The sequence below is a fragment of the Dendrobates tinctorius genome, unplaced genomic scaffold (genome assembly GCF_039654945.1).
Source record: "Dendrobates tinctorius isolate UK_male_01 unplaced genomic scaffold, ASM3965494v1 ptg000231l, whole genome shotgun sequence".
Lineage (NCBI taxonomy): Eukaryota > Metazoa > Chordata > Amphibia > Anura > Dendrobatidae > Dendrobates > Dendrobates tinctorius.
The window spans coordinates 7,052,048-7,124,136 of record NW_027361898.1 but is presented as its reverse complement, the minus strand read 5'-3'; the positions used below and the strand labels follow the sequence as shown (position 1 = coordinate 7,124,136).

Below are 72,089 nucleotides of genomic sequence, written 5' to 3'. Positions count from 1 at the left end.
CAGAGCTCCCCCTGCTCGCTGACTCTCCTCTCTCCGCTCTGCCATCTCCATCTTGGCTAGCTCTATCCTGGTCCACTCGGCCATCTTTTCCTTCAGATCAGTACGCACATCAGCCATCACCTCTCGTATGATCTCTTCTGCAGGGTTTAGGCCATAGAACGCCAGTCTGTTCTTTACCTCCCTCTGGAATTCGGTCTCCTCCACATTCACATTGGGGGGCGCTGCACTGTCGTGTTCCATGATGGCTGCTATCAAATCCGATTTTGTTTTGTTGCTGGCGATCAACCCTCGGGCTTCCACCAGATCTTTTAATGTAGTCCTCTTTAACTTCTAGTAATTATTTTCCATTCATTACTTTCCTCCTGTAGAAGGGGTATCAAATCCCACCGCTGCCACCAGTGTAACGGGGTCTACCCAAGCAGGGGTACCTCTTTCAGTACCACCCCGTGTTTTCGGAGGTCCGCTCTGCATTGGCTGGAGTCTGAATGAATGACGCTGGCTGGAATTCCTTGGTTACATGGGCGCATATAAAAGATCACTGCTTCTCCACGTATATCCAGTCTGACAACACTTTACTCACAGGACACAGAATATATCACACAGATACAGAGGGCAGGCCAATCGAAAAGCGGCAGGCCAGATATGCACTACAAAAGCCGCAGGTGGCCGGAGCCTGCCGATGTTTACAGTGGGAAATACAAAGGTGGGGGGAGGGCGGACAAAAGGAGAATATCGTGTCCCCTCTGCCCAGGGGCGCAGTCTGTGGGCTGATGCATTAGGAACATGCATCTCACATAGAACCTATTATACATACATATAACTGCACAACATATTCTGGGTGCTGAGTGGTTCTGTAACACGTATCAACTCTTAACTCTGGAGAATAAATCAGACATCAGAGGTAACAGGCACTGATATTTAACCGTCATCTTGTTAAGGGAACGATAATCAATACACGGTCTTAATGAACCATCTTTCTTGGCCACAAAAAAAATCCCAGCACCTAAAGGTGACGAGGATGGTCTAATATAACCCTTCTCCAATGACTCCTTAATATAGGATTGCATAGCATCATGTTCGGGTAGTGATAAGTTGAAAAGCCTACCCTTGGGAAATTTACACCCAGGCATCAACTCAATTGCACAGTCATAACTCCTATGAGGAGGCAATGATGTAGACTTACTCTCACTAAATACATCAGAAAAATCGGCCAGATAATCAGGAATATCATGAGACTGAGAAGAGGTGGAGAAAACAGGAGCGTCCCTAAGAACACACTGACAACCCCAACTCACCACATACCCAGATTTCCAATCCAAAACTGGATTATGAGTTTGCAACCAGGGAAAACCCAGAACAATAGTATCATGCAAATTATGCAGCACCAAAAATTTACAATTTTCCTGGTGGTCTGGGGCAACTCGCATTGTCACCTGGGTCCAAAACTGGGGTTTATTCTCCGCCAAAGGAGTAGCATCAATACCCCTCAAATGAATAGGCGTCCGCAGAGGCGTCATGGAAAAACCATAACGTCTAGCAAAGTCCAAATCCATCAGATTCAACGCTGCTCCTGAATCCACAAAAGCCTTCGTGGAAAATGTGGATAAGGAGCAGATCAGAGTAATTGCCAAGATAAACTTAGGTTGTACACTGCCCACAGCAAATGTGTGTGCAAAACGTTTCTCTCGTTTAGGGCAGACAGAAATAGTATGAGAGACGTCTCCACAGAAAAAACACAGCTTATTACGCCTTCTAAACTCCTGATGTTGCGCCCTAGACAAAACCCCATCACATTGCATAGGTTCAGACGTTTGTTCAAATGGTGGCAACACCTCTCGTGTAGTTTTACGTTCACGTAAACGCCGATCAACTTGAATGGCTATTGACATAGAATCATTCAGACCAGAGGGAACAGGAAATCCCACCATAACATCTTTTACGGTCTCTGATAAACCCTTCCGAAAGAGAGCTGCCAATGCACTATCATTCCATGTAGTAAGGACCGCCCACTTTTGGAATTTTTGACAGTATAACTCCTGACCCTGGTTTAATGCCAACAGGGTTCTCTCAGCTTGATCAACAGCATTAGGTTCATCATACAACAAACCCAAGGCTTGAAAAAATGCATCCACATTAGTCAGAATAGGTTTTTCAGGTGTCAGAGAAAAAGCCCAATCCTGGGGATCGCCGCGCAGCAAGAAGATGACAACTTTAACCTGCTGCGCAGAGCTCCCCGATGAGTTAGGCTTCAAGGCAAAAAATAATTTAGAATTATTCTTAAAATTCAAAAATTTAGACCGATCCCCAGAAAACACATCAGGAGTAGGGATTTTTGGTTCAACAGCATGTGATTGAGCGAGATAGGCGGAAATTCCCCGCACTTCAGCAGTGAGCTGCTCCACACGATCAGACAATTGCTTAATCTCCATTAAGGAAAAAATCCTCCTACGGCCCCAGAGAAAAAGAGGAAAAAATACATCTAAAAAAAAAAAAATTCTGACATTTTTTTTTTTACAATTTTCTTTTCCTGCTTTTGAGTACCCTAGAATCTGCAGTATGGCTGGTGATTCTGTTATAAATGGGTCACCAAGGAGGAAAAAACCTAAACATGCTAAGTCCAGAAAAAACAGAGAGGTTGGTAACTATGCAGCTTGCAGATCCCTGATCCTACCACACAACTAGCATCAGCCGTGGAGCGTGCCTACGATGAACCTAGACGCCTCGTCACGGCCGGACGACTAAATAAGTCTAAAACAAGAAAAGGGAAAACTAACTGCCCCGGAGCAGACCACAAAGGAATAGACAGCCCCCACACATGTATTGACGGTGAAACAAGATGAAAACACAAACACAGGTAGGAAAATAGACTGAGCAAACAATGGGGCCCAAACTAACTAGAGAGGAAAGGAAAGAAAAGACACTGTCTGCAATTTGCCCAAAACCCTACAAAATAATGTCCAACACTTCTGATAACAAAAATTAACCCTGAAGTCACTAGACTTCTCCCACTATATCAGCACTTTGAAATATTCTGAGATAGAGCAAAAAGAGGCCAATCTAATAAGGGACAAAAAGCGAATTGGCAAATATAGATAAATAAGAGTGGAAATTCAGCACAGCCCAAGCCGGGGCTGGCTGGCCACACAAAAAACTGAATAGAACAAACAACATTAGCAGAGAAACTTAGCTTTAGATGACTGGAACAGAGCTGAGAACCAAGACCTGACAAGCAGAAGGAATCACCAGCACCAGTGTAGGGCGTCGGCTTTCTTAAGTCCAATCTGAAATTCCTGAGGTCCAATCGTCATCCTCATTCTCAGGTGGCAGATCTCCACTGACCAAACCAGCCTCACTACCTCCTGTTACCACCAGAGGGAGCCTGGAAGGAGAACTCACAACTGGACCAAGAAATGAACTCACAACACCCTGCTTCCTTGTACCGTTCGATGCCCCACATCGACAGGCCCAATATGTTCGAACTAGTGGATCCAGATGCCGACAAAGAGCTCCGTCCTCTATTGTCTGCTCTGCATACAGGGATTTCAAGCCATCATCTGGAATCTTATCGGTTAAGCAGCTTCTTAACCTGGAAGTCACTTGTTTGAGTCATAGCTTGTCTACTTCATGTGGCCCAGTCCTACAAGTCAGCATCATCTGCAAGCCAGGGATCTTGTAAAGGATGGCATCACTGCAAGCATGCGTTTACCGCCCTCAACCTGAAGAGAGCCAAGGTTACAATACTTTGTGTTGTACAAAAGGAAACCTACCCCAGAGAAATAGACAGCTTCAACAAAGGACAACCTATTCTTGGAGACAGTGTGCTAAAGAAGCTTGATCCAATTGTTGACCAAGAAGGGCTGCTGAGAGTAGGTGGCCGTCTTCAAGAAGCCGAGCTAGAAGTTTCAGAGAAACACTCGGTAATAATCCCTGGACGTCATCACATCACAACCCTGCTCATTCAGCATTATCATGACTTAGTGAGACACCAAGGCCATTTGTTTACAGAAGGGAATCTGCGGGCGGCTGGACTATGGATAGTTGGCACAAAGAGAAGCGTGAGCAAACTCATCTTCAACTGTGTTACGTGCCGCAAACTCCGTAGCACATTCCAAAATCCGAAGATGGCCAATCTTCCATCCGACAGACTAAGTACCCAAACCCCCATCATCAACGTTGGACTAGATGTATTCGGTCGTTGGTCCGTGGCTACTCGATGCACTACAAAAGCCAATACTGAAGCAAAGTGTTGAGCAGTTCTATTCATTTGTCTGTCCATCAGAGCTGTTCATATCGAAGTAATCAAGTCTATGGACACTTCTAGTTTCATAAATTCGTTTTGACGCTTCACTGCAATCAGATGCCCCGTGAAGCATATTCGCTGCGACAGAGGTATGAATTTCATTGGTGCGGCAAGAGAACTCCAAATCCCTTCCAAATTGGACATCGCTAATGTTGAAAGGTACCTTGGCAGGCAAGGATGCACCTGGACTTTCAATCCTCCACACTCTTTGCACATGGGAGGTGCCTGGGAGAGAATGATAGGCATAGCACGCAAGATACTAGAATCTATCTTCCTCCAAACGAACACCAGACTCACACTTGAGAGTTTAACAAAGTTCTTGGCCGCGGTATTGGCTATCATGAACGCCAGGCCACTGTCAGCACTCTCCAGCGATTCCGGAGACCCGACTGTCCTTACTCTGGTAATGCTACTCACCCAGAAAACCTGTGCCCCGAGAGCTCCACTCGGAGAATTCAACGATAAGGGCCTCTTCAGATGCCAATGGAGGCAAGTACAAACTGTGTCCAATATCTTCTGGGACAGATGGAAGAAGCAATTTATCTCCACTCTACAAACCAGGACAAAGTGGCAAAAGGACCACCCAAACATTCAACCAGGTGATGTGCTACTTGTCAAAGACACTCAGTCACATCGTAATGAGTGGCCTCTCGGCCTAGTCACCAAGCCTCTTCCCAGCAAGGATGGGAAAGTGCACAAGGTAGAGGTCGAAGTGAGCAAACTTGGGGAGAACAAACTGTTCCTCAGACCAGTTACTGAACTTGTACTGTTATTATCCCCATAAGAGCCAAATAGTGGCATCTGTTGATGCCAAGCGGGGAGTGTTCTGCCTATTCTGTACAGCAAGATATTTTTAAGTGCTGTTTCAGCTATGGCCATTAGGTGTCATAGTTGCCAATGCCCATTCTCTTTCTTATTCATATGTTTGGAATCTTGTTTTCCTAAATGGTTAACTGTTCAGAACCGCCCTTCTTCCTTCCCTGGTCAACAACATGTAACCATTTTCAGCCGGTCTTCTGAGCAGCTCACATGTGCTCAGCTCAGCTCTCTGCAAAATCACTGCTTATAACAGGCAGATTCTGGTAAAGTTAATGCAATTATGTGCTATACATCTGTGTTAGCAGCCATAATGCAGCCCCCCATGATTTTTGCAATGTAGTTATTAGTTATATGCATCCTCCTGTCAGTGAGTGCAAAGCTGGCAGCCATTAGTTGTTTTAGATATCTTTTTCTTTTACTGCTGTGTATGTTATATTGATCAGCTTCTATATAATGCATGCTACTGATGTAACAGCATCCTGTATCATTGCTACTGTTGTGATAGTACCCTGTATTGCTGTGATATTGTCTACCAGTACTGACATGCTACATTATCTGTTTCTTATAGGTTTTACCTGAATCTTCCATAACTGTGTACAACAACCCCTGATCTCATCTACTACTGTGTGCTATTATACCATCTGTTATCATCTCCCATTGTTGTCCATATCATCCCATAAATAATAGACTTAAGCACCCATACAGTCTTGTTACTGGGAGTGGATGAAAGGTTTAGCCGTATGCTGGAATCCACACAGCGTCATACATGGAAGAAGGCAGAAGAATAACTTTATTAGAAAAATTGGACAAACAGGTGGGGAAACGGTGGACAATAAAGTGCAACCATTAGCACAACCGCACGGCTGTGAGAGGGCGCACAGAAACAGAGAAGCGAAAAATTCCCTCAATATAAGTATCATACATCACAGCAAAATCATAAAATGAAATAGTATCAGGAGAATCTACCATATGTCAATGTATATAATTGTTATACTTAATGCATGTTTTCAGCACAATCAGCAATAGTTGGCATAAATGTTAACAAAATCAATATATTTGACAGCATAAATATACGTTGAACAAACCACAGATAGTAACAATGTCAATAGATGGCAATGCATGTAAAGCACCTGAATAAAAACTGCATGACAAGATACAAAGTACTGGATGAATATCCACAGGAAGGTGCCAAGTGTGTATAAAGTTACCTCCAGTGAGTGGCAGAGTAAGGCTTCCTAGGATCCGTGCATCTACCCCATTGCACGTTTCGGATGCTAGTTCTTCATCAGTCCCATCTGTGCATGCTTCACCCTCCCAGAGTCCACCGCATAGTAAGCCATGTGTTAAACGTCGGGTTACTGTCGCTGCACAGCAGGAATCCTGAGCCTTGCCTTTGACGGTCTCCCATTCCTCTCTGGCCACAGAGGAAGCTGCTCAGCAGACTTGTCAATCCCGGTGCTCTGCTCAGACTAGCACTGTGGGTTTGGTTGCTGCTGCCACTTCTGGTCCAGCTATAGCAATGCTTGCTGGTCAGCAGCGATCTACTCCAGGGACTAAGTCCTCCTTTCGGTCCACTGAGCATGCCCGTGGGACGATCTCTCATTGGAGATCGGAGGTCACATGCTCAGGTCCTTCTCCAGCTTGGATTGGACCATCAGGAAGGTCCCGGAAGGATGCTGCTATAAAAGGTTTGCATGGCCATGCGCTAGTATAGACTCTAATGGTTAGTTGTGTGTGTGATAATGGATGCTTGAGACTGGTGACTGACTCATTAAGAAACCCCTACCCTTGGTTGTGTTTGTGTTCAGGGCCTTTTTCACATTTCCGTTGTCGGCAGTCAGCTGAAATCCGCCAAAAGGAAAAAAAACGGATCCACCTCGGTTTTGTGACACACGCATGTCAGCGGACCGCTTTTTAGGACGGATCCGCTGAAGATGCAAAGTGCCGGAAATTTAAAGCGACCGCGGCCTGGAAAAGGAGAGAGAGAGAAAGAGAATTTTGCCACTTCCAGGACGGTATTTCAGGGTTAAAATGTGTCCCGGAACAAAGCATCCGGGCATGCGCTCTTAAAAATAGCGGACCATCAATCCAAAAAAATGTTTCAGGGTCCGTCTGGTCTGCCCAGGAACCGCTAAAATTTTGACGTCAAAAAATGGAAATGTGAAACAGGCCTTAGTGTTTAGAGTCAGTGCCGAGTTGTGGCACTGCCTAGCGCCGCAGTGTCCCAGGCTCCTCTCACAAAGTAATGCCAGAGTGTGCCATCCAGCACAAGGCACATTGTACCGCATACTGCAGCATCCGTCAGTGCGGCACCGTGCGCTGATAGAGCGCTTTCCAGTTAAGCATAAGCTGGTTAGTGGTGTCCGCCAGTGCAGCGCTGCATGTACCAGTAGCGGTGCTACCTTTCGTTATTCAGTCCTGGCATCGCAGTCGCGGTGTCGAATGCTAGTTGGACTAGAGGGACTCCAACCCTGTGTCCTTGAGGCAGAATCCTGTGTCCCTTTACTAGCGCTCACCCTGTCGAGCTCTGTGAAGTTAACAGGCTCCGGCATTGGCTTCTGCGGCTCTGTGCAGTAACAGAGTTTGCTCCTGTGCACACCGGGTCAGCAGTTATCCCGCCGGTGCTCAGTTAATGTCCGCCATTACTAAGCAGCAGTTTACTACCTCTGCACGATGGACCCCGGGCTGCGAACGCACCTTACTATTATTTTATTATTTGGTGCGTTCCGCCTGCCCTAACACCATGAAAGAGTGGGGACTGCAGGGTTTGACAAAATGTCGGCGGAGCCCCCGCACCACAGAACAATCTTTTCTCCCAGTCTTGGGTCCGCAGCATCACCCCACTCCTGACTCCTCCAGCAGTGACCCCCTTTACTGCAGCCACCACTCCCGGTAAGCAATAAGACGTATGGATTATAAGAAGCACCACCATTTTATTAAAAAAAAGTTTTCCGATTTTTCTCCTCAAAATTTAGGATGCGTCTTATAATCCGCTGCGTCTTATAAACAGCAAAATATGGTAAAAAAAGGCAGGTCCTTTGATCAGGATCTTTATCACTAGACCATAGAGAAGAGAAGTTCCTAGGAAAGTCTCTCTCTTTGAAGGTCCTATCCTGCATGACACGGACAACACATTGATTTGAAAGGGCATCATGTAATGCATTGTTTCTCCTGTGGTGGTTCTGCATGGAGATTGAATACTTGCTGCCATGTTTCCTTACAAGTTGCAGCTGATCACTGAGGAAACTTTATGACTTGCTCATTGTCAAAGGACTCTTCCAGCAAATAAAGATTGTTGTCCAACGTAAAAAAAACCCTTTAATTACATGTAAATTAAGAAAACAAAACAGCCTTTGAAGTAAATGAAAAACATTATAAATATGGAAAAAAAATACATAACATATTTCTTACCACATTTTATGGATTAATAGTTGCCCTTGACTTAAAGAATAATAACCTTGATGCTTTTTTGATCTCCTGGTTCCTCATGCTGTAAAGCACAGGGTTAATTAAAGGTGTAAATGCCGTATATAGGAGGGATTTCAGTTTGTTTTCATATGGCGTATTTCCCCCAACCGGAAACATGTATATTGCTATTAATGGTCCATAATACGTACACACAGCAGCAAGATGAGAACTGCATGTAGAAAATGTTTTCCTCCGCCCATCATTGGATGTTATTTTGATGATGGTAACAAATATGCAGATATAGGATATTATAACAAGGATAAAGGGTGAGAAGGCCAGGAGAATGGAGAGGAAGAAGTCTTCAAAAACCACTTTAGATGTATCAGAGGAGGCCATTTCTAAAATGGGAGCAAAATCGCAGAAAAAATGGTCAATTTCATCGGTGTTGCAAAATTCAAGTTGTCCTATAAATACCATCTCACTCGGAATCAGGAAGATCCCAATAGCCCATGGCCAGAAAGAGAGATGAAAGCAAAGTTTTTGGTTCATAAGGGCAGTATACCGGAGGGGGTGACATATTGCTAAATATCGGTCAAAGGCCATGGCTGTCAGTATCAGTGACTGTGTGTAGGTGGCAATACAGTGGAAGTAGTACTGGATGAAGCAACTGGTCTTTGATATGGTTGTCCCCTCGAGCCACGTTACCTGTAACAGTTTTGGTGTGATATTTGAGGTGAGGAGAAGGTCGGCCAGAGCCAAGTTTCGGAGAAAGATGTACATGGGGACATGTAGGTGGTGGCAGGTTGACACTAATGTGATGATGAAGCAATTTTCCGCCACTATTAGGACATAGACCACAAAGAAAAGGCAGAACAGTAAGACTTTGATGTGGTGGAAATTGTGGAATCCCAGCAGGATGAACTCATGAAAGGCGGTCTGATTGGCTCCACACATCATTAAGGAGTATTTGTCTAAAAAAAATTCAATAGAAGTAAGTTATTTTTCATTTTTATGTTTTAAATAAATGAAATCTAGTGAAGGGTGTATCCATGGGAAGATCTGTTTTTTCTTTCAAGGCAAAATATTCTAATCCTAAAAAAAACTAAAGACCTGTTTAAAACTATCTCAGCTAAGCATGCGGATGCTCCAGAGTCCAGCTCCTCTAAGTTCTCACTACCAGTCCTATAAGAAGATTGTGAATGTCCATGAGCTAGGACATTCACCGATCACTGGAGCAAATGGTCCTTAAACTCTAAAGTCTAGGAACTTCTAAACTAGTGGTCTACAGGGTTAGTCATAAATATCTTATCTCCTGGGGCTCCACCCCTGAGGTGCACCATGATCCCTGAGATCCTTTTCCAGAGAATTATAAATAGAGCGGTGGTCACACTTGAGCCGTGCTGTTTCTTACACTGCCCAAGGGACATATCTATATTATCAATGTATCTCATATACATGGGAACAAAAAATCACCTCCCTTGTTCTTCCAGTGAAAAATAAAACCTCAGCTGATGTGAAATATCTTGACTTTGCAAAAGCATTTGATACTGTAGCAAACAAAAGACTTGTACAGAAGCTTCAGAAGTGGGAACTAGGAGAGACTATATGCACATGAGTAAAAACTGGTTAAGGGACTGCAAACAAAGAGTCATAAATGGTAGATTCTCTAAATGAGCTGACGTAAATTCTTTTTATTGTATTTATCAATGACCTTGTGGATGGGAATGAGCATAAAATATTAGTCTTTGCTGATGACACAAAACTTTGTAAGTTAAAAGCTGAACTTCACTCTATAATACTTCAGAATGTGTGGATAAGATGTCTGCATAGGCAAAAATGTGCCAAGTGAAGATGAATGTAGGTAAATGTAGAGTAATGCACTAGAGCCGCAGTCATATGGAATTACACTAAGGACTGCAGAACAGGAGATGGACTGGACTATTATGGTCACAATTAAGCTAAGTAGCAGTACTCAATGTCAAGCAGCAGCTCCAAAAGCAAACAAGATTTAGAGTGTATAAATAGAGAAAATCTTATGATCCAAATATATTATCAGTCACCCCACAAAAAAATCTATAATTACCCCTCTATAAATCTCTTGTAAAGCTATATCTAGAATATGGGATGCAGTTTTGGGCACCACATTTTTGAAATTATATTGGGAAATTAGTCGGTTCAAAATCAGGCAGCCAGCTTCATATATTTCTATGCAGCTATCATGCTCGGGGATGGAAGACGCCCGGCTGGTCGGTGCATTGCAAGCCTGAGATCAGACTGATGATCATGAATATCTGAAAGAGCCCTTATATGTATATATACAGCTCTGGCAAAAATTAAGAGACCACCATGTCAAAACTCTGTCATGGGCAGCCTATTCTCCAGACCTGAACCCCATTGAAAACCTCTGGAATGTAATCAAGATGCTGATGGATGGTCACAAGCCATCATACAAAGAAGAACTGCTTAAATTTTTACGTCAGAAGCAGTGTGAAAGACTGGTGGCAAGCATGCCAAGACGCATAAAAGCTGTTTATAAAAATCATGGTTACTCCACAAAAGAACTCTTCCTGAGTTAAAACATTAGTATTATTGTTTCTAAATGATTATGATCTTATTTTTTAGCATTATTTGAGGTCTGAAAGCACTGTTTTGTTTTTTAAAAAATTTGACCATTTCTCCTTTTCAGAAAAAAAACATTTATTGCTTGGAAATTCGGAGACATGTTGTCAGAAGTTTGTAGACTAAAAGAACAATTTACATTTTACTCAAAAATATACCTATCAAGAGAAAAATCAGACAAACTGAACATTTGGAAGTGGTCACTTAATTTTTGCCAGAGCTGTACATGTATGGTCAATACAAAGCACGGGCACATGACTTATTCATTCCAAGGATCTTTCAAAGGACCAGGGGACATTAATTACATGTGGAGAAAAGGTGATTCCAACAATTAGACAGGACAGCGTTCTTTACGGTTAGAGCAGTCAGATCAGGGAATGCCTGACCACAAGAGTTAGTAATAGCAAATTTTATAATAACATTTATAGACGGGCAGGATGCTTTTCTCACCACAATTAGCATTGTGGGTTATAAATAATATAGTGATAGAGAATGTAGAACTAGTGGATAAAGGGTGAACTTGATGGACTGAAGTCTTTTGAACCCATGTAACTATATCTAATTCACCAATAGGATGCAACATTTCAGCTTTCTTAGAAAAAGTCTCTATTGCTGAGCTGAAACCTATGCAGAATTTTTGCCAATTTGGAATATAAAACCCTGGTATGGATCTTTAGAGCTTTCACCTAGGCACTATGTTTTTGTTACTTGTTTATATTGAATGTTTGTCTTAGGCTTAATTTAGATGTCTTTTTTTCTGTAAGTACCATTTTTCATCAGTCTGTTGAATCCAATTTTCAACAGCGTATTTCGTGTGCAAAAAAAATAAAAATAAAATACATTTTTCACTTTTCTACCCAATAGATGGTAAAAACTGAACAACATTTGCATGAGACTTGGCTGGCATTTTTTTTACCCATTTACTTCAATGGATGCAATTGATCTGCAAATTGGATCACATACAGACATGTCTCTTTATTTTTTTTTTATTTTATTCTATGCCAGACATTTGGTTCACATTATGTCAGGAGTATGTCATGTCCTCCTGGTAGATCTGTGGGTCGAGACGGTCAAGGGACCCCACAGAAGCCGTGAATACGTACAGTAAAGATGTGGTGCAAACGCAGAAGGCAGAACAGAAGGGCAGTACTCTCTTTCAGTGGCTTTATACTTTGGAGATTAATGATCTAGAGTCACCAACTCATATACATTCAAGCAAAGAAGGAAGCACACTGTAGCGCCAAACCATGCAAACATGAAAAATGAATAATGAATTGCATTACTGCATTAGAAGTATGAGAAATTGAGAAAGTTTAGTGCATAAAATGGCCAAGTTATGTGTACCTGGAAGCCACGTTAAGGCATTTCTCGTTTTGCAGGTCCCTAATCTATGCCAATCCTCACTAAGACTGTAGTCTCCATCTGAATGGGAACCTATGAAAAATCCTCTGTTAGGACTGAAGTCTATATCTCTGTGGAGGGGAAATGGCCCTGGTTTGATTAAAAAACGCCTGCAGCTAACAGGTGGAGTGCTCAGTCAGAAGGTAAATGAATACAGATTTCAAAAACTGACCAGTAATGCAATTCATTATTTATTTTTCATGTTTGCATGGTTTGGCGCTAGATTGTGCTTCCTTTTTTGCTTGAATGTATATGAGTTGGTGACTCTAGGTTAAGCACCTTTTCACACTATGCTTATGCTTGCATGTGACGGTCAGTTTTTGAAATTAGTGCCCGTGATATAGGCTCACGCAGTCTGCCATACAGGTTTGCAATCGTCACGCAGGAGAGGGCCGCAACTTAGCTACAAGCAAGGACCAAAAAGAGAGCGCAGAAGGAAGGTCCCCAATCACACCTTGCTGGGTGGATTCCCTGATGCCTCCAGGCGAGCCGGACTCAATCCATCATCTATGTGGTTCCCCAGATTGCATTTACATTCAAGTAAAAGGTAAAGAAAACTACACCTCTCTGTGTCCTTCACTTTTCCTCTCCACCCCAATGTTCACCACCATCTGAACAATCAAATATATTTGGCCTGGGACCCTGCTCTACCCGTGGGGAGCTGAACCATCTTTGCTGCGTCACCATCAGCCCCAGTGGACCAAAGCCGCAGCATCGGCCGCCGATTGCCGAACCCCACATGTGGCGTCATGACCAAACACCACATAATTATCCTCTAATTTTTACTGGACGCCCAGGCCCATGGACCGGGTCACTGCCACCGTGACATCTCCTTTAAAGAACCTGACCGGTCCAGTACCGAGTAACCTAAGGCCCTGCGGGGCACTCCAGATGCCCTTAAATAAGTGGTCTCTGGAGCAAAGTCTTTGATGTTCACAAACACATTACAGGGGAATCATCTAGAAGTCCCCAGATCGGACTTCTTTCTATGATACCAGGGTCTTTTAAATCTATCAAAAGAGGATTGCTGAAACTCTGTTTATCCGCCACTAAAACAGTCATTTCCAGAGACAAGCATTCCAGAACCACTCCATCTATCCAAGAATGGTCTCTTGAAATGGATTTTTTGTGTAGAATGGAAAGGCTCTCTGCTCATAATAAAATTAGCTCAGACAACTTTTTCCGTACTTGGCAAGGATGGATTTTATTCAGAGATTCCTCGGAGTACTCCTCAATCCTTCAGTGTGATGAAGACAACATATACTGTACTTGTACATAACTGAATCTGGGTGGATTCCAAAACCTTGCTCATCTCTTCCTCTCCCCTTAAGATCTCTTCTTGAGTTTTCTATTTTGTTATAATTTTTTACTAAAAGTTCTTTTCTTTCCTTTGTCAGGCTTGACAAAGTCCAACTTTATTGCAAGAAGTTAATTTGTTAATATGTCAAACTTTTCTTTAAAAAACGTTTATTCTGATATGTGATTAGACGTTAACATATTATCTTGATATTTTTTAAACCTTTTGACAGTATCATTATGGTCTGTACCACTATAATGAAAACTACCTATCTGGTTGTATTTACAAATGTTGTAACTATATGCTGTTCTCAATTAATAAATAAACTAGTTTATGAAAAAATAATTATAATGTGCCAGTGGTGAGTAACACTAATTTTCCATCTATACTCTTAACAATTTTACATTAGGCAATAAATCTAATACAATTAAAATGAGACAAAAAAAATCTTACTTTAGTTTGGATCCAGACCTTTTTCAAAAAGAGCATGTATTGGTTCTTTGTTGAGTCATTTTATATATACATGTCACAAGATAAAAACAAATACATAGTGATTAGCTGTCATCATGTTCCTTCACGATCCCTTGAGCCTTAATTATGTTAACTAATGTAAAAAAAACCATCAAAAATAACAAAACATTTCATTAAATTAGTTTGAAAAACAAGTCATTTCATCTATACACCAGGGTCACAGATGTACCCTACCCTGCAGTTTTGCATCATGTAATATGCATTGGTAAACCTTTTGCTCATTATGGAGATTTATATAGTTATATGGTCCTATCCCTTATTTAAGTAATAATTATATATATAGTTGTGCTCAAAAGTTAACATAACACAGCAGAATTTTTGCTTTATTGGCAATTTTTCAGAGAATATGAATGATAACACCAGAACGTTTTCTCCACTCATGGTTAGTGGTTGGGTGAAGCCATTTATTGTCAAACTACTGTGTTTTGTCTTTTTATATCATTATGACAGCCCAAAACATTCAAATGACCCTGATCAAAAGTTTACATACCCTGGTGATTTTGGCCTGATAACATACACAGAAGTTGACACAAAAACATCCTCACCTTTGACCTGTTTGCTTTTAATCAGTTTGTGTGCATAAAAGCTGAGTGAATTTCTGGGATCCAGACTGACTCTTGCATCTTTCATCCTGCCACTGACATTTCTGGATTGTGAGTCATGGGAAAAGCAAAAGAATTGTCACCGGATCTACGGGAAAAGATAGTTGAACTGTATAAAACAGAAAAGTGATACAAAAAGATATCCAAGGAATTGATTATGCCAGTCAGCAGCATTCACACTGTGATTAACAAATGGAAAATCAGGGGATCTGTAAAATCAAAACCACAGTCAGGTAGACCAACAAAAATTTCGTGCACAACTGCCAGGAAAATTGTTCGGAATGCAAAGAAAAACCCACAAATAACATCAGCTGAAATACTGGACTATCTGAAAACTAGCGGTGTGGCTGTTTCAAGATGCACAATAAGGAGGCACTTGAAGAAAAATGGGCTGCATGGTCGAGTCGCCAGAAGAAAGCCATTACTGTGCAAATGCCACAAAGTATCTTGCCTACAATACGCAAAACATCACAGATACAAGCCTAAGAACTTCTGGAACAAGGTAATTTGGAGTGATGAGACCAAAATTGAACTTTGTGCTGTTCCGTGTAAGTTATGCTCTTCAGTTTTCTATGTATTGTATTTTTCATGTTATGCATAGTACCCTTCCTACATGTCACTCTGCTGCCATCTAATGGCCTTTTTCTGTATAGCAGCCTGTAATTAATTAATTCTTATGGGTGTGCCTTCCACTTCCGGTTCAAGATCACGTTTTCCTCCTAGCAGCCATGTCATTTTAGTTTCACTTTCAGTGGGAGAAACACTCTTGAACTGAGCTGAGAAAGGCATCAGTTTTCGACCATTCACTTTGCTGTACCACTTTGCTCACACCAGCATTCCTGGAGAAGTTCTGCATTACCAATCATATGTTGTATCTCCAGATTTACAAATAAACAAGTCTGGATTGCACAATCCCTGGTATGCATCATCTCTCCAGACGCTGAACAGCATAGGTCCTGTCTGCACTGCATTGAGGAAAAGAAGGTAGGATCTCTCCCAGCACCTATTAATCAACCACACCTTCATTCACCTCGCAGAACAATTTTTTTGGCCACAACATAAACATTACATTTGGAGAGAGGTTTACAAGGCCTATAATGAAAGGAACACCATTCCTACTGTAAAGCACGGAGGTGGATCGCTGATGTTTTGGGGATGTGTGAGCTGCAAAGGCACAGGACACTTGGTCAAAGTTGAAGGAAAGATGAATGCAGCACATTATCAGCAAATACTGGAGTCAAATTTGCAATCATCAGCCCAGAAGCTGTGCATGGGACTTACTTGGACATTCCAACATGACAATGATTCAAAATACAAGGCCAAGTCGACCTGTCATTGTTCTGCTGTAGCCAAAGTTAAGGTTCTGGAGTGGCCATCTCAGTCTCCTGATCTCAATATCATTGAGCCACTCTGGGTGAGATCTTAAGCGCGCAGTTCATGCTAGACAGCCCAGGAATTTACAGGAACTAGAGGCTTTTTGCTAAGTAGAGTGGGCAGCTTTACCATCTGAGAAAATAAAGAACCTCATCCACAACTACCACAAAAGACTTCAATCTGTCATTGATGTTAGAGGGGGCAATACATGGTACTAAGAAATGGGGCACTTTTGATCAGGGTCATTTGGATGTTTTAGGTTGTCATTATGATTGAAAAAAAAAAAAACACAATACTTTGATAATAAATAGCTTCACCCAACCACCACTAACAATGAGTGGAGAAAAAGTTTTGACAAGAAAGCAGAAATTCTGCTGGGGTATGTAAACTTTTGAGCACAACAGTATGTATACATATATATATATATATATATATATATATATATTAGGGTGCCAAGGGAATGCATGGCAAAAATTAAGTAGCAAGTTTTTGAAGGTCTCACCTCCTAATTTTGTTCCTTTTTGTTCATAGATATTTTACAATTTTCTTTTTTAAGATTAGTTATCATTTACTGGTTGCTCATTGGCACATCATATTGCAATTTTAAACGTTTGTTTAGTATTTATCGTCATGCATATCTCCCATTATGTATGGTATGTTACGCCGTTTACCGATCAGATTAATTGATTTTATATTTTGATAGATCGGGTGTTTCTGAACGAGGCGATACCAAATGTGTGTATATACACAGTATATATATATATATATATAGTTCCACGGAGAAGCAGAAAGACCACACTCAACAGACTGATGAAGAAAATCACCGGTTTATTGGCACATGTAATTCATGTCGGCCGGGGGAGTGACACCAGGAGTGGAAATTGAGCTGACAACGGCCGTTTCGTGCTGTCACAAATTGTAGATTCTCTCTGAAGGCACCAAAACTATGAATTAACACATGTGGAATTATATAATTAACAAAAAAGTGTGAAACAACTGAAAATACTGTATGTCTTCTATTCTAGGTTCTTCAAAGTAGCCACTAAAGATGAGCGACTTTTCCTTTTATCGGGTCAAGTTGGGTTTCATGAAACCCGTCTTTCGCAAAAGTCGGGTCGAACGAAATCGGCCGACTATAGGGAAAAGTCAGAGGCCGACTGAAACACGAAACCCACTGCAAGTCAATGGGGAAGCAAAGTCGGCAGGGAGTGGAAGACAGTAAACACACCTATAGTGCCCATTTCAATGCCAAAAACATCAATTCTTATAACTGAAGCTTGTCAACCTTAATTTACTTCCTAATAATAGTTACGCATTGAAAACTGGGGGTTATTTGGCTAAAGTTGTGGGGGGGATGGGCTGGCTCCAGGTTTTCATGTGCCCTGGGCCAAAGAGTGTCAGTGCGCCCCTTTAACACATACCACAACTCATGATGCTCCGATACGCCACAGAAATATACGTATAATACAATGACACATACTTCACTGCTTACATGACATGACTGATCTATTTTAAATTGTACAATAGCTCAAAAACAGGACAGTATATTACTTCATACAGTGTTATGGCCACCACATTGTGCGCCATACAGAATTATGAGCCCCATATATTTCTCCATACCAAATAATTAGTCACATATAATGTTCCATACAGTATATGATGAGCTCCACATAATGCTCCATATATAATGGGCCCCATTTGTAATGCTCCAGTGTATAATGTGCCCCTTAGATACTGCTCCAGTGTCTGATCTGCCCCATTTACATTACTCCAGTAGATGATGGGCCTCATGGATGATGCTCCAGTATATGATGGGCTCCAATAATGCTCCATATATAATGGGCCACATTTGAAATGCTCCAGTGTATAATGTGCCCCTTAGATGCTGCTCCAGTGTCTGATCTGCCCCATTTACAGTGCTCCAGTACATGATGGGCCTCATGGATGATGCTCCAGTGTATCATGAGCCCTAATAATGCTCCATATATAATGGGCCCCATTTGTAATGCTCCAGTGTATAATGTGCCCCTTAGATACTGCTCCAGTGTCTGATCTGCCCCATTTACATTACTCCAGTAGATGATGGGCCTCATGGATGATGCTCCAGTATATGATGGGCTCCAATAATGCTCCATATATAATGGGCCACATTTGAAATGCTCCAGTGTATAATGTGCCCCTTAGATGCTGCTCCAGTGTCTGATCTGCCCCATTTACAGTGCTCCAGTACATGATGGGCCTCATGGATGATGCTCCAGTGTATCATGGGCCCTAATAATGCTCCATATATAATGGGCCCCATTTGTAATGCTCCAGTGTATAATGGGCTCCTTAGATGCTGCTCCAGTGTCTGATCTGCCCCATTTACATTGCTCCAGTACATGATGGACCCTATTTTTAATTAACCCAGGCATAGTATGTGAAAAGAGCTCCATGGAGTAATATGAGGTGTGTGCTTCCACATCCTTCACTTTTGGTGTGGGTGAAGGACACAAGAAAAGGGGTTGCTCCTGACCAGAAGCCTGCAGTTATGACTCAGTGCTTGCATTTTTTACAACTTCAGAAGAGGAGGCGATAGAGCTGGAGACTGTTTCAGCAATGTAAGCCACAAACAGTTCCTGATACTCTGGCTTTTAAAGCAGTCTACCTACTCCCAGAAAAGGGAGCCTTACAGGCCTTCCAGAGCTACACCATGATGCTGGCTCAACACCTCCTGCCTTAGCTGCTATTGTGCTTTTGGCACTACCAGCAGATACACCACCACCACCATCAGTACCAGTGGCCCTCCACGCCCACATCCGCATCCTCTTCCACCATACTTCCTCATGGTTTGGAAAATGGACCCAAAATACCAGCAGATATATGGTACTGTATTGAGCTGGCGGGTGGTAAGGCCAACATAGATGAGGGGGCAGGGGCATGTAGCATAATAAATGACAGCAGTCGATGAGCAGGTTATGGACTTCCTAATATTAAAAGTGTGAACATTGTCAGAGCTATTGAATGTACTAGCCCTGACAATATTAGGGCAAGCTATACACTGCCCACATGGTTTGCAGCCCATAGTTTGTTTAACCTGTCCAAAAAATTTTTTTTGGACAGGTTAAACAAACTATGGGCTGCAAACCCTATGTTGGCCTTACCACCCGCCAGCTCAAGGTGAGGGTGCGGGAGCATGTCTTAGGCATAAGGGCAGCTGTCGACGTTGAAGATATTTCCTCACTCAAAACCCTTCCTAGACACTTCAAAATGCACCATGATTGTGATTCCTCATTACTGAAAGTAATTGGCATTGACATGGTGTGTTTGGGTGATAGAGGGGGTAATGTCAGTAAATTGCTTGCGCAACTTGAGACACAATGGATATGGACACTAGGTACTGTGTCTCCACTTGGTCTCAATGAGAGTCTTTCGTTTATTCCATTTTTATAATTTTTGTGCATTTTAACTTTTTTATATTTTATTTTCAGTTATCATGGATGTGACTTTATGAGGATCATTTCATCTATCTTATCTTTGGACAGAGGAAATAATGAAGAATTGTCATATTATTTTATTTTTATTTTTATTTTTTTGGATGGTTGTTTTTATCACTGCATTATTATCATTGTGCTTGTATATTCACATTATTTTTTCATGCACTATTGTAATTTTCATGTTTTATCATGAAATTACCATTATATGTTTATACATATTCTTCTATTTATCACGTCATATTTTTTACACACTATTATTTTTCTCATTATTATTATTATTCCTCCCCTTCCATTTATTTGAGGCAGTCATTTGCATTGAACTGTGCGCGTGCGTGGTCCTGGCACCGGTGATTTGCACGGTGGCGGCGTTTTGTCGCCTGCCACCATTCGGTTTCTGTGTTGCTGCGTCTGCGCATGCGCCGCCATGTTCTCTGCCTGTGTTCTCCCTCATTATATTATTATACCACCCGCGGATGCTATTAAATAAGCCGTTGTTTAGCCATATGTGTGCTACTATTGCTATTTTTTAACGAGCATTGAGCTACATGTATCTGTCATTGATGACGCTGTTGATTTACATGGCAACGGCGTCTGACTATACCCGGAAGTACTCGATCACATGACTTGGATTAGTCCTTGACTTCCGGGTTTTAGTAGCGGCGCATGCGCTGGTGTGGTATTTTGGGTTTAATTGATTCCCCTATAAATAATCGTCCGTCCACACTATGATGTATCTATCCCCCTGACGAAGGAGATTTTATTTCCGAAACGCGCGTCGGGGCGCGTTACTATATTATCCACATTGCGGTTATTGGCTTACAGGTATTTTTTTGGTTTAATAGCACACGCCTTAGGGCGTTTTTTACTTATTTGCACAGCTGCACTTTTGGCACATTTATTAATGTATATTTGTTTTTTGTGTCACTATAATTATGCACTTCTCTACCTGTATTATTAATTCAGCCTCTTTTGTTATGGAACGGGTTTTCCAATATACATAAGTATACCGCATATGTGGTTTTATATTTTATTATTATTATTTTTTCTTTTTTATGATTATATATACTGTATATATAATTTTAATGCACTTAATTGTTGTGCCAATATATTTTAATAAAGGCATTTTTTCCACAAAAAATTTTGCCATTTGTTATTATCATCTTTATTATTTTATCATTGTATCATCATTGTATCATCATTCATGCTGCACATTCTGCTCTGATCTTGTGGTACTTTTTTATTTACACAGCGGTGGAGCAGGGAGAGGTAAGTATTGCAACTTGCAAGTGCTGTGGCCATGACCAAGCGGGGGGGGCACAATCGTGGTCGACGGTACTGGCACAGGGCCCCTCATAGTACGCTGGTGTGTCTGACCGCGAGTGGGCCCTCCCACCGTCTGAGACATTGTATTGTACTATGAGGGGCCATGTGCCATTGCCGTCGGCCATCAGTGGGCCCATCCACCTGTTCAGAGCAACGGCGCTTACCCGGGTGCGCCAGGTCTTGACCCCAGCCGTTGGGGGAGGGGTGGGCAGCCCAGTTAGGGAGGTTTAAAAATTGGCATATGTTGATGTGTTGGCCGGACATTCAGCTGCTGCAAAGGGCGTAATTGGGCAAGTCCGAGGAAGAGGAGGAAAAAACCGAGGCACTTTTCTGGTAACCTATGTGTCATCAGGGGAAGATGGGACAAAATCCTTTGAAACCCATGCATGGTTCATTTTAAAGAAGGTTAGATTATCAACATTTTGGGTCGACAGACGGGTCCTTTTTTCTGTCAGGATTGATCCAGCAGCACTGAAGACTCTTTCAGACAACACACTAGCAGCAGGGCAAGCGAGCTCCTGTAAGGCATATTGTGCCAATTCAGGCCAGGCGTCCAGTTTAGAGGCCCAATAGTCAAAGGGGAATGACCTGTGAGGGAGAACATCGATATAGGAGGAAAAGTAGTTTGTAACTATAGTTGACAACTGCTGCCTCCTGTCACTTTTAATCGATGCAGTATTAGCAGTCGTGTGAGTGGTACTTGAGAAATCATTCCACAACATGTCATTAAACCCCTGTCTCCAACGCCACTTCTGCTGTGTGCACCACGAGCACATCTTCCATTGTGCCCACTACGGCTCATGGGAGAACCAGCACCGCTGCTGTGTGCTGGGAAAGCCTCAAGCAAATGCTTTACCAGAGTTACTTATTTGTTTGCCAATATTATCTCTAGGTTCTTCTGTGGCATGATGTTGTGTAATTTGCCTTTGTAGTGTGGATCGAGGATGCTGGCCAGCCAGTAGTCATCATCCCTCATCATTTTGGCAATGCGGGGGTCGCTTTTTAGGATCCGCAAGGCATAATTGCACATGTGGGCCAATGTTACTGGTGTCAATGATGCACTGCCCGTGGTGGGTGGAGGAGCTGTTTCTGGCAAATCCACATCCCTACAGTCACGCAGAAAACACTGTACCTGACCTTGGAATGCCAACATTTTCTCTTGCCCCCTGAGAAACATCCTCCTGCCCAAAATAATCATCCTCCTCATCCTCCTCCTCTTCCTCTTCTTCCTCCACCTCGTCCAGGACAGTTCCCTGACCAGACAATGACTGACCGTCATCAAGGCTTCCCTCCTCCTCCGCTGCAGACGCCTGATCCTTAATTTGCGTCAAACTTTGCATGAGCAGACGCATAAGTGGGATGCTCATGCTTATGATGGCGTCGTCTGCACTTACCAGCCATGTGCATTCCTCAAAACACTGAAGGACTTTACAGAGGTCTTTCAGCTTTGACCACTGCACACCCGACAATTCCATGTCTTCCCTCAAACTGCCTGCCCATGTATTCTCCCACAAATGCATTACAGCCTGCCTCTGTTCGCACAGCCTCTCAACCATGTGTAGGGTGGAGTTCCACCTTGTTGCAACGTCTATGATTAGGCGGTGCATAGGGAGGTGGAGCAATCGCTGCAGCTTCTGCAGACGACTGAAGTGTACGGCCGAGCGACGGATGTGCAAGCACAGTATTCGCACCTTATGGAGCAGGGATGTTAACTACGGATAATTATTAAGGAAGCACTGCATCACCAGGTTCAAAGTGTGAGCCAGGCAATGTATGTGTGTGAGTTTTGCACGGGCTATGGCTGCCACAAAATTACGGCCGTTATCACTGACTACCTTGCCTGCCTCAAGATGTAGACTAACCAGCCATGACTCTGTTTGTCGCTGCAAGTAGTCGGCCAGTACCTTCGCGGTGTGTCTGTTGTCGCCCAAAGACATCATCTTTAACACAGCCTGCTGACGCTTACCACTAGCTGTTCGATAGTGGGACACCTCGTGTGCAACACTGCCAGCTGCGGATGTAGTGCTCGTGCGACTGCGCTCTGTGGACGAGCTTTCGCTGATAGACGAAGAGGAGGAGGAGCGAAAGCCTACAGCAAACTGTTTCCTATACCATGGGCTAGGCAGCACTGTTCCACTGCCACTGTGCCCAGTGGAGCCTGCATCCACCACATTAACCCAGTGCGCAGTGATGGACACGTAACGGCCCTGGCCATGCCTACTGGTCCATGCATCTGTTGTGAGGTGCACCTTTCTACTCACTGACTGTTTTAGTGCATGGACAATGCGGTCTTTCACATGCAGGTGGAGGGCAGGGATGGCTTTTCGAGAAAAGAAGTGCCGACTGGGTAGGTCATAGTGTGGGACAGCGTAGGTCATGAGGTCACGGAAAGCTTCGCTTTCAACCAAACGGTAGGGCATCATCTCTAATGAGATTAGTTTGGCAATGTAGGCGTTCAAATACAGTGTACACGGATGAGAGGATGAGTACTTTCTTGTCCTATTCAGAGTGTCTGGTAGGGTGAGCTGGACTGGAGAGCTGCATATGGGGGTAGTAGCGGTGGACCGGATGGAGTGAGAGGGGGTTGGTGATGGTATTGGTGGTGATGGCCTAGATTCAGTGTTGTGTTGCAAAACCATTGTGATTCCCTGAGTGCTTTGGCCTTGCGACGACACCTCCACATTTAGTGCTGGTGGTGTGCTTAATGGTGGCGGTGGTCTTACAGTGGGGTTAGCGATGGCGCGTTGTTGGCTACCTTCAGTCGGAGCAGGTGCACATGTGTTACCTGAGGCTTTGTAGTCCGTCTATGCTTGCAAGTGCATGTTGATTAAATGTCTAAGCATGCAACTGGTATTCAAATTTCTGAGTTGTTTACCTCGGCTAAAGGTCCTTCCGCACTTCTTACAGGTAACCTTTGCCTCATCAGTAGGATTTTGGACAAAGAAGTGCCACACTGCACTCTTCCTACTATGGTAAACATTTTCTGGCCTTGCACGCTGTGCTAAGTTGACCGTCTGGCCAAACTGTCCTGCAACTGTCTTAGTTTTTGTTCCACGTTTTAGGACAGCTACGGGTCTGCTAGATAACCGCTGCTGTGATGTCAATGCTTGCTGCGGATCCTTCTCCTTATCTGAACTATTGCCAGCACCACCCTCCTCCCCCAATGGATGCCAATCCGGGTCTAGAACTGGGTCATCCATCACCTCCTCTTCAAAGTCATCTGCACCTTCCTCTTTATCTTCCTCTGTGTCACCGTGTAAGGTGGTATAGTATGCGGGAAGGGGCACCTGGGTTTCATCAGGGTCAGATTCTGGCTCAATAGACTGCAAGGGCAATGTAGTGCTGTGGGTCAATGTATCAGCAGAATCATCTAGCAGTGGCTGTGCATCAGTGCACTCCATGTAAGATTCATCTTGGACTGGGGAATTCAGGATTTGACTGGATAACCCAGGCATGGTATGTGAAAAGAGCTCCATAGAGTAATCTGAAGTGTGAGCTGCCACATCCTTAACTTTTGGTGGGGGTGAAGGACACAAGGACAGGGGTTTTTTATGACCAGAACCCTACACTGATGACTCCGTGCTTGCAGGTTTCGACCGTTCAGAAGAGGAGGCAATAGAGCTGGTGGCTGTTTTGGCAATGTACGCCAAAACCTGTTCCTGATGCTCCGGCTTTAAAAGCGGTTTTCCTACTCCAAGATAAGGCAACCTCACAGGCCTTCTTGGGCCAGAGATTGACGCAGGCTCAACACCTCCTGCCTTAGCTGTTATTGTGCTTTTGCCAGAATCAGCCGATGCACCACCACCATCAGTACCAGCTGCGCCCCCCTACCCAAGTCCGCGGCCTCTTCCACCATACTTCCTCATGTTTGGGAAAATGTACCAAAAATACCAGCAGAGAGATGGTACTGTATGAGGAGTATCCAGCTGTGTAAGGTGTATTAAACAATTTAAATCAACGTATATATTATGTTAGTCACAGACGCTCTCACAGTATGTATTGGACCGTAATCCAACAAGCAGATATACGGAACTGTATCAGAAGTGTACAGCTGTATATGATTTTTGTGCAACTAACAATCTCCATATATGTATTTACGGAGTGTCACACACAAGCTGACTAGGTATAAAAGTGACTGTAATGCGAACGGCAGATATGCAATACTGCTGGAGAATCGGACAGCTCTATACAATGTGTGTATGTAAAATTGTCAAGCTCCATGTATTTGTATACGGACTGACACACGCTGTCTCTGTCTAGTTTTGACCGTGATCAAACAGCAGATATACGAAACTGTATGAAAAACGGACAGGACTCTAAGGTGTAGGTCTGGAAAAACGGAAAAACTCCTCGGCTTTTTTTTCCAGAGTCACACACAGGTAGCTTCTATTTGTCCGTGCTAGAAGGCGGTACACGGTAGTGTGTGAGGAGCGTACACCGCTGTACAGTGTGTGTATGGAAAATTGTCAAGCTCCGTGTATTTGTATACAGACTGACACACGCTGTCTCTGTCTTGTTTTGACTGTGATCAAACAGCAGATATACGAAACCGTTTGAAAAACGGACAGGACTCTAAGGTGTAGGTCTGGAAAAGCGGAAAAACTCCTCGGCTTTTTTTTCCAGAGTCACACACAGGTAGCTTCTATTTGTCCGTGCTAGAAGGCGGTAAACGGTAGTGTGTGAGGAGCGTACATTGCTGTACGGTGTGTGTATGGAAAATTGTCAAGCTTCGTGTATTTGTATACGGACTGACACACGCTGTCTCTGTCTAGTTTTGACCGTGATCAAGCAGCAGATATACGAAACTGTTTGAAAAACGGACAGGACTCTAAGGTGTAGGTCTGGAAAAGCGGAAAAACTCCTCGGCTTTTTTTTCCAGAGTCACACACAGGTAGCTTCTATTTGTCCGTGCTAGAAGGCGGTACACAGTAGTGTGTGAGGAGCGTACACCGCTGTACGGTGTGTGTATGGAAAATTGTCAAGCTCCGTGTATTTGTATACGGACTGACACACGCTGTTTCTGTCTAGTTTTGACCGTGATCAAACAGTAGATATATGAAACTGTTTGAAAAACGGACAGGACTCTAAGGTGTAGGTCTGGAAAAATGGAAAAACTCCTCGGCTTTTTTTTCCAGAGTCACACACAGGTAGCTTCTATTTGTCTGTGCTAGAAGGCGGTACACAGTAGTGTGTGAGGAGCGTACACCGCTGTACGGTGTGTGTATGGAAAATTGTCAAGCTCCGTGTATTTGTATACGGACTGACACGCTGTCTCTGTCTAGTTTTGACGGTGATCAAACAGCAGATATGCGAAACAGTTTGAAAAACGGACACGACTCTAAGGTGTAGGTCTGGAAAAATGAACAAACTCCTCGGCTTTTTCTTCCAGAGTCACACCCAGATAGCTTCTATTTGTCCGTGATACCAGCCGGTACACGGTAGTGTGTGAGGAGCGTACACCGCTAGACTGTGTGTGAAAAAATGAACGCTCAGTTACCAGGACAAAATAATAAAATTTGGAGTGCTTTGAAAAAAGCAGTTTGAACAGCAGTGTGCACACAGTAATGCAGCTAGCAGGTAGCCTTAAAAGGCAGCCTAATCACCACCAGCACTGCTGCACACAACAAAAATCCTCCCCTTTCACTGCACACTAACTGTACAGTGAAAAGCGCTATCAGCAGAAGCAGTTTTTTTTTCTTCTTCCCTGCCTAACGCTCTCCCTACAGAATCATCAGCAGCACCTCTCCCTATTGTAAGATCGGCAGAAGTAAGATGGCGGTCTGCGTTTACAGCCTTTTATACCCACTGTGACGCCACACAAAGCCAGTCAATCACTTCAATGCCCTTCTCTAAGATGGTGCTGGCCGCTGCGCATGTCATCGCGTTGCCCACAACGTGCGTCCTCCATCATTGGGTGAGAAAAGGCGCTGAAAGCATCATTTGAAACGCGACTTTGGCTCGCTGATAGGCGACCTCATGGCCGACCTCACTCTAGGGTTGGGTTTCGATCGATGAAACCCAACTTTGGCGAAAGTTGGCGATTATTGAATCTGACCGACCTGTTTCGCTCAACTCTAGTAGCCACCTTTTGATTTGATTACTGCTTTGCACACTCTTGGCATTCTCTTGATGAGCTTCAAGAGGCAGTCACCGGAAATGGTTTTCACTTCACAGGTGTGCCCTGTCAGGTTTAATAAGTGGAATTTCTTGCCTTATAAATGGGGTTGGGACCATCAGTTGTGTTGTGCAGAAGTCTGGTGGATACACAGCTGATAGTCCTACAGAATAGACTGTTACAATTTGTAGTATGGCAAGAAAAAATCAGCTAAGTAAAGAAAAACGAGTGGCCATCATTACTTTAAGAAATGAACTTCAGTCAGTCTGAAAAAAATGTAAAATATGTTGACATTAAATATAGATTTACAACTTGCTCAAGTATATATTATACTAGCTGAAGAGCCCAGCGCTGCCCGCGCATAGTAACTAACTGTGGTTAGTTATAGCAAATTGCAATTATCCTCCATCCCATAGTCCCGTGCCCATATATCCATCACACATCCTCCATCCCATAGGCCTGTGCCCATATACCCATCATACATATCCTCCATCCCATAGTCGAGTGCCCATATACCCATCACACATCCTCCATCCCATAGTCCCATGCCCATATACCCATCATACATATTTGCCATCCCATAGTCGAGTGCCCATATACCCATCATACATATCCGCCATCCCATAGTCCCGTACCCATATACCCGTCATACATATCCTCCATCCCATAGTCCAGTGCCCATATACCCATCACACATCCTCCATCCCATAGTCCTGTGCCCATATACCCGTCATACATATCGTCCATCCCATAGTCCCGTGCCCATATACCCGTCATACATATCCTCCATCCCATAGTCCAGTGCCCATATACCCATCACACATCCTCCATCCCATAGTCCCGTGCCCATATACCCATCATACATATCCACCATCCCATAGTCCCGTGCCCATATACCCGTCATACATATCATCCATCCCATAGTCCAGTGCCCATATACTGCTTTTTTTCTACTAAATTAAACAACTGAATGAACATCCTCCAAGGCCGGTGATTACATAATTTTTGCCAGGGGTTGTATATATATATATATATATATATATATAATAAGGCAGTGCTTACTGCATGTGTTGGGGGATACTCACTTGGCAACGGGATGAAGGCAGACAGGCACGTTTTTCTCACAAAACAGTCCATGCCATTTATTATGCACCCATAAACCATTTGAGGCCATGTTATATATCACAGGCTTAACACATAGTCCACAGCAATTCATTGTTTACAGCTATAACTTGCAGTCACTAAACATGCTATACTTCTCTTTGTCCAGTTACCGTGGGCAACCGCACATTGTACCAATATCTCTCACAACTTTACTCCATGCCACATGACATTCAATTGCAGTCTCTCAACACGCTGGAGCTCACTTTGTCCAGTTACCATGGGTGACTGCCCAGTTCATTAACATCCATGGAACACAACAAGCACCAACAGTCTGTTCCAATGGCAGATACATGTCTGCCCTTACTATAACCCCCTTGTCTGGAGTTACCATACAGGAGCTTCTACTCCACACGCCGACTCCTCGTCAGTCCTAGCTTCTGGGGAAGCTGCCTTTCTGGGATCACCGTCCTTGCGACCAGTTCCAGACCCTCAGAAGGTCCGCAGCTTCCCCAATGCAGTGCTGTCACAGATCCTCCACACACATGGCCTCACTCTGTGCTCTTCAGGAATCCAGTCCCCTCGTGGGACCTTCCATCCAGGTCCATGGTCTCTCCATGTGCTATTCAGGAAGTCCATCCACTCATAGGAGCTTCCAACACACAGGCCTTCCAGGTACATGGCCTCTCCATGTGCTATTCAGGAAGTCCGTCCACTCATAGGACCTTCTAACACACAGGCCTTCAGGTCCATAGCCTTACCATGTGCTCTTCAGGAATCCAGGTTCACTCATAGGACCTTCCAACATACAAGTCGTCCAGGAATTTACACACCGAACATGTGACCCAAAACATTCACGAGTTTCTTTTAGATTGCTCTTATATTTAGGGAAATCCTGTGTCTTTAATGCTGTTTCTGCTCTGGATGCATTACTGCTGCTTGCATGTTGCGTTTTTCTCTTGAATTCATCCACAAGTTTGCCTTTAACATACTCTAGAGTCAGCTCATCATCTGGCCGTGCATCTAGTGCAGTCAGTCATGAGTGTGTCATAACACTCTGGAAGACTACTTAATAGAAGTGCAGCAACATAAAAATCTTTAATTTCTTCTCCAATACCCCTGAGACGCTCCACAATCTCTAGGGTGTTTCTTATACAGTTGTGGCCAAAAGTATTGACACCCCTGCAATTCTGTCAGATAATACTCAGTTTCTTCCTCAAAATGATTGCAAACATAAATTCTTTGGTATTATTATCTTCATTTAATTTGTCTTAAATGAAAAAACACAAGAAGAATTGTCCTAAAGCCAAATTGGATATAATTCCACACCAAACATAAAAAAGAGGGTGGACAAAAGTATTGGCACTGTTCGAAAAATCATGTGATGCTTCTCTAATTTGTGTAATTAACAGCACCTGTAACTCACCTGTGGCACCTAACAGGTGTTGGCAATAACTAAATCAAACTTGCAGCCAGTTAACATGGATTAAAGTTGACTCAACCTCTGTCCTGTGTCCTTCTGTGTACCACATTGAGCATGGAGAAAAGAAAGAAGACCAAAGAACTGTCTGAGGACTTGAGAAACTAAATTGTGAGGAAGCATGCGCAATCTCAAGGCTACAAGTCCATCTCCATAGACCTGAATGTTCCTGTGTCTACCGTGCGCAGTGTCATCAAGAAGTTTAAAGCCCATGGCACTGTGGCTAACCTCCCTAGATGTGGACGGAAAAGAAAAATTGACAAGAGATTTCAACACAAGATTGTGTGGATGTTGGATAAAGAACCTCGACTAACATCCAAACAAGTTCAAGCTGCCCTGCAGTCCGAGGGTACAACACTGTCAACCCGTACTATCCGTCGGCGTCTGAATGAAAAGGGACTTTATGGTAGGAGACCCAGGAAGACCCCACTTCTTACCCCGAGACATAAAAAAGCCAGGCTGGAGTTTGCCAAAACTTACCTGAAAAAGCCTAAAACGTTTTGGAAGAATGTTCTCTGGTCAGATGAGACAAAAGTAGAGCTTTTTGGGCAAAGGCATCAGCATAGAGTTTACAGGAGAAAAAAAGAGGCATTCAAAGAAAAGAACACGGTCCCTACAGTCAAACATGGCGGAGGTTCCCTGATGTTTTGCTGCCTCTGGCACTGGACTGCTTGACCGTGTGCATGGCAATATGAAGATTACCATGTTGGTAGAAAGCCGCTGACAAATTCTGTGCCTAGCAGAATGGCCGAGTGGTGCCAAGATGGTAGAAAGCAATGCCAAAATTATAAATGCACTTTTGATGTGTTGCTTCAGGCCAGTATGGCAAATGCGGCCCCTGGACCGGTGGTCTAAGCTGGGCCATATATACACATATTGTATATCAAGCATGATGGTCTCAAAAATCTAGTGGAGGATATAAAAACCATTGAGTACAATCCTGTTCATAGACCCTCATCCCCCAATAGCCAGATCAATCTTGATCTTTATAGGGAAAGTGTGTGATCGCCTGGAGATATTATCCAATCATCTAGATAGCTTGATTTGGAGAAGAGGAGGGATCTTGAAAGCACTCCTTTAAACCTACAGACCTATGCTACAATATATGGCAGAAATGTCTGGTCTTATTGACCTTATTGCAACAAGGTTTATGGGGAGAAAGCAGCAAAATCTTCAGATATCTTATACAATGTGTCAAAGTATTTGCTCTGTCCACCCAAAAAGAAAACAAAGGTAATTTTTAGGTTACAGATGGTGGCATCGCTCTATCAAACAAGCCCATGAGTATAATTTACTAGTAAATCTTCGTACAAAATAGCCCCTCCCTCCAAATCTACTGTCTATAAAATTTAATGATACCAAAGTGAGGATGGCGAGTGACCAGCCAGACCAGAAAAGGGAACGCAAGTGGGAAGTTGGCATGGACGACTTCCTGTCATTTATACGATCATTTCCAGTGGCGGGCATATTCAATGACTTGTTTGGCTAATTCAGTGGAAGGAATTGTGGCCTCCTCTGGATTCTGCTGCTGGCTGCTGAAACTGTAGTAGCTATTTGGGCCCAACACCCAACCGCGCTTCTTTGCATAGTCTGTCATCTTCTTTGGGGTGCTGAAGAACAATATCCTGGTGGCTTCATTAAATAGAATTTTCTCATAGGCCTTCTCAATGCACCCGGCAATCTCATCCCTTATTGTGTCTAGCAGGATGTCAATGAAGAAGGTGTAACTCTCTGCAGGAATGTTCCCTTTGGCCAGAAATACCTTGTTATAGCTGCCCTCCATCAAGTACTGCTCTAGAGACACCGGGTGCTTTATGAAGACGTTCACCTGGATATCTTTGGCTGGTAATAGAGTTGAGCGATACCAGCCGATACTTGAAAATATCGGATCGGAATGGATAGGCCGATCTTAAAAAAAAGTATCGGTATCGCCGATTCCGATACTGGGAACCAATGCAAGTCAATGGGGCCAAAATATCGGAATTAAAAAAAACCCTTTCTTTCCTTGTAGGTTAATTCTACATGAAGAAAAACAACTAAGAATAATGTAGAATGTATTGTGGGAGGTGGAGGAGACATTAAAGCCATAGAGGTTTAGCCCAATCAAATGGAATAGCAGGAATTAAACTTTTTTTTTAAAGACGTTAGGAGTTACAAAGATATTGACTATGTTAGCCTCATTTATATTTTGCCAGACATGTATGTCTTCTTCTTTCTTCTTTCTTCTTCTTTCTTATTCTTCTTCATTTTTTTACCTTCTTCTTCTTCTTCCTTTTTTTACATTCTTCTTCTTCTTCTTCCTTTTTTTACATTCTTCTACTTCCTTTTTTTACATTCTTCTTCTTATTCCTTTTTTTACATTCTTCTTCTTCTTCCTTTTTTTAAATTCTTCTACTTCCTTTTTTTACATTCTTCTTCTTCCTTTTCTTACATTCTTCATATTCTTCTTATTCAACAATTATTATTCTACATATTCAACTTCTTCATCTTCTTCCTATTCTTCTTCATCATATTCTTGTTTGTGTCAGGCATTCCTGTAGTTGTTATCTAGAAAAGTTAGAAGTTTACACCTTCCGTTCTGCCTGTCACAAAAGAGATTTACAACAGGATTTGTACGCGTTCAGTTTGGCCTGCAGCAGCAGGCCTTTTCCAGGGGCACCACGAGGAGGAACGGACTCACCCCCATACACTGCTTAGTCTTCTTCTGCTTATAAATAAGATAATATCATTTGCTCAGAGTATTAGTCTTATGCTTAATGTTCTTCTGCTTTGTTTTTTTATGCTTCTTTGTCTTCTCTCTCTTGTTGTTCTGCATCTTGGTGGCTGTCTTCCTGTTCTTTGTCCTCTTGAACCAGCTGACGGTACTGGCACCCGTAGGGGCAGCAGAAGGAACAAGAGCCAATGGCACTACCGAGGACCAGCTGACGGTGCTGGAACCCGGTTACTAAGCAGGAGGTACCTGTGCTACAAAGCACTACCAAGGACCAGCAGACGTTGCCGGAACTCTGATACCGAGATGGAGGCACCTAGGCCAAAGGCTCTGACGAGAACCAGCTGACGGTGCTGGAACCCGGAGGGGTAGCATAAGCTGCAAGAGCAAATGGAAATAGCGAGGACCAGCTGACAGTGCTGGCACCCGGAGGGGCAGCAGAAGGAATAAGAGCCAATGGCACAACCGAGGACCAGCTGATGGTGCTGGAACCCGGTTACTAAGCAGGAGGTACCTGTGCTACAAAGCACTACCAAGGACCAGCAGACGTTGCCGGAACTCGGATACCGAGATGGAGGCACCTAGGCCAAAGGCTCTGACGAGAACCAGCTGACGGTGCTGGAACCCGGAAGGGTAGCATAAGCTGCAAGAGCAAATGGAAATAGCGAGGACCAGCTGACAGTGCTGGCACCCGGAGGGGCAGCAGAAGGAATAAGAGCCAATGGCACAACCGAGGACCAGCTGATGGTGCTGGAACCCGGTTACTAAGCAGGAGGTACCTGTGCTACAAAGCACTACCAAGGACCAGCAGACGTTGCCGGAACTCGGATACCGAGATGGAGGCACCTAGGCCAAAGGCTCTGACGAGAACCAGCTGACGGTGCTGGAACCCGGAGGGGTAGCATAAGCTGCAAGAGCAAATGGAAATAGCGAGGACCAGCTGACAGTGCTGGCACCCGGAGGGGCAGCAGAAGGAATAAGAGCCAATGGCACAACCGAGGACCAGCTGATGGTGCTGGAACCCGGTTACTAAGCAGGAGGTACCTGTGCTACAAAGCACTACCAAGGACCAGCAGACGTTGCCGGAACTCGGATACCGAGATGGAGGCACCTAGGCCAAAGGCTCTGACGAGAACCAGCTGACGGTGCTGGAACCCGGAGGGGCAGCTGAAGTTACCCCTGAAAAGCAAAGTTGGCATGCCGCAAGCTGGCCGCAGTTACCGAATCACACAGTCCTACAGGGGGTGCTTGTCCTACTGGCACTACGGAACAAGCCTTTCTTACCAGAACCCGCAGTCCACATAGGAAGCACCTAAACTGCTGGCACCCTAGCCTCGGCTAACCCAACCGCAACACGACATGGCAACTTGGGGTGGCAAACTGACATTGACACTTCCCGGAAACAGCAGGCAGGGCTGGAACCAAGCTGGGCAGGAGGGAGTACCCGTGCCAAAGTCAGTTATGAGCAGCAACTGGCGATGTTGGAGCCCAGGGACAAGCACTTAGCAGGCTGAGACCTGATGTGCTGTCAATTGGGAGGCAGCAGGACAGATTGCCATCAAAACAGCAGGGGAACAGCTGACGTTACTGAACCCCACAAACACAGGAGCTAGTGTTTTACTCTGTGAAGACGGCACTTCCGAGCAACAACTGGCTGTGTTGAAGCCCAGGGACAAGCACGGAGCAGGCTGAGGCTGCATAGAAGAAATTTTAAGATCAGTTGTAGACTTCTACTAATTTTAACCAAGCTCCACTTAGGCCTGTGGCTTCACTGATTTTCGTATTTCCCCTGTCCTCCAACCCCGCCAGTTACAGCTCCGAAGTGGCGTCTGCACAATCCACACTTGTTCCTGTGTTACAGGTGTTCAGTCCGGTCAGTTAATCCCCTGATGTGTCCACAGAGCAGGCGACATTGCCGGACACACATCAGGGGATTACCTGACCGGACTGAACACCTGTAACACAGGAACAAGTGTGGATTGTGCAGACGCCACTTCGGAGCTGTAACTGGCAGGGTTGGAGGACAGGGGAAATACGAGAGACAGTGGAGCCACAGGCCTAATTGGAGCACGGTTAAAAATCAGTAGTAGTACGACTGTGTAGGCAGCAGGAGACTTTGCCATCCACACAGCAGGGGATCAGCTGACGTTACTGAACCCCACTGAGACACGGGAGCAAGTGTCTCTTTCCGTGTGGACGGCACTTCCGAGCTACAACTGGCTGTGTTGAAGCCCAGGAAATAGGAGGGTGTAGGCAGAGGCCTACTGTATTTGGAATGTGGTGACAGCAGGAGAGACTGCCATCCACACAGCAGGGGATCAGCTGACGTTACTGAACCCCACTGAGACACGGGAGCAAGTGTCTCTTTCCGTGTGGACGGCACTTCCGAGCTACAACTGGCTGTGTTGAAGCCCAGGAAATAGGAGGGTGTAGGCAGAGGCCTACTGTATTTGGAATGTGGTGACAGCAGGAGAGACTGCCATCCACACAGCAGGGGATCAGGTGACGTTACTGAACCCCACTGAGACACGGGAGCAAGTGTCTCTTTCCGTGTGGACGGCACTTCCGAGCTACAACTGGCTGTGTTGAAGCCCAGGAAATAGGAGGGTGTAGGCAGAGGCCTACTGTATTTGGAATGTGGTGACAGCAGGAGAGACTGCCATCCACACAGCAGGGGATCAGCTGACGTTACTGAACCCCACTGAGACACGGGAGTAAGTGTCTCTTTCCGTGTGGACGGCACTTCCGAGCTACAACTGGCTGTGTTGAAGCCCAGGAAATAGGAGGGTGTAGGCAGAGGCCTACTGTATTTGGAATGTGGTGACAGCAGGAGAGACTGCCATCCACACAGCAGGGGATCAGCTGACGTTACTGAACCCCACTGAGACACGGGAGCAAGTGTCTCTTTCCGTGTGGACGGCACTTCCGAGCTACAACTGGCTGTGTTGAAGCCCAGGAAATAGGAGGGTGTAGGCAGAGGCCTACTGTATTTGGAATGTGGTGACAGCAGGAGAGACTGCCATCCACACAGCAGGGGATCAGCTGACGTTACTGAACCCCACTGAGACACGGGAGCAAGTGTCTCTTTCCGTGTGGACGGCACTTCCGAGCTACAACTGGCTGTGTTGAAGCCCAGGAAATAGGAGGGTGTAGGCAGAGGCCTACTGTATTTGGTATGTGGTGACAGCAGGAGAGACTGCCATCCACACAGCAGGGGATCAGCTGACGTTACTGAACCCCACTGAGACACGGGAGCAAGTGTCTCTTTCCGTGTGGACGGCACTTCCGAGCTACAACTGGCTGTGTTGAAGCCCAGGAAATAGGAGGGTGTAGGCAGAGGCCTACTGTATTTGGAATGTGGTGACAGCAGGAGAGACTGCCATCCACACAGCAGGGGATCAGCTGACGTTACTGAACCCCACTGAGACACGGGAGCAAGTGTCTCTTTCCGTGTGGACGGCACTTCCGAGCTACAACTGGCTGTGTTGAAGCCCAGGAAATAGGAGGGTGTAGGCAGAGGCCTACTGTATTTGGAATGTGGTGACAGCAGGAGAGACTGCCATCCACACAGCAGGGGATCAGCTGACGTTAGTGAACCCCACTGAGACACGGGAGCAAGTGTCTCTTTCCGTGTGGACGGCACTTCCGAGCTACAACTGGCTGTGTTGAAGCCCAGGAAATAGGAGGGTGTAGGCAGAGGCCTACTGTATTTGGAATGTGGTGACAGCAGGAGAGACTGCCATCCACACAGCAGGGGATCAGCTGACGTTACTGAACCCCACTGAGACACGGGAGCAAGTGTCTCTTTCCGTGTGGACGGCACTTCCGAGCTACAACTGGCTGTGTTGAAGCCCAGGAAATAGGAGGGTGTAGGCAGAGGCCTACTGTATTTGGAATGTGGTGACAGCAGGAGAGACTGCCATCCACACAGCAGGGGATCAGCTGACGTTACTGAACCCCACTGAGACACGGGAGCAAGTGTCTCTTTCCGTGTGGACGGCACTTCCAAGCTACAACTGTCTGTGTTGAAGCCCAGGAAATAGGAGGGTGTAGGCAGAGGCCTACTGTATTTGGAATGTGGTGACAGCAGGAGAGACTGCCATCCACACAGCAGGGGATCAGCTGACGTTACTGAACCCCACTGAGACACGGGAGCAAGTGTCTCTTTCCGTGTGGACGGCACTTCCGAGCTACAACTGACTGTGTTGAAGCCCAGGAAATAGGAGGGTGTAGGCAGAGGCCTACTGTATTTGGAATGTGGTGACAGCAGGAGAGACTGCCATCCACACAGCAGGGGATCAGCTGACGTTACTGAACCCCACTGAGACACGGGAGCAAGTGTCTCTTTCCGTGTGGACGGAACTTCCGAGCTACAACTGGCTGTGTTGAAGCCCAGGAAATAGGAGGGTGTAGGCAGAGGCCTACTGTATTTGGAATGTGGTGACAGCAGGAGAGACTGCCATCCACACAGCAGGGGATCAGCTGACGTTACTGAACCCCACTGAGACACGGGAGCAAGTGTCTCTTTCCGTGTGGACGACACTTCCGAGCTACAACTGGCTGTGTTGAAGCCCAGGAAATAGGAAGGTGTAGGCAGAGGCCTACTGTATTTGGAATGTGGTGACAGCAGGAGAGACTGCCATCCACACAGCAGGGGATCAGCTGACGTTACTGAACCCCACTGAGACACGGGAGCATGTGTCTCTTTCCGTGTGGACGGCACTTCCGAGCTACAACTGGCTGTGTTGAAGCCCAGGAAATAGGAGGGTGTAGGCAGAGGCCTACTGTATTTGGAATGTGGTGACAGCAGGAGAGACTGCCATCCACACAGCAGGGGATCAGCTGACGTTACTGAACCCCACTGAGACACGGGAGCAAGTGTCTCTTTCCGTGTGGACGGCACTTCCGAGCTACAACTGGCTGTGTTGAAGCCCAGGAAATAGGAGGGTGTAGGCAGAGGCCTACTGTATTTGGAATGTGGTGACAGCAGGAGAGACTGCCATCCACACAGCAGGGGATCAGCTGACGTTACTGAACCCCACTGAGACACGGGAGCAAGTGTCTCTTTCCGTGTGGACGGCACTTCCGAGCTACAACTGGCTGTGTTGATGCCCAGGAAATAGGAGGGTGTAGGCAGAGGCCTACTGTATTTGGAATGTGGTGACAGCAGGAGAGACTGCCATCCACACAGCAGGGGATCAGCTGACGCTACTGAACCCCACTGAGACACGGGAGCAAGTGTCTCTTTCCGTGTGGACGGCACTTCCGAGCTACAACTGGCTGTGTTGAAGCCCAGGAAATAGGAGGGTGTAGGCAGAGGCCTACTGTATTTGGAATGTGGAGACAGCAGGAGAGACTGCCATCCACACAGCAGGGGATCAGCTGACGTTACTGAACCCCACTGAGACACGGGAGCAAGTGTCTCTTTCCGTGTGGACGGCACTTCCAAGCTACAACTGGCTGTGTTGAAGCCCAGGAAATAGGAGGGTGTAGGCAGAGGCCTACTGTCTTTGGAATGCGGAGACAGCAGGAGAGACTGCCATCTCCACAGCAGGGGAACAGCTGTCAGTGCTGAACCCCACTAACACTTGAACGAATGTGTTTGGCTCTGTGGAGATGACACTTCTGAACACCAACTGACGCTGTTGGAGCCCAGGATTAGGCGAGGAGCAGGCTGGGGCCTGTTGCTTTTGGCAGGTGAAGGCAGCAGGAGACTTGCCATCTCCACAGCAGGGGAACAGCTGGCAGTGCTGAACCCCACTAACACTTGAACGAATGTGTTTGGCTCTGTGGAGACGACACTTCCGAACACCAACTGACGCTGTTGGAGCCCAGGATTAGGCGAGGAGCAGGCTGGGGCCTACTGGATTTTGGCAGGTGAAGGCAGCAGGAGATTTGCCATCTCCACTGCAGGGGAACAGCTGGCAGTGCTGAACCCCACTAACACTTGAACGAATGTGTTTGGCTCTGTGGAGACGACACTTCTGAACACCAACTGACGCTGTTGGAGCCCAGGATTAGGCAAGGAGCAGGCTGGGGCCTGTTGCTTTTGGCAGGTGAAGGCAGCAGGAGACTTGCCATCTCCACAGCAGGGGAACAGCTGGCAGTGCTGAACCCCACTAACACTTGAACGAATGTGTTTGGCTCTGTGGAGATGACACTTCTGAACACCAACTGACGCTGTTGGAGCCCAGGATTAGGCGAGGAGCAGGCTGGGGCCTGTTGCTTTTGGCAGGTGAAGGCAGCAGGAGACTTGCCATCTCCACAGCAGGGGAACAGCTGGCAGTGCTGAACTCCACTAACACTTGAACGAATGTGTTTGGCTCTGTGGAGATGACACTTCTGAACACCAACTGACGCTGTTGGAGCCCAGGATTAGGCGAGGAGCAGGCTGGGGCCTACTGGATTTTGGCAGGTGAAGGCAGCAGGAGACTAGGAGACTTGCCATCTCCACAGCAGGGGTACAGCTGGCAGTGCTGAACCCCACTAACACTTGAACGAATGTGTTTGGCTCTGTGGAGATGACACTTCTGAACACCAACTGACGCTGTTGGAGCCCAGGATTAGGCGAGGAGCAGGCTGGGGCCTACTGGATTTTGGCAGGTGAAGGCAGCAGGAGACTTGCCATCTCCACAGCAGGGGAACAGCTGGTAGTGCTGAACCCCACTAACACTTGAACGAATGTGTTTGGCTCTATGGAGATGACACTTCTGAACACCAACTGACGCTGTTGGAGCCCAGGATTAGGCGAGGAGCAGGCTGGGGCCTACTGGATTTTGGCAGGTGAAGGCAGCAGGAGACTTGCCATCTCCACAGCAGGGGAACAGCTGGCAGTGCTGAACCCCACTAACACTTGAACGAATGTGTTTGGCTCTGTGGAGATGACACTTCTGAACACCAACTGACGCTGTTGGAGCCCAGGATTAGGCGAGGAGCAGGCTGGGGCCTACTGGATTTTGGCAGGTGAAGGCAGCAGGAGACTTGCAATCTCCACAGCAGGGGAACAGCTGGCAGTGCTGAACCCCACTAACACTTGAACGAATGTGTTTGGCTCTGTGGAGACGACACTTCTGAACACCAACTGACGCTGTTGGAGCCCAGGATTAGGCGAGGAGCAGGCTGGGGCCTACTGGATTTTGGCAGGTGAAGGCAGCAGGAGACTTGCCATCTCCACAGCAGGGGAACAGCTGGCAGTGCTGAACCCCACTAACACTTGAACGAATGTGTTTGGCTCTGTGGAGATGACACTTCTGAACACCAACTGACGCTGTTGGAGCCCAGGATTAGGCGAGGAGCAGGCTGGGGCCTACTGGATTTTGGCAGGTGAAGGCAGCAGGAGACTTGCCATCTCCACAGCAGGGGAACAGCTGGCAGTGCTGAACCCCACTAACACTTGAACGAATGTGTTTGGCTCTGTGGAGATGACACTTCTGAACACCAACTGACGCTGTTGGAGCCCAGGATTAGGCGAGGAGCAGGCTGGGGCCTACTGGATTTTGGCAGGTGAAGGCAGCAGGAGACTTGCCATCTCCACAGCAGGGGAACAGCTGGCAGTGCTGAACCCCACTAACACTTGAACGAATGTGTTTGGCTCTGTGGAGATGATACTTCTGAACACCAACTGACGCTGTTGGAGCCCAGGATTAGGCGAGGAGCAGGCTGGAGCCTACTGGATTTTGGCAGGTGAAGGCAGCAGGAGACTTGCCATCTCCACAGCAGGGGAACACCTGGCAGTGCTGAACCCCACTAACACTTGAACGAATGTGTTTGGCTCTGTGGAGATGACACTTCTGAACACCAACTGACGCTGTTGGAGCCCAGGATTAGGCGAGGAGCAGGCTGGGGCCTGTTGCTTTTGGCAGGTGAAGGCAGCAGGAGACTTGCCATCTCCACAGCAGGGGAACAGCTGGCAGTGCTGAACCCCACTAACACTTGAACGAATGTGTTTGGCTCTGTGGAGACGACACTTCCGAACACCAACTGACGCTGTTGGAGCCCAGGATTAGGCGAGGAGCAGGCTGGGGCCTACTGGATTTTGGCAGGTGAAGGCAGCAGGAGACTTGCCATCTCCACAGCAGGGGAACAGCTGACAGTGCTGAACCCCACTAACACTTGAACGAATGTGTTTGGCTCTGTGGAGACGACACTTCTGAACACCAACTGACACTGTTGGAGCCCAGGATTACGCATGCCGCATGCAGAGGCCAATGGGCAGCGGTTTTTATGGAGGTTGTTGACTACTACTGATTCTAACCATGCTCCACTTAGGCCTCTGGCTCCACTGTCTCTACTATTTACCCTGGCCTCCAACCCCGCCATCTACATCTCTGAAGTGGCGTCAGCACAATCTACACTTGTTCCTGTGTTACTGGTGCTCAGTCCCGTCAGTTGATCCCCTGATGTTTGTCCGGCAAGTTCGCCAGCTCTGTCCTCATTCCCACTACTGGTTATGGGAATGTGGACAGAGCAGGAGACCTTGCCGGACACACATCAGGGGATAAACTGATGGGACTGAGCCACAGGAACACAGGAACAAGTGTAGATTGTGCTGACGCCACTTCAGAGATGTAGATGGCGGGGTTGGAGGCCAGGGGAAATAGTAGAGACAGTGGAGCCAGAGACCTAAGTTGGGCACGGTTAAAAATCAGTAGTGGTTTGAATGTTGATGGAGCTGGTGACTTTGCCGTCCACACAGCAGGGGATCAGCTGGCGTTACTGAACCCCACTAACACAGGAGCTAGTGTGTTTCTCTGTGCAGACGACACATCTGAGCGACAACTGGCTGTGTTGAAGCACAGGGATTATAGTTCAGGTGGTAGAAAAATGAACACACCAGCAGACCTGGATACAGTTGCCAACCACTAATTTAGTCTGTAAGAGGAATGGCAAAGTCTTTGGAGATCCAGGCCTTGTTCATTTTCAGAAAAGTCAGCCGGTCAACATTATCGGAAGATAGTCGCGTGCGACGGTCTGTTAGTACACCACCTGCGGCACTAAAGACACGTTCCGATAATACACTGGCAGCAGGGCAAGCCAGCACCTCCAATGCATACTGGCTAAGCTCTGGCCATGAATCCAGCTTAGAGACCCAAAACTTGAAGGGGGAAGAGCCATCTGGGAGTACAGTGACAGGGCAAGACATGTAGTCTGACACCATCTGACGGAAGCGTTGCCTCCTGCTGACTCGAGGCGTCGCTGATGGTGTAGACAATTGTGGTGGACACACAAAACTTTGCCACATTTGGGCCATAGTGGTCTTGCCTTGTGCTGCGGCGCTGCCTCTGCTCCCTCTTTGTGCAGAGTTTCCTCCACTGCCTCGACGCACAGAGCTGCTTTGTAAAGCACTAGCAACAATGCTGTCGGGTGGAATGGAAAACATTATGGACTGCACCAGTGACTCTTCGTACTCCCGCAGTTTACGCTCCCGGTTCAACGTTGGTATGAGCCTTTGTACGCTGTCCCGGTAGCGAGGATCTAGAAGGGTGTACACCCAATAATCAGCCGAGACGAGAATGTGGGCGATGCGGCGGTCGTTTCTCAGGCACTGCAGCATGAAATCAACCATGTGCTGCAGACTCCCAACTGCCAAAGAACCACTGTCCCCTGTTTGAGGCGTGACCTCGGCCTGCTCTGCATCACCCCACCCTCGCTGTACATACTGAGTAGAGGATTGTGTACCTCCCTCCTCTGGAGAGATGTCTTCCTCCTCCATCGACTCCTCCTCATCCTCCTCACAAAGTGTCCCCTGCCTAGGCCTTTGTGAGGAAACACGTAGCGCAGACTGTCCAGAAGCAGATGGCATTTGGGACCCTCATCCTCCACCTCTTCCGAAACCTCATCCCTTAGTGCTTGCAGTGTTTGTTGAAGCAGGCAGATAAGGGGGACAGTCATGCTGACTAGTGCATCATCTGCACTCGCCATCCGCGTGGATTCATCGAAGGCACGCAAAACGAGGCAGATGTCCTTCATAGAGGCCCACTCAATGGTGCTGAAGTGTGAACGGCGCACAGTGCGACTTGTTTGCGCCTGCTGCAGCTGGTACTCCATGACTGCTGCCTGCTGCTCACACAACCGCTCCAACATATGTAACGTTGAATTCCACCGGGTGGGTAGGTCACATATGATGCGATGTTCCGGAAGGCCAAATCGTCGCTGCAGAGCAGCGAGGCGCGATCTTGCCGTGCTGGAACGCCGCAAGTGAGCGCACTCTATGCGGACCTTGTGCAACAGTGCATCAAGATCCGGATAGTCCCTCAGAAAGCTCTGCACGACTAAGTTAAGCACATGTGCCAGACATGGGATGTGTGTGAGGTTGCCTAGGCCAAGAGCTGCCACCAGATTTCGGCCATTGTCACACACTACCAAGCCCGGCTGGAGATTCGCTGGCCCAAACCACACATCGCTCTCCTGCTTGATAGCATTCCAGAGCTCCTGCGCTGTGTGGCTTCGATTCCCCAAAGAAATTAATTTGAGTACAGCCTGTTGACGTTTGGCCACGGCTGTGCTCATATCGGTCGTAACAGGCTCCTGCTCTGCTGTTTCTGAGGAACTTGAGTAGGAGGAGGAGTCTATGTGTACAGACTGGAGTCCTGCAATCCGTGGCGTTGGAAGAACACGTACAGCGCCACTCTCCAGATCTGTACCCGGCTCCACAACATTGACCCAGTGGGCAGTGAGAGAAAGGTATCGTCCCTGTCCATGGTTACTGGTCCACGCATCAGTGGTCAGGTGGACCTTGCTACTAACGGCGTTTAGTAGCGCATGTTTTATTTTGCCCTCAACATGTTTCTGCAGGGCAGGGACGGCTCGCCTGCTGAAAAAAAAGCGGCTGGGCACGTTGTATTGGGGGACTGCCAATGCCATTAAGTCCCGGAAGGTGTCAGTGTCCACCAGCCTGAATGACAGCATTTCAACTGCCAGAAGTTTGGCAATGCCAGCATTCAGAGACTGTGCTCGGGGATGGTTTGCCGAGTAAGGGCGCCTTTTATCCCATGCCTGTGCTACCGATGGCTGTGATGGATGGGAACGTGCTGCTATGGGTGGAATCTGACAGGGTCTCCGGACAACAGTGGCAGAGGTTCTTCCTTGGCGATCCTGTGAGGAAGCCGAACCAGCAGTGTGTGAGCTGGAGGAAGAGGCCCCAACACGAACTGAAGAGGTGGTAGGTGGTGCTGTACGTTGGCCTACGTCTTCAGGGTGTCTCTGCAACTCCAACTCATGCTTGGTGCGCACATGTTTCCACATATTTGTGGTATTGAGGTTGCTGACATTTCTCCCTCTTTTGACTATCTGATGACACAGCTTGCATTTGACAAAGCAAATGTCATCTGCAACTGTGTCAAAAAAGGACCACGCACTGCAAGTCTTGGGAGCGCCCGTTTTGCCTTTGGAATGAGGAATGCTCCTAACGGGTGCCGAAGTGGATGGTACAGGCAACCAAGTCTTCCCCCTCCCTCTGCCTCCTGTTTTGGCCGGTAGGGGAATCTCTTCCTCCGAGCTGCTCCCACCACCTTCCTGTTCCTCACGCCATGATGGGTCAAGGACCTCATCATCTTCCCTCCCCTCTTCAAACAGCTGCTTCTCCGGGGTTGTCTCGCCAGCACCGTACGCACCAGAAAGTGGCAACTGAGTCTCGTCATCATCTGATGCGTACTGAGGTGTGCTGACCATAGGCACTGGCCCACTCGCCTCTTCAGATTCAGAGGGACAAAGAAGTTGCGCATCACTGCATACTCCCTCTTCTTCACATTCAGGAATGCTGCTTGGCTGGCCCCCTCTTTCCAAGCCAACAGATTCCGAGAACAGAAGTAGAGACTGTGATGGCTCCTCTCCATGTCTCTCTGACTGCCTGGGCACTTTGGCAGGTGGTGAAGAGACAGATGGTTGCTCTTCGGTGCTCTGGTCCTGAGAGGCTGTGGAAGTAATTGAAGCCGATGCGTTAGCTGCCATCCATCCGACAACGGCTTCAATTTGTTCCTCCCGCAGCAGTGGGGTACGTTGAGGTCCTACAAAGCTGCGCATAAAGGACTGTTGCCTGCTAAAACTGGGGGATGCTGATCCACTGGTGCCCGCAGCAGGCCCAGAATCCCCACGTCCTCTACCTGCAGAATCCCCACGTCCCCTCCCTGCAGAATCCCCACGTCCTCTCCCTGCTGAAACTCCACGCCCACGCGCCTTACTCCCTGCCTTCTTCATCTTGCCAGACTGCTTAAGATAGGCAGAAAAGTACAAAGGGGGGCCTTAGTGTGCTTATTCCTGAACAGCTGGTTACAGGTACAAGAAACACTAATTTTATGAAGTGTGTGTGTGTGGACTACACTTTAATAGGAGCTGATGTGGCCTACACAAGTTCCAAATGTAGTGTTTGGTGAACTTTTTTTGTGGTTTCTTTGTTGGAAACAAACTCAAAGTATGTGAACAAAGAATTGAAACTGATAGTATCACCAACTTTTTGGAGCTATTACAATGCAGGCAGGTAACCTACAATGCAAAAGATGAGGCTCCAAAAAAATTGGGTAATACTAATCTGGCTGCGCCGGCAGGGCACAAGCCAGAAAAAAAGGCTCCTCTATCTACTCCTATATAGTGTTTGCAACCAACCAATGTTGATGGATACGGATGGATGCACACTAATAGGAGAAGAAAAAATGAGCTGCACTCAAAGACAAATATGTGTGAGGCAGTGACGCACGTTGAGCGTCCTACAACCAGACGTAGCTGCAGGACACTCTACTCTGCGTGAGCTGCACTCACACACAGTCAGAGACCTCTCAGACAGCCGTGAACAGTGCAGCTAAGTGGGCACTGGCACTGACAGGCTGCAGAAAGGCTCTGCTGTGTACTCCTATATAGTGTTTGCAACCACTGTAGATGGAGACGGATGGATGCACACTAATAGAAGAAAAAATGAGCTGCAATAAAAGAAAAATGTGTGAGGCAGTGACACGCTGAGCGTCCTACAACCAGACGTAGCTGCAGGACACACTACTCAGCGTGAGTTGCACTCACACACAGTCAGAGACCTCTCAGACAGCCGTGAACAGTGCAGCAAAGTGGACACTAGCACTGAAAGGCTGCAGAAAGGCTCCGCTGTCTACTACTAGTGTTTGCAACCAACGTATATGGATACGGATGGAAGCACACTAGATTGAAATTATGTAAAAAATGCAGCTCAAAAATTAAAAGATGTATGAGGCAGCAGTGATCACACTGGGTGGCCTACAGCCTGACGTGGCTGCAGGACCCGCTCCACAGCGTGAGCTGCACTCACACAGCCATTGCAGACAGCTGTGAACACTGCTGCTAGGGCAAAGAAGGCTACAGTGGTGGTTTATGTAGCCTGGGTAAAGCACTAGATGTTTGGTGGAATCGCTATTTCTAACTGTCCCTCACAGTCTTCTACAGCAGCCTGTCCCTAACTGAATTCACAGCAGAGTGAACCAGAAATGGCGGCTGCGGTGGCTTTTATAGTGCATCATGACATCATTTCGGCAGCCAATCACAGCCATGCCAATAGTTAACATGCCTACATGCCTAACAGGATGTGCCCACACTTCGGAGGATTCCCATTGGCTTAATCAAAGCAAGCAGGCTCATAGCATGATGGGAACTTCCGATTCCGATTCCGGTATCCGATATGACAAAAGTATCGGAAGTCAGTATCGGAATTCCGATACCGCTAATATCGGCCGATACCCGATACTTGCGGTATCGGAATGCTCAACACTAGCTGGTAACCATTTCAGCTCGGTGTGAAACTTGGCCACTCTGTTCTGTGACAGGAGGAAGAGGAGGTTGAGGCCCAGCAGCTGGTGTTTGTAGGCAGATTCAGGGAGCTCATCCTTATAGTCAAAGTAATAGCACTTCAGCTGTGCCATGTATCTCTCAAAGGATGGGATGTCTTTCTTCAGGATGCTCCACTGTGCCCCAATCTCCAAGATGTCTCTGGCCTGTATAAGCTGCTGCTTCATCAGTTTGGTGTTGGTAGTGGGTAAAAAATTCTGCTCCAAAAGAGCCAACTTCAGCTTGCCCAGCACATCCACGCACTTGCTCAGGCTCGGACTCTTCTTGTTCCACTCGGCTTTCAGCTGCTCGTACATGGCGGCCACTTGTCTCAGGCCGGCAGCTTCTGCCCCGTTCACCGCCCATTGGCATTATGAAGTCAGAAGACTACCAACAAATTTTGCAGCATAATGTAGGGCCCAGTGTGAGAAAGCTGGGTCTCCCACAGAGGTCATGGGTCTTCCAGCAGGACAATGACCCAAAACACACTTCAAAAAGCACTAGAAAATGGTTTGAGAGAAAGCACTGGAGACTTCTAAGGTGGCCAGCAATGAGTCCAGACCTGAATCCCATAGAACACCGGTGGAGAGATCTAAAAATGGCAGTTTGGAGAAAGCACCCTTCAAATATCAGGGACCTGGAGCAGTTTGCCAAAGAAGAATGGTCTAAAATTCCAGCAGAGCATTGTAAGAAACTCATTGATGGTTACCGGAAGCGGTTGGTCACAGTTATTTTGGCTAAAGGTTGTGCAACCAAGTATTAGGCTGAGGGTGCCAATACTTTTGTCTGGCCCATTTTTGGAGTTTTGTGTGAAATGATCAATGTTTTGCTTTTTGCTTCATTCTCTTTTGTGTTTTTTTCATTTAAGACAAATTAAATGAAGATAATAATACCAAAGAATTTGTGTTTGCAATCATTTTCAGGAAGAAACTGAGTATTATCTGACAGAATTGTCCTGCATATTCTGTCCATCTCTTAGCTTAGACTGATAGAGCTTTCTCATGAGATAAAGCTTATTGCTGAGATTTGATCTTTTATGCACTTCCTGTAACTCATCCCACATTTCCTTTGCAGTTGCACACTTGCATATATGTACAATCTGATTATCATCTACATTTCCACATACCTTCTCTTATGAGCAGCATCTTCACCTTGAATTTCTAGGACTGTTATTTCTGGTTAGCGAGGCTAGGCACTGTGAACTTGACAGGATTGCTGCTAGTGGACATCTTCTCTGTTGCTCTGTGCTGCTTTTCCTCTAGGTTTCTGTTGCTGTGTTACTCTGGGGTTCTGTGTCACTCTGGGCCCATAACCTGTTGGCAGCAAATTATTCAGGATACTCTCCAAGCGTGTGACAACAGAGCTTCTTTATTCAGGAAAAATCAGGAACAATAAATGATAAGTAGAGTTGAGCGACTTTGGTCGGATCGGGTTTCATGAAACAAAATTTGTTTCAAATGAAACTGGTCCGACTAGGGCAAAAAAAGTCGGAGTTTCGTCTGAAACCCGACCCCAATGCAAGTCAATGGGAAATAAAAGTGACATTGGATGACATTCATCCACTCAATGCCAACTTTTATTCCCCATTGACTTGCTTTGGGGTCGGGTTTCGGACGAAACTCCGACTTTTTTGCCCTAGTCAGACCAGTTTCATTTGAAACAAATTTTGTTTCATGAAACCCGATCCGATCAAAGTTGCTCAACTCTGACGATAAGCTTAATAGATGAGGAATAAATAATTTGTGTGTATCTATCTGTGCATCATCTACAGCAGGCTGCTTCTCTCATACACAGACACAGGAAATACAGTCACATGCTCTCCCTGTGTGAGCCTCTGGGAGTTTTTTTTGTTCTAACTTTATGAACAGCATACAAATGTAGCAACTAAACGCTCATAGACAGGAATGGAGTTGTTGCACCAAACAAATTCCAACAGTCGTCCATTTTACAAATATGAACTCCTTCATATCCGGAGGTTGTATTGCATCAGTATGTGGATAATTTACTGCTTTGTTGTCCTGATCAAATATCATGTCATGATTCATCTATCTCCCTTTTGTGTTTCCTAGCAGAACATGGATGCATAAGGTCTCTAAGAGCAAACTACAACTAGTCTTTATGTCTTTATAGGACACCGCCTAGCACAAGGCACCAAAAATCTCACAGAGGAAAGGAAGATCGCAATGTAGAAGCTTAAATTGCCTCAAAACAATGCACAAATCAGAATCTTTCTGGGCCTGGTGTCATACTGCAGTCAGGGGATACATTCTGCATCCCAGCTCATCCAGCCCCTGTATGATTGTCAGTCTGCACCCCTTCCATCTGACTCCAGAGGCTGAACAAAATTTTTACTCACTAAAATGCTTAGTTACCTTTATGCCACCCTTGATTTACCTTAATATACTAAACTATTTTCTTTATCTAAGCCAGACTGGACCCATAGCCAGGGGTGCACCCTCTTGTGTCAGAGCCTTTTTTGAGCTTCAATCCAAAAAAAGCCACAGAAATGTGTAATATGCTGCTGCAGTGAGGTATAGTGCAACCTCCACCACGGGTTGCTGGTGAGGGAAGAAAGGTTGCACACACAGCATAGCAAAACTGAGCAGCAACAGAGGTGTCTCAGGTAACGAAAAAGTGGTCAGACAAGCCGAATCAGAAACTGTCAGGAGCAGAAGTACCAAAGGTAAGAGCAAGGCACATAGTCAGGGACAAGCAAGAAGTCAGAGCTTACCGGGAACGTGGTAACCAAAACGTGAGACGTAAGATGTAGTCGGGGTACAAGCCAGAGTCAAAGCCAGTCGGGGAGCATGGTATCAGAGATGGAAAACAAGAGGCGGAGTCCACAGATCAGGTCGAGTCATACACAAGTACAGGTAGTCAGATTCAGAAGGATCACTAAGGTACACAGGTCAAGGGCTCTAGTCTGGAAGCTTGGACTATAGCTGACACTGGCCCACAGGCTCTACAGGACTGAAATAGCCCAGCCAGCTCCAAAATGAGGCAGAGGGGATTTAACCCCCGCATGAACAGTCCAGAGAGAAGACAGCAGAAAACAAACTCTGGACTGGATCGTGACAAAATGGTTTTTGATTACAAAGTTACATTTTACACTGAACACGATATTCCTGACGTAATTACTCCTATATTTATACTTTTTGTGTTAATAATTTACTCTGTGATAAATATTGTAGACACTAGGAAACTCACCTAACAACCTACAAGCCTTATTATACGCTTAACATATTATAGGTATTGGAAAGAACACAAAATAACATACTAGTCTTACTACTTTTATGCATATGTGGTCCTCCATTGCCTTAATCTGCTGTTTAATGTTATTATTTTTGCTTACATATTTCATTGATTCCTATAAAATATTCTGTTTTATGAAATGTTAGTGCACCATTGAGTTGCTTTTCGTCAGTATAATTTGTATCTAAGTGCATATCACACACTTACATTTTTGTCATAAATGTGCTCAGATTTTTGTTGGTCCTAATGTTAAAGGGAATCTGTCACCACATTTGACTTATCTAAACTATTGCTATGGGATTACATGTTATAAACTGCTGAGGAGAGTGATGACTCATATCAGATGCCTTGCTACCAGGAAATCATCTTTTATCACTTTATATAAATGACCTCTTCCAGGCTCTGGGGAGGATGTTGCCTGGAGATAACTATGCCCAAAAGCTTATTTTATATGAAGAAGAGATACCAGTGTGAGACAAGTAACTAACACAGAAGATGAAAAATTAAATTTGTCTATTTGCAAACACATTTTTTGCTCTACTGTAATGTAACAATATTGCAGAAACCAGCAGAAAAAAGGCAGAAATGCTTACCTGCCCAGGCCTCCAAACAAATGCACTAACAGGATGCAGTAGATCCATTTAAAACAGGTGCAAGAATGCCAATGAGATAATCTCTCTCAACCTGCCAATCCATGGAGGTGGTGGTTGCTTATTAATGCACAAAAAATAATCTGTATGCGGCACTGTTCACATACAGGTGATGCAGAGCATCTGGCTTACAGGTTATTGGTGATGCCCATACTATTAGATCAGGCGGGCTGCCCAGTGCTATCAAAAATGCATCCCGTGTGAATGTAAGAAGATGAACTGAGACAGAGTCAGCGGCTTCCGGTGCCCTTTGGGGCCAGAACTATCTGGACTGTCACCACTGTTGCCAGGGGAAGGTTCATCTGGGAGGGGAGTACCTTTGCGCTGGACGGCAGGTGGCGTGGGGGATATAAAAAGTACTGAGCGTGGGAATAGGGAAGACTTGGTGAGAACACAACAGGAGACCAAGGAGAAGGTTGACTCTCTCTCCACTGCTCCGACTGCTAACTCCACATCTTTCATCCCCCAGTGTTCTGACTCTACCATTGCCTGTGTCACTACCGAGTTGTCTTCTGACACTTCCTTTCTGGATGGCTCTTTCCCGCCCACAGTTGCGGATAAGCTGACTTGTTCCGTTCTTAGAGACTACTCCAGAGGACAACCTGCTGACACAGTCTGCGAGCGTGCCCATTGTTCAAGTTTGGCGCCATTCCAAAGGAATCCACACAAAGGACTGTTTCTACGTTCCAGCGCACTCAAGCCAAGCGAAGACCGGATACATTGGCACCATCGGGAGATGGTGCCTTTTGTTCCTCCGTAACAGAGCCACAGACATTGTCCATGATTTGTGAGGCCGTCAAAAGATATTCCAGCCTTTCCCCTACAAGAACTGCAAGCGATAATTTTCCTATTTTTGTATAACCCCTTCTCTGCCTTCGGCTCTTCACTGCATCCAACGAATCTCTCCTTTTTACATTTTGGCGTAGTCGGCAGAATGCAGTCTAATAGCACGGATGCGGTAGAACAGGCAGCTGAGCTCCAAACCTGTATCTCTCTGGGGGGCCTTGCTGAGTACCTTGCCAAAATTTACGGGGTCCAATACTATGTTGTGGAGTTGGACGGAACGCATGAGTGGTATGATGAGAATGCACCCTGTTGTGAATTCTCTTTCTGGCTTCCCTCTGGTGATTACTGAAGGTAGTGGAGCTGGCCAGAATAACAGAGGGGTTGCGAGTTCTCTTTCTGGGCTCCTTCTGGTGGTTACTGGAGGTAGTGGAGCTGATCTGATTGATAGAGGCTTGCCACCTGATAATGAGGAAGACGATTGAAGGTCTGGGGTTTCTGATTGGGATTTAAGACAGCTGACTCCCTCTATCCCTGCTGGTGATTTTCTTCCTGTGCCTTCTGAGGTATGATGTCTCCTGCTCTGTCCCTGCATGGTTCAGCTAAGTGGTTCATTTGATTATCTGTTTGCCTTTGATCTGGTTTTGTTTATCTCTGCTTTGTGCGGGTCAGCCAGCTCCGGCTGGGGCTGTGCTGAATCACCACCCATATGTTACTGCTTGCCAGGTTGTTTTGTCCCCTGTTGTTATATTGGTCTCTTTTTGCTTTACTTTCAGAATATACCAGAGTGCTGATTTAGTGGGGGCGAAGTCGTGCGACTTCAGTGCTTTTTGTGCATTAGACATGTTGGACTTTTTGCAGGGCTTTTTGCGTGATTGCAGACAGTGTCTTTCCTTTCCTGTCCTGTCTAGTCAGTGTGGGCCCCATCATTTCCTCAGTCTATTTTCCTGCCTGCGTTTGTGTTTTCATCTTGTCTCACCGACAATATATGTTTGGGGGCTATCTATTCCTTTGGAGTCTGCTCCGGGGCAGTTTAGAATTCCCCTTTCTTGCTTTAGGTTTAGTTAGCTCTCCAGTTGTGCCGAGGCATCTAGGATCATCGTGTGTAAGCTCCACGGCTACTGCTAGTTGTGTGGATAGGATCAGGGGTCTGCAATCTGCTTAGTTACCAACCTCTCTGGTTTTCTGTGGCTTAGCCTGGCCTGCTATCCTCCTCGGTGACCCATTCATAACAGAATCACCAGCCTAGCTGTAGACTCTATGGTACTCTAAGAAGGAAAGAATTAAAAAAAAAAAAAGTGTCAGAATTTTTTTTTTTATATATTTTTTCCTCTTTTTTTCTGGGGCTGTAGGAGGATATTTTTCGTCTAAATGGAGACTAAGCAATTGTCTGATCGTGTTGAGCAGCTCGCTGCTGAAGTGCGGGGAATTTCTGCCTATCTCGCTCAATCATCTGCTGATGTGTTTTCTGGGGATCGGTCTAAATTTTTGAATTTTAAGAATAATTGTAAACTATTTTTTGCTTTGAAACCTAACTCATCTGGAAGCTCTGTGCAGCAGGTTAAAATTGTCATCTCCCTGCTACGCGGCGATCCCCAGGATTGGGACTTTTCTTTGACACCAGGAGATCCTGTTCTGGCTAATGTGGACGCGTTTTTTCCAAGCCTTAGGGTTGTTGTATGATGACCCTAATACTATTGATCAAGCTGAGAAAACCTTATTGGCATTGAACCAGGGTCAGGTTTCTGCAGAGTTATATTGTCAAAAATTCCAAAAGTGGGCGGTCCTTACTAATTGGCATGACGATGCCCTAGCAGCTCTCTTTCGGAAGAGTTTGGCAGAAACCATAAAAGATGTTATGGTGGGATTTCCTGTTCCCTCTGGTCTTGACGACACTATGTCATTGGCCATTCAAATTGATCGGCGTTTACGTGAACATAAAACTACACGAGAGGCGTTGCTGCCTTTCGAACGACCTTCTGAACCCATGCAATGCGATAGGGTTTTGTCTAGGGCGCAACGTCAGGAGTTTAGAAGGCGTAATAAGTTGTGTTTTTTCTGTGGAGATGCCTCTCATACTATTTCTGTCTGCCCTAAATGAGAAAAGCGTTTTGCTCACACATTTGCAGTGGGCAGTGTACAGTCTAAGTTCCTTTTGGCTATTACCCTGATCTGCTCCTTGTCTACATTTTCCGCTAAGGCTTTTGTCGATTCAGGAGCAGCTTTGAATCTGATGGATTTGGACTTTGCTAAACGTTGTGGTTTTCCCATGATACCCCTGCGGACTCCTATCACTTTGAGGGGTATTGATGCTACTCCTTTGGCGGAGAATAAACCCCAGTTTTGGACCCAGGTGATAATGCGGGTCACCCCGGACCACCAAGAAAATTGTAAATTTTTGGTGTTGTACAATTTGCATGATACTATTGTTCTGGGTTTTCCTTGGTTGCAAACTCATAATCCTGTTTTGGATTCAAAATCTGTGTCTGTGGTGAGTTGAGGTTGTCAATGTGTTCTTTGTGACACTCCTGTTTTCTCCACCTCTCCCCTGTCTCATGATATTCCTGACTACTTGGCTGATTTTTCTGATGTATCTATTGAGAGTAAGTCTGCGTCTTTGCCTCCTCATAGGAGTTATGACTGTGCAATTGAGTTAATGCCCGGGTCAAATTTCCCAAGGGTCAGCTTTTCAATTTATCGGTACCCGAACATGATGCTATGCGATCTTAAATCAAGGAGTCGTTGGAGAAGGGTCATATTAGACCATCCTCTTCACCTTTAGGTGCTGGGGGGTTTTTGTGGCCAAGAAAGATGGTTCATTAAGGCCATGTATTGACTATCGTTCCCTTAACAAAATCACTGTTAAATATCAGTACCCATTACCCCTGATTTCTGATTTATTTTCCAGAGTTAAAAGTGCCTGTTGGTTTACCAAGCTTGACCTCAGGGGGGCGTATAATCTTATTCGCATCAAGCACGGGGATGAATGGAAGACAGCATTTAATACTCCGGAGGGACATTTTGAGTACCTTGTGATGCCTTTTGGGCTCACTAATGCCCCTTCTGTCTTCCAATCTTTTATGAACGATATTTTCTGGGACTTTGTGGATAAGTTTTTGATCATTTATCTGGATGATATTTTGATATTTTCCAGTGATTGGGATTCTCATGTGGAACATGTCCGGACTGTGTTCCGGATTTTGAGGGAAAATTCTCTGTATGTTAAGGGATCAAAGTGCCTCTTTGGTGTACAGAGGATTTCATTTTTGGGATTCATTTTGTCCCCTTCTGCTATTGAAATGGACCCGGCCAAGATACAGGCCATTTATGATTAGGTTCAGCCCACTTCTTTGAAGCCTCTCCAGAAGTTTTTGGGTTTTGCTAATTTCTATCGTAAATTTATAAGTAATTTTTCTGGTATTGCTAAACCACTGACTGATTTGACCAAAAAGGGTGCTGATATGGTGAATTGGTCTCCAGAGGCAGACTCGGCATTTCAGGAGCTTAAGCGGAGATTCACTTCTGCTCTGGTTCTATGGCAACCTGATGTCTCACTTCCATTTCAGGTGGAGGTAGATGTTTCTGAGATAGTTGCAGGAGCCGTTTTGTCCCAAAGAGATCCGGTGACTTCTAAAATAAATCCCTGTGCCTTCTTTTCTCGAAAATTCTCCCCATCTGAACGTAACTATGACGTGGGGAATCGGGAATTGTTGGCCATGAAATGGGCATTTGAAGAGTGGAGACATTGGTTGGAGGGAGCCAGACATCAAGTTGTGGTCCTCACCGACCACAAGAATTTGATTTATCTTGAATCAGCCAAACGCTTGAATCCTAGACAGGCTAGGTGGGCCTTGTTTTTCACGCGTTTTAATTTTGCAGTCTCTTTTCTTCCGGACTCTAAGAATGTTAAGGCGGACGCCCTTTCTAGGAGTTTCTTTGCGGATTCTCTTGATGCGACCGAGCCTACTACCATTCTAAATGAGGATGTATTTCTTTCCGCCATCTCACTCGACTTGAGACATGCCCTGGAGAAATTTCAGGAGGCCAAACCTGAACGTTGCCCTATGGGAAAATTGTATGTTCAAACCCTGTTCTCATTCTAGTGGGTTGTTGATGCCCCTACCGGTGCCCAAGAGGCCATGGACCCATATCTCAATGGATTTTATTTCTGATCTTCCTGTCTCTCAGAGAATGACTGTTATCTGGGTGATCTGTGATAGATTTTCTAAGATGGTCCATCTTGTACCACTCCCAAAGTTGCCATCTTCTTCTGAGTTGGTGCCCTTGTTTATACAACAGGTGGTTCGATGGCACGGGATTCCTGAGAACATTGTGTCGGACAGAGGAGTCCAGTTTGTTTCCAGATTTTGGAGAGCTTTTTGTTCCAAACTGGGAATTCAGTTATCTTTCTCCTCTGCATTTCATCCTCAGACCAATGGGCAGTGTTATGAATGAGTCACCGTAGGAGGCAAAAACAGAAATACTAGCTAAGTCCAGAAAACCAGAGAAGTTGGCAGCTATCGGATTGCAGACCCCTGAACCTATCAACAACAACTAGCAGTAGCCGTGGGGGGTTCCTACAATGCCCTAGACTCCTCGATCACAGCCGGAGAACTGCCTAGCCTAAAGACAGAAAGGGAAATCTAAACTGCCCCAGAGCAAACCCCAAAGCAATAGGCAGCCCCCAACATATAATGACGGTGAAGCAAGAAGAAAAAACACTAACACAGATAGAAAGATAGACTGAGCAAATGATGGGGCCCAAGCTAACTAGATAGGACAGGATAGGAAAGCTGCTGTCTGCAATCCGCGAAAAACCCTATAGAAATAAGAGCCAACAGACTGACAGGGAAAAAGGCCCTGAAGATGCTAGGCTTCAAAAAGACTATGTCAGTACTCAGGTATTTTCTGAAGACAGAGCAAACTGACAAAAAAGGAATTCAGCTCACCCCAGCAGGGAATGGCAGAATCCAGAAAAGCAAGGTGAACTAAAACCAAAACACAAATGCAAAAAGGCAAAGCAGAAAACTTAGCTTTTGAGGAGCAGGAATCAGACTGGTCTCCTAGAATTCCACAGAGAAATCACCAGCGAGGCAGAAGGGCGTCGGCTGCCTTATATCCAGTCAGAGATCCCCATCGCCCAGTCATCCTCTCCCAGCTCAGGTGCTTGGTAATCAGCCTCACTACCTTCCTTCACCAGAATAGGGAGAACATCAGACCTCAATGGTGAAGGGGAAAATGAACTCATAACAGGAGGGTGCCGCGCCAGTTCCAGAGTCCGGTGGGCGGGACTCAGCCAAAAAAGAGCGTGGGGCAGAGGTGGCCGATGGGGTCAGCGGCCCAGCAGCCGCTGGGGCTGGGCAGCGGATGGAGGCAGCCGGGTTCTCAGTGAGTGGGGGCACAGGGCCTGCAAAATAGGCTGCAGCCGGTTCCAACCCTGGCATAACCGCGGCCGCAGGGTAGGCCGCACTCGACGCTTCAGCCGGGGCCGGAGTAGTGACCAATTTGACAAGTGAGGTCGCTGGTGGCAGGGGAAGCACAACAGCGCCCTCTGGGATCAGGCTCCGCTCCGGCGACACCGGGCGGGGTGACTCAGGAGCTGGAGTGGAGGCCCGGCTTAATTTTGCGTAGATGGTCGGGCCCTCGGGGACACGGGGTGCCGAACGCTGCGGCTGTATGGTGGGAGCCGCCTGCGAAGCTGTCAGCAGGGCTGGGGGAACTCTCACCTTCCCCGGCGCCGCGGCCTCCGCACATCACCACGCAGCTCCTCCCGCGATCCAGCAGGCCTAGCCTCCAGGCTGAGGCCCCACGGGGAAGTTCTCCACCGGTATCAGTGGCGGTTACTCTCTCTGGCTCAGCATAGGCTCCGCCGTCCTACCCAGCACTCCGCCGCCCCTGGTTCCAAGGGTGGCGTCTTCTGGCGTAGCTCGGTCTCCCGCCGCCATTGCCACTCCAGGCGGCCGATGCCACGACACCTGCAGCGTCTCATACCATCCGGTGGGCAGCACTCGAATGGCGCCAGACAGCCGCAGCCAAACTTTTGCTGTGTGCCACTCCCTCCGCTGGGTGGGGCATTGGCATGCCTTTCCACCCACTTGTCAGGGTCCAGTATGGGGGAGCATTGGCCTCCCGGTACATAGCGCTGGCCCCCGGGGTACGTAGGAGGGGGCCCCAGTCCATTGAGAACCACAGCAAACACCTGGATCTCTCCTTTGCACTGGAGCATCACCGCCATCTTGCACAAATCTTGGTACCTCCCAGGATCTTCTGCTGGTGATGCAGATACGCCACAGCGCTCCCAAATTGTAATCCACAGGTGGGTAATTTGTAATCCACAGGTATTTGTAATCCAAGCAGCATTGGCCAAGTCTTTCTCCATCCTTTAGGGCAGGCCTGCCGCAGAAGATGACGCATTAGCGGCGGCGATCCTGCCGACTACGCCAAGTGTAGGGTCGTGGGCCGGACTGGGGGGGTAGTCCCTCTATATACCACGCAGAGACGAAACAGAGACAAGATGGAGACAGATTCTGGGTGCAACAGGTCCAAGTTTATTGTCCACAGTCCGACTGACGGCCCTCACAGCACACCGCAATATCTCTTTCCTCACGGCCCTCCGTGTCCAGGGCCGCTTCACACACCGTACTTTTACACCAGGGACGTATTTGTACGTACCGCCCCTTTTCCACTCGATGACGATTCTGTCAGCTCAGTCACTGTGGCCGCCTTAGGCCCGTACACCATCAGCACTTTACTGGTCAGTTTCGTCGTTACACATACGGTGTCCCACACCCAGAGTCTCGTCTCTTCTGCGGTTCTTCCTGTCAGGACCACCCCCCTGACGTTCTCTCTCCTCAGTCCCCCTGATACGGTTTTCCTCACAGTGCACAAACTGTCGTAGTCCTCCTGTAACTGGAGCTCCCCCTGAGGACTGGAACTTTCTGGAACCCTCCTGTCAAATTTATATCAAACCCAGTTCCCTGTAACTCCGCCCCCCATGACCAACGGTTTCCTAAGCCCTAAGCTGATGTCAAGTCCTTTGCTCACACTCCTCCCTGCCCTCTAATGGTCAACCCAAGGTACTGCACGTCCACTACTCTTTCTCAGCTGTTTCCCCAAAGTAGTAACTGACACCTATCTAAACTGTGCAAACCTTCCTTTGTCTATTCTGACACGTCTGTCCGGTCACCTTCCCTACACATACACCAGCCAATTTCAGCCTGTTAAATTGAGGTGTAATCTATAGTGGGCCTGAGATAATAGTTCAGCCTCCTTAAATCTCTAGGGAGATTCAAATTCTCCCCAATACTATATACACCTTGTACCTTCTCATACACCAGTCTATTTCAGCCTGTTAAATTGAGGTGTAATCTATAGTGGGCCTGAGATAATAGTCCAGCCTCCTAAAATCTCTAGGGAGATTTAAATTTTCCCCAATACTATATACACCTTGTACCTTCTCATACACCAGCCTATTTCAGCCTGTTAACTTGAGGTGTAATCTATAGTGGGCCTGAGATAATTGTTCAGCCTCCTAAAATCTCTAGGGAGATTCAACTTCTCCCCAATACTATATACACCTTGTACCTTGTTTTACAGTACCATATAGCTGGTGGTATTTTGGGTACATTTTACTAAAAATGAGGAAGTATGGTGGAAGAGGCCGTGGAAGTGGGCGGGGGTTGCCAGCTGGTACTGATGGTGGTGGTGGTGGTGCATCTGCTGGTAGTGGCAAAAGCACAATAGCGCCTAAGGCAGGAGGTGTTGAACCTGCATCATCGTCTGGCTCCACAAGGCCTCGAAGGCTCCCTTTTCTGGGAGTAGTTAAACTGCTTTTAAAGCCGGAGCTTCAGGAACAAGTTTTGGCTTACATTGCTGACACAGCCTCCAGCTCTATCGCCTCCTCTTCTGAAGTTTCAAAAAATAAAAGCACTGAGTCGTCAGTGGAGGCTCCTAGTCAGGAACAACACCTTTCCTTGTGTCCTTCACCCCTACCAAAAGTGAAGGATGTGGCAGGCCTCACTACAGATTACTCCATGGAGCTCTTTTCACATACCATGCCTGGGTTAGCAAGTCAAATCGTGAATTCCCCAGTCGAAGATGAATCTGACATGGAGTGCACTGATGCACAGCCACTGCTAGATTTTTCTGCTGGTACATTCACTCAGAGCACTACATTGTCCTCGCAGTGTACTGAGCCAGAATCTGACCCTAATGAAACTCAGGTGCCCCTTCCCACATACTATACCACCTTACACAGTGACACAGAGGAAGGTGCACATGAAATTGAAGAGGAGTTGATGGATGACCCAGTTGTTTACCCAGATTGGCATCCATTGGGGGAAGAGGGTGCCGCTGCCAATAGCTCATAAGAGGAGGATCTGCAGCAGGCATTGACATCACAACAGCTGTTATCTGGCAGGCCCGTAGCAGTCCAAAAACGGATTACAAAAACCAAAACAGTTGCAGGACAGCTTGGCCAGACGGTCAAATTAGCACAGCGTGCAAGGCCTCAATATGTCTTCCATAGTGTAACAACCCTGCTGGCATCACTGCATGGCCTCCCATCCCCCGCACACCAACTTACTTTCTGCTTCAAGCCATGCTGTGAATTCTGTCTGTTGCCAGCCCTGTACCTCTGCTCTCCATGTTTCCTGACGGTGTGTATAGGGGGGCGGCGCCTGAACTCTCTGGTTCCTATCCATTCAGGGTGCACCTGTGTAATATGTCCCTTACCAATCACCTAGAGCCCTTGACTATTTAGTTTCACCACACCCACTGACATTTGCCTGTGCAATGTCTATACTCAGTTAGTATCTTGCTGCTGAGGAAGCCAGGCACTGTTCTGTGAATCTCCTTCTCTGTAGGAATACTCTTAGCCTTGCTTTGTACCTTGTCTGCCTGCCAGGAGGCTGAATATCCTGGCCCTTGAGTCTTGGTTCCAGTGCCCTGTCTGTACTCTGTCCTACCTTAATCTCCCTTTCCCCTTGTCCGTGGCTTCCTTCCCTGCTGTGTCTTTCCTTGTGTCCTCCCTGTCTGTGAATCTGCACCCTTGCAGCTCTGTCTGTGAATCTGCACCCTTGCAGCTCTGTCTGTGAATCTGCACCCTTGCAGCTCTGTCTGTGAATCTGCACCCTTGCAGCTCTGTCTGTGAATCTGCACCCTTGCAGCTCTGTCTGTTCATCTGCACCCTGGCAGCTCTATCTGTTCATCTGCACCCTTGCAGCTCTGTCTGTTCATCTGCCCCCTTGCAGCTCTGTCTGTTCATCTGCACCCTGGCAGCTCTGTCTGTTCATCTGCACCCTTGCAGCTCTGTCTGTTCATCTGCACCCTTGCAGCTCTGTCTGCTCATCTGCACCCTTGCAGCTCTGTCTGTGAATCTGCACCCTTGCAGCTCTGCCGGCACGGCTCCCTAGCCGCTCTGCCGGCACAGCTCCCTAGCCGCTCTGCCTGCACGGCTCCCTAGCCGCTCTGCCTGCACGGCTCGCTTGCCGCCCAGCCTACTCCGCACTCCTGCGACTCTGCCTACTCCACACTCCTGCCTATATCCATACCTGCACCTCCTGTGTGAACAGGTCCAAACCCTGTTCCAACATACCCCACTCCCTCCTGCCTGAACCTGCTGTGTGAACAAGTCCCTACCTGTCCCTTCTCATACCACGCCCGCCTGTCCAGTGTCTCCAAGCCGTGCCCGCCTGTCCAGTGTCTCCAAGCCGTGCCCGCCTGTCCTGTGTCTCCAAGCCACGCCTGCTTGCCCAGTGTCTCAGCCGTGCCTGTCGTGTCTACTCGCCTGCCTGTCTATAGCTTCTGTCAAAGTGACTCGTCCCCGAGTGGGACCAGCAGCAACAGCCAGACACCACCCTGGAGTGGCACCCGACAGCTATCTGCCGCACAAGCCTGACCTCACCATCAGAGGCTCCAGTGAAGACCAAGGTAGCTGTCGTAGTCACCCCCCTTCCAGGGTAGTCTGGTTTGTGGCACAGTGGGGCCACAAACCCCCGGCTCGTGCCATTCAGCTAAGGCGCGAGCGTGACAGTTTGCACAGGCCATGGTCCCCGGTGAGTCCCATGTCCTTCCCCTTGCGGAGCATGATGAACTTTCTCTCTGCCAGTATGAGCATCTGGAAGAATTTGTTCCGCCCTGCTTGGTTCCGTTTGTTGAGACTTCTGAACCCATCATTGTCTCCAATGCCATCTACAACCAGCTCTTGGCTTATGAGAAGCTCAACCCTGCAGACCCGCCTACATTTTATGGGAACCCTAAAGAGTGTGAAGGGTTCCTGGAACAGTGCTTGCTCTACATCCAAGGGAATGCAGCCTGTTTCCCGTCTGACTGATTCAAGGTGGGGTACATCATGTCCTACCTGGCTGAAGATGCTCTGATTTGGATCACTCCCCTCTGGGAAGCAGGGGATCCAATCATCTCGGACTTCGAGGCCTTCCTGGTGGCCTTCCATAAAGCCTTTGAAGTACCCAGTCCAGCTACGCCTGCCAAGTCTTCCCTTTCCAGATCTGAGAGGCGCACCAGACGGGCAAAGCCAGTGAAGAAACTGCCTCGTCAGACCGCGACCGCCGTCCGAAACCCTCCAGTTCCTCCACCTGTTAAAGCAGCTACTCGAGTTGAACCCAAGAAGACTGTTAAGAGTGGGCTGGCAAGGCAGCAGCCTGAAACCAGTCGTAAGATGGGCATACAGTATTGCTGCGGTTGTGTGGAACACCCGGACAGCTTCTGTCCAAAGAATCGCAAGCTCCAAAACCTTGAGTCAGTGGGAGAGGCTGTCCTTGGTAAGAGTCCCTCCTCCTCACTAAGATCAGTGACTGTTTGTGTGCCTTGTGGGAGCTTCGGCCCTGCAGATGTGTTAAAGCTGCAAGCCAGATGGAGTCTGTGTAGGGTTCCTGTTCCACAGCTCCAGAATCCGGTGACGGTGTTTGGTGATGGCTACTTATGAACAGTCGAGTGTCGAAGGGACAACTACAGCTCCAAATCGGAGCATTATATTTGGAGAAGTTTATTTTACACTTGCTGACCAGTTTGCCCATCGGTCCTTCTGAGCCGGATACTCTACTGCCCGTTCCGGTCCGAAGACCCAGCGTGGTACCGCACTTGGAGCTACCTAGTCACCAAAGGTATCTAGTTCCAATGTTACAAGGTCAGGCTACAGTGTTACCTTCCCCATCTGTTCTGCTGGCTATTGGGTCATGGTGTGCTGATGTCACTGAAGAAAAGGAAGCAGTGGCGCCCTCTCCACACACCTCCTGTGACCAGTTCCCAGAAGCATCCCTGTCGCTTGAAAATTTCTCTTTAGGCCATGGGCAGAAGATGGATCCTGTATGGATGCCTTCAGATTCCATGTGGCAGGTGGATGAAGAAGTTGGAGCAGAAGCTCTTGTACATCTGCTTTTTACCAACCCAGAGGAACGGGTCCAGTTCTCTTCTGATAACGGGTGAAGGAAGGATCCAGTGTGGGTACCCTCAACTTCTTGTTGGCCGGCTAATGAAGATACTAAGGAAGAGGTCCAATTTACTTGGGATATCAGGCTGAAGTTGGACTCAGTGAAGGTCTCTTCTGTTTCCAGCTGGCCGACTGAAGTAGGGGTCAAGTCTGAGGCTTCCAGGTCCCTGCTTTCTGCTACCCAGGAGGAAGAAATCCAAGTCCTTATACCCTCTGTGTTGGAACATGACTCCATCAGGCACCAAGAAGCTTGGCACTCTGGGATTCCTGATGGCACACATATTCCACCCTACCTGAAGGATGTTGTGTCAACCTGGAATGTGTGTGGTCCCGTACTCCTTCTTCTGGTCATTCTGGCAGGCTTGAGGAAGAGGGGCCGTAAAGGGGGGGTACTGTAACAACCCTGCTGGCATCACTGCATGGCCTCCCATCCCCCACACACCAACTTACTTTCTGCTTCAAGCCATGCTGTGAATTCTGTCTGTTGCCAGCCCTGTACCTCTGCTCTCCATGTTTCCTGATGGTGTGTATAGGGGGGCGGCGCCTGAACTCTCTGGTTCTTATGCAGTCAGGGTGCACCTGTGTAATATGTCCCTTACCAATCACCTAGAGCCCTTGACTATTTAGTTTCGCCACACCCACTGATCTTTGCCTGTGCAATGTCTATACTCAGTTAGTATCTTGCTGCTGAGGAAGCCAGGCCCTGTTCTGTGTATCTCCTTCTCTGTAGGAATATGCTTAGCCTTGCTTTGTACCTTGTCTGCCTGCCAGAAGGCTGAATATCCTGGCACTAGAGTCTTGGCTCCAGTGCCCTGTCTGTACTCTGTCCTACCTTAATCTCCCTTTCTCCTTGTCCGTGGCTTCCTTCCCTGCTGTGTCTTTCCTTGTGTCCTCCCTGTCTGTGAATCTGCACCCTTGCAGCTCTGTCTGTGAATCTGCACCCTTGCAGCTCTGTCTGTGAATCTGCACCCTTGCAGCTCTGTCTGTGAATCTGCCCCCTTGCAGCTCTGTCTGTGAATCTGCCCCCTTGCAGCTCTGTCTGTTCATTTGCCCCCTTGCAGCTCTGTCTGTTCATCTGCCCCCTTGCAGCTCTGTTTGTTCATCTGCCCCCTTGCAGCTCTGTCTGTGAATCTGCCCCCTTGCAGCTCTGTCTGTTCATTTGCCCCCTTGCAGCTCTGTCTGTTCATGTGCCCCCTTGCAGCTCTGTCTGTTCATCTGCACCCTTGCAGCTCTGTCTGCTCATCTGCACCCTTGCAGCTCTGTCTGCTCATCTGCACCCTTGCAGCTCTGTCTGCTCATCTCCACCCTTGCAGCTCTGCCTGCACGGCTCCCTAGCCGCTCCGCCTGCACGGCTCCCTAGCCGCTCTGCCTGCCCCTCACTCCTGCGGCTCTGCCTACTCCTGCCTTTATCCATACCTGCACCTCCTGTGTGAACAGGTCCAAACACTGTTCCAACATACCCCACTCCCTCCTGCCTGCACCTGCTGTGTGAACCTGTCCCTTCTCATACCACGCCCGCCTGTCCAGTGTCTCCAAGCCGTGCCCACTTGTCCTGTGTCTCCAAGCCGTGCCCGCCTGTCCTGTGTCTCCAAGCCGTGCCCACCTGTCCTGTGTCTCCAAGCCGTGCCCGCCTGTCCTGTGTCTCCAAGCTGTGCCCGCCTGTCCTGTGTCTCCAAGCCACGCCTGCTTGCCCAGTGTCTCAGTCGTGCCTGTCGTGTCTACCCACCTACCAGTCTATAGCTTCTGTCAAAGTAACTCGTCCCCGAGTGGGACCAGCAGCAACAGCCAGACACCACCCTGGAGTGGCACCCGACAGCTATCTGCCGCACAAGCCTGACCTCACCATCAGAGGCTCCAGTGAAGACCAAGGTATCTGTCGTAGTCACACCCCTTCCATGGTAGTCTGGTTTGTGGCACAGTGGGGCCACAAACCCCCGGCTCGTGCCATTCAGCTAAGGCGCGAGCGTGACACATAGTAGGAAGAGTGCAGTGTGGCACTTTTTTCAACAAAATCCTAATGATCAGGCAAAGGTTATCTGTAAGAAGTGCGCAAAGACCTTTAGCCGAGGAAAAAAATCTGAGAAATTTGAATACCAGTTGCATGCTTAGACATTTAACCACCATGCACTTGCAAGCGTGGACGGACTACCAAACCTCACGAACCACATGTGCACCTGCTCTGAATGAAGGTAGTCAGCAACGCTACATCGCTTGCCCCACTGTAAGCCCACCGGTTAGCACACCACCAGCAGCAAATGTTGAGGTGTCGTCACAAGGCCAAAGCAGTCAGGGAATCACAATGTTATTGCTACGAAAGACTGAATCTAGGCCATCAGCAAGACCACCAACACCATCACTATCACCAACCCTCTCTCAGTCCGCCATGTCCACCGCTAGTACCACCATATGCAGGTCTCAACTCCATCTCACCCTACCAGAAACTCTGAGTAGGACAAGAAAATACTCATCCTCTCATTCACGTACACTGTGTTTGAACGCCCACATTGCCAAACTAATCTCGTTAGAGAAGATGCCCTACCGGTTGTTTGAAAGAAAAGCTTTCCGCGAGCTCATGGCCTACACAGTACCATGCTATGACCTACCCAATCGGCACTTCTTTTCTCGAAAAGCCATCTCAGCCCTCCACCTGCATGTGAAGGACCGCATTGTCCATGCACTCAAGCAATCAGTGAGTGGAAAGGTGCACCTCACAACAGATGCATGGTCCAGTAGGCATGGCCAGGGCCGTTACGTGTCCATCACTGCGCAATGGGTTAATGTGGTGGATGCAGGGTCCACAAGGGACAGTGGCAGTGGGGCACTGCTGCCTAGCCCACGGTATAGGAAACAGTTGGCTGTAGGCGTTCGACCTTCTTCCTCCTCCTCCTGAAGCGAAAGCTCATCCACAGAGCGCAGTCGCACGAGCACTCCATCCTCAGCTGCCAGTGTTGCATACGAGGTGTCCCACTATCGAACAGCTAGTGGTAAGCGTCATCAGGATGTGTTGAAGATGATGTGTTTGGGCGACAACAGACACACCGCGGAGGTACTGGCCGACTACTTGCAGCGACAAACTGAGTCATGGCTGGGCAGTCTACATCATGAGGCAGGCAAGGTAGTTAGTGATAACGGCCGGAATTTTGTGGCAGCCATAGCCCTTTCAAAACTCAGACACAAACCTTGCCTGGCTCACACCTTGAACCTGGTGGTGCAGTGCTTCCTCAATAATTATCCGGAGTTAACACCCCTGCTCCATAAGGTGCGAAGACTGTGCTCGCACATCCGTCGGTTGCCCGTACACTCCAGTCGTATGCAGAAGCTGCAGCGATTGCTCCATCTTCCCAAGCACCGCCTAATTATCGACATTGCAACAAGGTGGAACTCCACCCTGCACATGGTTGAGAGGCTGTGCGAACAGAGGCAGGCTGTAATGCATTTGTGGGAGGATACACGGGTAGGCAGTTTGAGGGCAGACATGGAGTTGTCGGTGTGCAGTGGTCAAAGCTGAAAGACTTCTGTAAAGTTCTTCAGTGTTTTGAGGAATGCACACAGCTGGTAAACTTTGATGCACATTAAGGAGCAGGCATCTGCAGCCGAGGAGGAAGAGGAAGAGGAGAAGGGAAGCCTTGATGACAGTCAGCCATTGTCTGCTCAGGGAACTCTCCCTTGACGAGGTGGAGGAAGAAGAGGAAGAGGAGGAGGAGGAGGATGATGGGGATGATTATTTAGGGGAGGAGGATGCTTCTCAGGGGGCAAGACAAAATGTTGGCATGGCAAGGTCAGGTACAGGGTTTGAGCGTGACTGGAGGGATGTGGATTTGCCAGAAAGTGCTCCTCCACCCAGCACTCGCAGTGCATCATTGACACCTGGAACATTGGCCCACATGTGTGATTATGCCTTGCAGATCCTAAAAAGGGACCCCCGCATTGCCAAATTGATGAACGATGATAATTACTGGTTGGCCAGCATCCTGGATCCACGCTATAAAGGCAAATTCCAAAACATCATGCCACAGGAGAACCTAGAGCTAATATTGGCTAACAAACAAGCAACTCTGGTAAACCATTTGTTTGAGGCATTCCCAGCACACAGCAGCAGTAATGGTTCTCCCACGAGCCGTAGGGAGCAACATGGAAGAGGTGTTCGTGGTGTACACATCCGAAGTGGCGTTGGAGACAGCGGTTTCATGACCATGTTGTGGACTGATTTTGCAAGTACCGCTCACACGACTGGTAATACTGCATCGATTGAAAGTGACAGGAGACAGCAGTTGTCAACTATGGTTACAAACTACTCCTTCTGTATCGATGTTCTCCCTCACAGGTCATTCCCCTTTGACTATTGGACCTGTAAACTGGACACCTGGCCTGAATTGGCACAATATGCCTTACAGGAGCTCACTTGCCCTGCTGCTAGTGTGCTATCTGAAAGAGTCTTCAGTGCTGCTGGATCAATCCTGACAGAAAAACCCGTCTGTCGACCCAAAATGTTGATGATATAACCTTCATTAAAATGAATCATGCATGGGTTTCAAAGGATTTTGTCCCACCTTCCCCTGATGACACATAGGTTGCCAGAAAAATGGCTCGCTTTTGTCCTCCGCTTCCTCGGACTTCTCCAATTACTCCATTTGCAGCTGCTGAATGTCCAACATCAACATATGCCATTTTTTCAACCTCCCTAACTGGGCTGCCTCCCACCCATGCGAGTGCCGTTGCCCTGGACAGGTGGGTGGGCCCACTCTTGGGCAACGGCACTGGCACAGGGTCCCTCATAGTACAATCAAGTGTCTCTGACAGTGGGGGTGCACACCCGCCGTCAGACACACCGGCGTACTATGAGGGGCCCTGTGCCAGTACCGCCGCCCACAAGTGGGCCCCCCCTGCTTGCTCAGGATCACAGCACTTGTATAGTTGAAATATTTACCTCTCCCTGCTCCACCGCCGTGACGTCTTCCGCGTTTCCTGACAGTGACATTCTGGTCAGAGAGCGCGATGACATCACGTCTGTACGCCCTCTGCCTAAACAGTCCAAGTGCAGAGAGATGGAAGATGGGGATGATGAGTACAGAGTACAGGGATTCCCTAGCGAGGAAACTTATTTAATTGTTTTAAAGGTGGGGAGCAATTTTTGGGAGCACTATACTCTGGAGAATGATATATGGGGCCCACCATACACTGGAGCATTCCAAAGGTGGACATCAAACACTGGAGCAGCATTTGCAGAGCCCATTATACACTGGAGCATTAGAAATGGAGCCCATTATATATGGAGCATTATTTGGGCCTATAAGACACTGGAGCATCATCCATGGGGCCCATCATATACTGGAGCATTGAAAATGGGGCAGATTATATATGGAGCATTATTTGGACCAATCATACACTAAAGCATCATCCGTGAGGCCCATCATATGCTGGAGCTTTCCAAATGGGGGACATCAGACACTGGAGCAGAATTTACAGGACCCATTATACACTGGAGAATTAGAAATGAGGCCCATTATATATGGAGCATTATTTGGGCCCATAAGACAGTGGAGCTTCATCTATTGGGACCAATATATACTGTAGCATTAAGTGGAGCTCATCATATACTGTATCGAACATTATATGGGACCAATGATTCTGTATGGAGAAATATATGGGCCTCATTACTCTGTATGGCGCACTATGTGGTGGCCATAATACTGTATGGAGTAATATACTGTCCATTTTTGGAGCGATTGGAGAATTTAAAATGGATATCAGACATGTGATGTAAGAAGTGAAGTATTTTTCATTGTACTATACCGCTATTTCTCTGCCGTATCAGAGGATCATGAATTGTGGCATGTGTTAAAGGAGCCCAGTGACACTCTTTGGCCCTGGGCCCACGAAAATCTGGAGCCAGCCCTACCCCCCCCCCACAACTTTAGCCAAATAACCCCCAGTTTTCAATGCCTAACTATTATTATAAAGTAAATTAAGGTTGGAGAGCTTAAGTAATAAGAATTGATGTTTTTGGCATTAAAATGGGCACTGTAGGTGTGTTTCCTGTCCTCCACTCACTGCCTACTTTTCTTCCCCATTGACTTGCATTGGGTTTCGTGTTTCAGTCGGCCTTCAACTTTTCCGATTGCGTTCAACTCGACTTTTGCGAAAGTCGGGTTTCATGAAACCCGACTCGACCCGAAAAAAGGCAAAGTCGCTCAACCATTACACATCAAACTGGTAACAATGGTAACCATTACACATCACACTGGTAATACTAGTAACCATCACATCACACTGGTAACACTGGTAACCATTATGTGGCATCCCTTGAGTCCGGTTGTCACAGTGGTATTGCCTCCCTCACAGGGGGTGATGTCATGTCTGGAAGCAAGGAGGAGTTCCCTGGTCAGGTAACATCAGCATTCAACACTTTTCCTGACTCTAGACCAGATGGGGGAGCTCAAAACCCAGTTTTAGGGGAGCTTCCCTGTTAGTTCTGGCCTGGAGGCGGGGTTAGTCAGTTAGTGGTAGAACTGGAAGAGTGAGGAGCTCATCCCCAAACTGGAGTTGTAGTCTGAGTCAGAGAAGAGTTATAGAGGAAGAGAGAAGTCTAGAAAAAGCTGGGGCGTAGAGCTGTGACCATGCTCACCCCAGAACAGAGCGCTAGAACCGGACGCTGGAGTCAGTGGCTGCACGGGTACAAGAGTCCCAGCAGCTAAATCCGGAGGGCAGGAAATTGCAGGTCCCCTAGCCCTTCAAACACTCAGGGCACAGCAACATATCAGAGCCCAGAACCGCCACAAAAGGAGCGACACCTGCAATAGGCTCAAGCTGCCTGCCCTACGGGCAAGTACTAGGACAATAAGGAACAGAGGCTCAAGCATAGCTTTAAGCAGCAAGGACCTCAGGAAACAGCTCAGCAAGGAGACCTCCAACTCTATCTGGCCCAGGGGACCCTAAATTGATTCCAACCTGTCCTGTACTCCATTTCCATCTGTTAGCAGTGCTCCGGTCTGCATTGCAAACCATCACCTAAAGGTAAAGGAAGCTACAGTCCATGTGTCTGCAGTTATTCATTATTCCCTCAGTCCTGCACCCCAATGTCACTATTCTTTATAAGAACTATAACTGCCCTGGGGCATAGCTCTACCCATGGAGAGCTGTAACAGTATCATCACCAGCACCAGCGGTCTCCTTAAGCAGCGTTGGCTATTTCATTATTGCCAAACACCACAGGTGGCTTCACAAATTAATCCCTATAAACTTTCCTCCTAATTTATTTTAATGGACGCCAAGGGCCACGGACCGGGTCATTGCTGACATGACATTCCCTAAAGGACCGGCCCGGTACCGAGTACCCCACAGCCATGAGGGGTGTGCCATTTTGGCATCACGAACAGTGTTTTGTGGCATTGCATTGCCGGAAACTGTGTGCCACAGACTTTGCTGAATTATAACTTCGCCGCCATTACTGAGTCACACGGCACGTGGGAAGAGAGGGGCGTGTTGTCATGGGCGGAACCAGAAGAGAGAGCTCGAGGTGAAGCTGGAGCCGCGCTCTGTGGTGAACGGGAGAAAAAGAAAGCAGGTTCCATCCCGCCTGAAAAAGGCTGAGGTTCACAAGGGGGGGAGAAAATGTCCAACCCAGGTGGAGATCCAGCAGTGGTCGCAGCCGCAAGCCCGGTAGTGCAGCTGGTTCTAGCGGTGGCCGCAGCCCCCATAATGCCCATATCAATGCCGTACATACCGGGAGTGGCCTGGTTACTGCAGTGCTCAGGGGAGTCGCATACCCTGAGCGATTTCAAGGAAAGACTATGCAGTTTGTTTGAAGTATACTCTGTTGTGAGTTCATTTTCCCCTTCATTACTGAGGCCCGAGGAACTTCCTCTTCTGGTAAAGAAAGGTAGTGAGCCTGATTGTCAAACACCTGAGGCTGATGATGATGACTGGCTGAGTGGAGTTACGGACTGGATATAAGGCTGCCGACGCCCTTCTGCCCTGCGGGTGATTTCTCTGTGGGATCCTTGGAGACCAGTCTGAATTCCTGCTCCTCCAAAGCTAAGTTTGCTGCTCGGTCTTTTGCTTTTGTGCTTTGACTTTGTTTTGCTTTGTTTTTCTGGATTTCTGCCATTCCCTGCTGGGGTGTGCTGAATTCATTTAGCTCTGTCTTCTGAAAATACCTGAGTGCTGATTTAGTTTTTGAAGCCTAGCTGCTTCAGGGCCTTTTTCATATCAGCTTGTTGGCTTATGTCTTTGATAGGGTTTCGGCAGATTGCAGACAGCAGCCTTCCTGTCCTTTCCTATCTAGGTAGTTTTGGGCCCCGTCTTTGCTCAGTCTATCTTTCTGTCTGTGTTAGTGTTTTCATCTTGCTTCACCGTCATTATATGTTGGGGGCTGCCTATTGCTTTGGGGTCTGCTCTGGGGCAGTTTAGGTTTCCCCTTTCTTTCTTTAGGCCTATGTAATTCTCCGGCTGTGATCGAGGGGTCTAGGGCATCGTAGGAACACCCCACGGCTACTGCTAGTTGTGTTGATAGGTTCAGGGGTCTGCAATCTGATAGTTGCCAACTTCTCTGGTTTTCTGGACTATTACTCTGATCTGCTCCCTGTCCACATTTTCCGCCAAGGCTTTTGTGGATTCGGGAGCAGCCCTAAACCTAATGGACTTGGATTTTGCTAAACGTTGTGGATTTCCGATGACACCTCTGCAGACGCCTATCCCTTTGAGGGGGATTGATGCTACTCCTTTGGCTAAAAATAAACCCCAGTTTTGGACCCAGGTGGTAATGCGGGCCGCCCGAGACCATCAAGAAAATTGCAGATTTTTGGTGTTGCATAATCTGCATGATACTATTGTTCTGGGGTTTCCCTGGTTACAGATTCATAATCCAGTTTTGGATTGGAAATCTGTGTCTGTGGTGAGTTGGGGTTGTCGGTGTGCCTTTAGTGAGGCTCCGGTGTTTTCCACCTCTCCTCAGTCGCATGATGTTCCTGATTATTTGGCGGACTTTTATGATGTATTTAGTGAGAATGAGTCTGCGTCTCTGCCTCCTCATAGGAGTTATGACTGTGCAATTGAACTGAGCCCGGGGTGTAAATTTCCCAAGGGTCGGCTCTTCAATTTATCTGTACCCGAGCACGAGGCTATGCGATCCTATATTAAGGAGGCCTTGGAGAAGGGTCATATTAGACCATCCTCGTCACCCTTAGGTGCCGGGTTTTTTTTTGTAGCCAAAAAGGATGGATCATTAAGACCTTGTATTGATTATCGTGCCCTCAACAAAATTACTGTTAAATATCAGTATCCGTTACCCCTGATTTCTGATCTATTCTCCAGAGTTAAAGGTGCTTGCTGGTTTACCAAGCTTGACCTCAGGGGGGCGTATAATCTTATTCGCATTAAGCATGGGGATGAATGGAAGACGGCGTTTAATACTCCGGAGGGACATTTTGAGTACCTGGTGATGCCTTTTGGGCTCACTAATGCCCCTTCTGTCTTCCAGTGCTTCATGAACGATATTTTCCGAGATTTTGTCGATAAATTTTTGATTATCTATCTGGATGATATTTTGATCTTCTCCAAGGATTGGGATTCGCATGTGGAACATATTCAGACTGTGTTCCGGATCTTGAGGGAGAATT

At 47.1% G+C, this 72,089-nt stretch overlaps 1 protein-coding gene and 1 pseudogene across 1 annotated transcript; both read right to left on the bottom strand.

Moving 5' to 3' along the window:
* Positions 1-8,536: 8,536 nt before the first annotated feature.
* LOC141059786 (olfactory receptor 10A3-like) lies at positions 8,537-9,481 on the bottom strand. Its single transcript, XM_073555903.1, has one exon. It carries the CDS (start codon positions 9,479-9,481, stop codon positions 8,537-8,539), a length of 945 nt encoding a protein of 314 aa, XP_073412004.1.
* A 21,812-nt stretch (positions 9,482-31,293) lies between these two features.
* Positions 31,294-46,655, bottom strand: LOC141059784 (26S proteasome non-ATPase regulatory subunit 8 pseudogene; annotated as a pseudogene).
* Positions 46,656-72,089: the final 25,434 nt, after the last annotated feature.

Coding starts and splice junctions, on each gene's coding strand:
- LOC141059786 (XM_073555903.1), bottom strand. CDS start 9,481: ATGTGTGGAGCCAATCAGACCGCCTTTCATGAGTTCATCCTGCTGGGA.